This window comes from Sus scrofa, chromosome 18 (genome assembly GCF_054392235.1).
Source record: "Sus scrofa isolate SSC_HxYL_T2T_F1_AM1 chromosome 18, Sscrofa_HxYL_maternal_Yorkshire_Landrace_v2.0, whole genome shotgun sequence".
In the NCBI taxonomy this organism is placed as follows: Eukaryota; Metazoa; Chordata; class Mammalia; order Artiodactyla; family Suidae; genus Sus; species Sus scrofa.
This window is the reverse complement of record NC_139400.1, coordinates 5,619,647-5,691,735: the sequence shown is the minus strand read 5'-3', so window position 1 is coordinate 5,691,735 and position 72,089 is coordinate 5,619,647.

The following is a 72,089-nucleotide window of genomic DNA, read 5'->3' as shown; positions in this document are numbered from 1 at the left end:
CATGATTGAATGCAGTGGATTTTATGCAGCATGGCCCAAAGCATCCCGATTGAATGCAGTGGATTCCATGCAGCGTCATTGAATGCAGAAGATTCAATGCATTTTGGCGCAATGGATCCCGATTGTATGCAGTGGAGTCCATGCAGTGAGGCCCAATGCATCCCGAACTAATGCAGTGGATTTTATGCAGCATGGCCAAAATCACCCCGATTGAATGCAGTGGATTCCATGCATTGTGATTGAATGCGGTTTAATCCATGCAGCGTGGTAAAATGCATCCCGATTGAATGCAGTGAATTAAATGCAGCATGATTGAATGCAGTGTATAACATGCATCGTGAAGAAATGGAACCTTATTGAATGCAGTGGTTTTTTTACAGCATGAATGAATGCAGGGGATACTATGGAGCGGATATTATGCAGCATGATTGAATGCAGTGTATTTTATGTAGCATGGCCGAAAGCATCCCGATTGAATGCAGTGGATTCCATGCAGCGTGATTGAAACAGTGTAATACATGCAGCGTTGTAAAATGGATTCTGATTGAATGCAGTGGATTCCATGCAGCGTGAAGAAATTGAACTATATTTAATGCATGGGATTTTATTCAGCATGGTCGAATGCAGTGGATTCCATGCAGCATGATTGAATGCAGTGGATTTTATGCAGCATGGCCCAAATTATCCCGATTGAATGCAGTGGATTCCATGCATTGTGATTGAATGCAGTGAACTCCATGCAGCCTTGTAAAATGAATCCCGATTGAATGCAGTTGATTCCATGCAGCGTGATTAAATACAGTCGATTCCATACAGCTTAGTAAAATGAATCCCGATTAAATTCCATGGATTACATGCAGCGTGATTAAATGCAGTGGATTTCATTCAGCGGTGTAAAATGCACCCCGATTGAATGCAGTGGATTCTATGCATTGCGATTGAATGCAGTGTAATCCATGCAGCATGGTAAAATGCATCCCGATTGAATGAGGTGGATTCCATGCAGCGTGAAGGAATGGAACCCTATTGAATGCAGTGGATTCCATGCAGCGTGAAGAAATGGAACCCTATTGAATGCAGTGGATTTTATGCAGCATGGCCCAAAGCATCCTGATAGAATGCAGTGGATTCCATGCATTGTGATTGAATGAAGTGTAATCCATGCAGCGTGGTTAAATGCATCCCGATTGAATGCAGTTTATTCCATACAGCGTGATTGAATGCAGTGTATTCCATGTAGTGTTACGAAATGGAACCCAATTGAATGCAGTGGATTTTATGCAGCACGATTGAATGCAGTGGATTTTATGCAGCATGGCCCAATGCATCCAGATTGAATGCAGTGGATTACATGCATTGTGATTGAATGCAGTGTACTCCATGCAGCGTGGTAAAATGCATCCCGATTGAATGCAGTGGATTCCATGCAGCGTGATTGAATGCAGTGGATTCCATGCAGCGTGAAGCAATGGAACCCTATTGAATGCAGTGGATTCCATGCAGCATGATTGAATGCAGTGGATTTTATGCACCATGGCCCAAAGCATCCCGATTGATTGCAGTGGATTCCATGCAGCGTCATTGAATTCAGAGGATTCCATGCATTGTGGCGCAATGGATCCCGATTTTATCAAGTGGAGTCAATGCAGCGTGATTGCATGCACTGTATTCCATTCAGCTTGAAGAAATGGAACCCTATTGAATGCAGTGGATTCCATGCAGCATGATTGAATGCAGTGGATTTCATGAAGCATGCCCCAAAGCATCCCGATTGAATGCAGTGGATTCCATGCAGCGTCATTGAATGCAGTGTAATCCATGCAGCATGGTTAAATGCATCCCGATTGAATGCAGTTTGTTCCATACAGCGTGATTGAATGCAGTGTATTTCATGCAGTGTGAAGAAAAGGTACACTATTGAATGCAGTGAATATTATGCAGCATGATTGAATGCAGTGGATTCCATGCAGCATGATTGATGCAGTGGATTTTATACAGCATGGCCCAAAGCATCCCGATTGAATGCAGTGGATTCCATGCAGCGTCATTGAATGCAGAGGATTCCATGCATTGTGGCGCAATGGATCCCGATTGTATGCAGTGGAGTCCATGCAGTGAGGCCCAAGGCATCCCGATTGAATGCAGTGGATTATATGCAGCATGGCCCAAAACATCCCGATTGAATGCAGTGGATTCCATGCAGCGTCATTGAATGCAGAGGATTCCATGCATTGTTGCGCAATGGATCCAGATTTTATGCAGTGGAGTCCATGCAGCGAGGCCAAATGCATCCTGATTGAATGCAGTGGATTTTAAGCAGCATGGCTCAAAACATCCCGATTGAATACAGTGGATTCCCTGCAGCATGATTGAATGCAGTGTAATCCATGCAGCGTGGTAAAATGCATCCCGATTAAATGCAGTGGATTCCATGCAGCGTGATGGAATGAAGTGTATTCCATACAGTGTGAAGTTATGGAACCCTATTGTATGCAGTGGATTTTATGCAGCATGATTGAGTGCAGTGGATTCCATGAAGCATGATTGAATGTAGTGGATTTTATGCAGCATGGCCCAAAGCATCCCGATTGAATACATTGGATTACATGCAGCGTCAATGAATGCGAGGATTCCATGCATTGTGGCGCAATGGATCCTGATTGTATGCAGTGGAGTCCATGCAGCGAGGCCCAAGGCATCCCGATTGAATTCAGTGGATTTTATGAGGCATGGCCCAAAGCATCCCGATGGAATGCAGTGGATTCCATGCATTGTGATTGAATGCAGTGTACTCCATTCAGGGTTGTAAAATTCATCCCGATTGAATGCAGTGGATTCCATGAAGCGTGATTGAATGCAGTATTCCATGAAGTGTGAAGAAATGGAACCCTATTGAATGCAGTGGATTTTATGCAGCGTCATTCAATGCAGTGGATTTCATGCAGCATGATTGAATGCAGTAGATTTTATGCAGCATGGCCCAAAGCATCCCGATTGAATGCAGAGTATTCCATGCCTTGTGGCGCAATGGATCCCGATTGTATGCAGTGGAGTCCATGCAGCGTGATGAATGCATGGATTCCATGCAGCCTGGTTAAATGCATCCAGATTGAATGCAGTGGTTTACATGCAGCGTGATTGAATGCAGTGGATTCCATGCAGGGTGAAGAAATGGAACCCTATTTAATGCAGTGGATTCCATGCAGCATGATAGAATGCAGTGGTTTCCTGCAGCATTATTGAATGCAGTGGATTCCATGCACCCTGGAAAAATTCATCCTGATTGAATGCAGTGGATTCCATGCAGCGTGATTAAATGCAGTGGATTCCATGCAGCTTGGTAAAATGCCTCCTGTTTGAATGCAGTGGATTCCATGCAGCGTGATTGATATCAGTGTATTCCATGCAGCATGAAGAAAGGGAACCCTATTGAATGCAGTGGAGTTAATGCAGCGTCATTGAATGCAGAGGATTCCATGCATTGTTGTGCAATGGATCCCGATTTTATGCGGTGGAGTCCATGCAGTGAGACCCAATGCATCCCAATTGAATGTAGTGGATTTTATGCAGCATGGCTGAAAGCATCCCGATTGAATGCAGTGGATTCCATGCATTGTGATTTAATGCATTGTAATACATGCAGCGTTGTAAAATGCATCCTGATTGAGCGCAGTGGATTCCATGTAGCGTCATTGAATGCAGAGGATTCCATGCAGCGAGATTTAATGCAGTGGAGTCCATGCAGCGAGGCCCATGCATCCCGAGTGAATGCAGTGGATTTTATTCAGCCTGGCCCAAAGCATCCCGATTGAATGCAGTGGATTCCATGCAGCTTCATTGAATGCAGTGGATTCCATGCATTGTGATTGAATGCAGTGTAATCCATGCAGCATGGTAAAATGAATCCCGATTGAAAGCAGTGGATTCCATGCAGCGTGATTGAATGCAGTGCATTCCATGAAGCCTGGTAAAATGCATCCCGATTGGTAGCAATGGATTACATGTAGCGTCATTGAATGCAGAGGATTCCATTCATTGTGGTGCAATGGATCCCGATTGAATGCAGTGGAGTCCATGCAGTGAGGCCAAATGCATCCCGATTGAATGCAGTGGATTCCATGCAGCCTGGTAAAATGCATCCCGATTGAATGCAGTGGATTCCATGCAGCGTCATTGAATGCAGAGGATTCCATGCAGCGAGATATAATGCAGTGGAGTCCATGCAGCCAGATGTAATGCTGTGGAGTCCATGCAGAGAGGCCCAATGCATCCCGATTGAATGCAGTGGATTTTATGCAGCATGGCCCAAACCATCCCTTTTGAATGCAGTGGAGTCCATGCAGCGTCATTGAATGCAGAGGATTCCATGCATTGTGGCGCAATGGATCCCGATTTTATGCGGTGGAGTCCATGCATTGTGATTGAATGCAGTGTAATCCATGCAGCGTGGTAAAATGCATCCCGATTGAATGCAGTGGATTCCATGCAGCGCCATTGAATGCAGAGGATTCCTTGCATTTTGGCACAATGGATCCCGATTGTATGCAGTGGAGTCCATTCAGCGAGGCCCAATGCATCCCGTTGAATGCAGTGGATTTTATGCAGCATGGCCCAAAACATCCCGATTGAGTCAGTGGATTTCATGCAGTGTGGTGCAATTGATTCTCATTGAATGCACTAATTCCATGCATCAAGGCGCAATGGTTCCTGATTGAATGCACTGGATTCCATGCGGCCTTTTAAAATTCATCCCGATTGAATGCATTGGATTCCATGCAGCGTTATTCATTGCGGTGGATACCACGCAGCGTGTTAAAATACATCCCGATTGAATGCAGTGGATTCCATGCAGCATCATTGAATGCAGAGGATTCCATGCAGCCTAGTAAAATGCATCCCGATTGAATGCAGTGGATTCCGTGCATGTTGATTGAATGCAGTGAATTCCATGCAGCCTGGTAAAATGCATCCCGATGGAATGCATTGGATTCCATGCAGCATGATTGAATGCAGTGGATTCCATGCAGCATGAAAAAATGAAACCCTATTGAATGCAGTGGATTTTATGCAGCATGGCCCAAAACATCCCGATTGAGTCAGTGGATTTCATGCAGTGTGGTGCAATTGATTCTCATTGAATGCACTAATTCCATGCATCAAGGCGCAATGGTTCCTGATTGAATGCACTGGATTCCATGCGGCCTTTTAAAATTCATCCCGATTGAATGCATTGGATTCCATGCAGCGTTATTCATTGCGGTGGATACCACGCAGCGTGTTAAAATACATCCCGATTGAATGCAGTGGATTCCATGCAGCATCATTGAATGCAGAGGATTCCATGCAGCCTAGTAAAATGCATCCCGATTGAATGCAGTGGATTCCGTGCATGTTGATTGAATGCAGTGAATTCCATGCAGCCTGGTAAAATGCATCCCGATGGAATGCATTGGATTCCATGCAGCATGATTGAATGCAGTGGATTCCATGCAGCATGAAAAAATGAAACCCTATTGAATGCAGTGAATTTTATGCAGCATGATTGAATGCAGTGGATTCCATGCAGCATGATTGAATGCAGTGGATTTTATGCAGCATGGCCCAAAGCATCCCGATTGAATGCAGTGGATTCCATGCAGCGTCATTGAATGCAGAAGATTCAATGCATTTTGGCGCAATGGATCCCGATTGTATGCAGTGGAGTCCATGCAGTGAGGCCCAATGCATCCCGAACTAATGCAGTGGATTTTATGCAGCATGGCCAAAATCACCCCGATTGAATGCAGTGGATTCCATGCATTGTGATTGAATGCGGTTTAATCCATGCAGCGTGGTAAAATGCATCCCGATTGAATGCAGTGAATTAAATGCAGCATGATTGAATGCAGTGTATAACATGCATCGTGAAGAAATGGAACCTTATTGAATGCAGTGGTTTTTTTACAGCATGAATGAATGCAGGGGATACTATGGAGCGGATATTATGCAGCATGATTGAATGCAGTGTATTTTATGTAGCATGGCCGAAAGCATCCCGATTGAATGCAGTGGATTCCATGCAGCGTGATTGAAACAGTGTAATACATGCAGCGTTGTAAAATGGATTCTGATTGAATGCAGTGGATTCCATGCAGCGTGAAGAAATTGAACTATATTTAATGCATGGGATTTTATTCAGCATGGTCGAATGCAGTGGATTCCATGCAGCATGATTGAATGCAGTGGATTTTATGCAGCATGGCCCAAATTATCCCGATTGAATGCAGTGGATTCCATGCATTGTGATTGAATGCAGTGAACTCCATGCAGCCTTGTAAAATGAATCCCGATTGAATGCAGTTGATTCCATGCAGCGTGATTAAATACAGTCGATTCCATACAGCTTAGTAAAATGAATCCCGATTAAATTCCATGGATTACATGCAGCGTGATTAAATGCAGTGGATTTCATTCAGCGGTGTAAAATGCACCCCGATTGAATGCAGTGGATTCTATGCATTGCGATTGAATGCAGTGTAATCCATGCAGCGTGGTAAAATGCATCCCGATTGAATGAGGTGGATTCCATGCAGCGTGAAGGAATGGAACCCTATTGAATGCAGTGGATTCCATGCAGCGTGAAGAAATGGAACCCTATTGAATGCAGTGGATTTTATGCAGCATGGCCCAAAGCATCCTGATAGAATGCAGTGGATTCCATGCATTGTGATTGAATGAAGTGTAATCCATGCAGCGTGGTTAAATGCATCCCGATTGAATGCAGTTTATTCCATACAGCGTGATTGAATGCAGTGTATTCCATGTAGTGTTACGAAATGGAACCCAATTGAATGCAGTGGATTTTATGCAGCACGATTGAATGCAGTGGATTTATGCAGCATGGCCCAATGCATCCAGATTGAATGCAGTGGATTACATGCATTGTGATTGAATGCAGTGTACTCCATGCAGCGTGGTAAAATGCATCCCGATTGAATGCAGTGGATTCCATGCAGCGTGATTGAATGCAGTGGATTCCATGCAGTGTGAAGCAATGGAACCCTATTGAATGCAGTGGATTCCATGCAGCATGATTGCATGCAGTGGATTTTATGCACCATGGCCCAAAGCATCCCGATTGATTGCAGTGGATTCCATGCAGCGTCATTGAATTCAGAGGATTCCATGCATTGTGGCGCAATGGATCCCGATTTTATCAAGTGGAGTCAATGCAGCGTGATTGCATGCACTGTATTCCATTCAGCGTGAAGAAATGGAACCCTATTGAATGCAGTGGATTCCATGCAGCATGATTGAATGCAGTGGATTTCATGAAGCATGCCCCAAAGCATCCCGATTGAATGCAGTGGATTCCATGCAGCGTCATTGAATGCAGTGTAATCCATGCAGCGTGGTTAAATGCATCCCGATTGAATGCAGTTTATTCCATACAGCGTGATTGAATGCAGTGTATTTCATGCAGTGTGAAGAAAAGGTACACTATTGAATGCAGTGAATATTATGCAGCATGATTGAATGCAGTGGATTCCATGCAGCATGATTGATGCAGTGGATTTTATACAGCATGGCCCAAAGCATCCCGATTGAATGCAGTGGATTCCATGCAGCGTCATTGAATGCAGAGGATTCCATGCATTGTGGCGCAATGGATCCCGATTGCATGCAGTGGAGTCCATGCAGTGAGGCCCAAGGCATCCCGATTGAATGCAGTGGATTATATGCAGCATGGCCCAAAACATCCCGATTGAATGCAGTGGATTCCATGCAGCGTCATTGAATGCAGAGGATTCCATGCATTGTTGCGCAATGGATCCAGATTTTATGCAGTGGAGTCCATGCAGCGAGGCCAAATGCATCCTGATTGAATGCAGTGGATTTTAAGCAGCATGGCTCAAAACATCCCGATTGAATACAGTGGATTCCCTGCAGCATGATTGAATGCAGTGTAATCCATGCAGCGTGGTAAAATGCATCCCGATTAAATGCAGTGGATTCCATGCAGCGTGATGGAATGAAGTGTATTCCATACAGTGTGAAGTTATGGAACCCTATTGTATGCAGTGGATTTTATGCAGCATGATTGAGTGCAGTGGATTCCATGAAGCATGATTGAATGTAGTGGATTTTATGCAGCATGGCCCAAAGCATCCCGATTGAATACATTGGATTACATGCAGCGTCAATGAATGCGAGGATTCCATGCATTGTGGCGCAATGGATCCTGATTGTATGCAGTGGAGTCCATGCAGCGAGGCCCAAGGCATCCCGATTGAATTCAGTGGATTTTATGAGGCATGGCCCAAAGCATCCCGATGGAATGCAGTGGATTCCATGCATTGTGATTGAATGCAGTGTACTCCATTCAGGGTTGTAAAATTCATCCCGATTGAATGCAGTGGATTCCATGAAGCGTGATTGAATGCAGTATTCCATGAAGTGTGAAGAAATGGAACCCTATTGAATGCAGTGGATTTTATGCAGCGTCATTCAATGCAGTGGATTTCATGCAGCATGATTGAATGCAGTAGATTTTATGCAGCATGGCCCAAAGCATCCCGATTGAATGCAGAGTATTCCATGCCTTGTGGCGCAATGGATCCCGATTGTATGCAGTGGAGTCCATGCAGCGTGATGAATGCATGGATTCCATGCAGCCTGGTTAAATGCATCCAGATTGAATGCAGTGGTTTACATGCAGCGTGATTGAATGCAGTGGATTCCATGCAGGGTGAAGAAATGGAACCCTATTTAATGCAGTGGATTCCATGCAGCATGATAGAATGCAGTGGTTTCCTGCAGCATTATTGAATGCAGTGGATTCCATGCACCCTGGAAAAATGCATCCTGATTGAATGCAGTGGATTCCATGCAGCGTGATTAAATGCAGTGGATTCCATGCAGCTTGGTAAAATGCCTCCTGTTTGAATGCAGTGGATTCCATGCAGCGTGATTGATATCAGTGTATTCCATGCAGCATGAAGAAAGGGAACCCTATTGAATGCAGTGGAGTTAATGCAGCGTCATTGAATGCAGAGGATTCCATGCATTGTTGTGCAATGGATCCCGATTTTATGCGGTGGAGTCCATGCAGTGAGACCCAATGCATCCCAATTGAATGTAGTGGATTTTATGCAGCATGGCTGAAAGCATCCCGATTGAATGCAGTGGATTCCATGCATTGTGATTGAATGCATTGTAATACATGCAGCGTTGTAAAATGCATCCTGATTGAGCGCAGTGGATTCCATGTAGCGTCATTGAATGCAGAGGATTCCATGCAGCGAGATTTAATGCAGTGGAGTCCATGCAGCGAGGCCCATGCATCCCGAGTGAATGCAGTGGATTTTATTCAGCCTGGCCCAAAGCATCCCGATTGAATGCAGTGGATTCCATGCAGCTTCATTGAATGCAGTGGATTCCATGCATTGTGATTGAATGCAGTGTAATCCATGCAGCATGGTAAAATGAATCCCGATTGAAAGCAGTGGATTCCATGCAGCGTGATTGAATGCAGTGCATTCCATGAAGCCTGGTAAAATGCATCCCGATTGGTAGCAGTGGATTACATGTAGCGTCATTGAATGCAGAGGATTCCATTCATTGTGGTGCAATGGATCCCGATTGAATGCAGTGGAGTCCATGCAGTGAGGCCAAATGCATCCCGATTGAATGCAGTGGATTCCATGCAGCCTGGTAAAATGCATCCCGATTGAATGCAGTGGATTCCATGCAGCGTCATTGAATGCAGAGGATTCCATGCAGCGAGATATAATGCAGTGGAGTCCATGCAGCCAGATGTAATGCTGTGGAGTCCATGCAGAGAGGCCCAATGCATCCCGATTGAATGCAGTGGATTTTATGCAGCATGGCCCAAACCATCCCTTTTGAATGCAGTGGATTCCATGCAGCGTCATTGAATGCAGAGGATTCCATGCATTGTGGCGCAATGGATCCCGATTTTATGCGGTGGAGTCCATGCATTGTGATTGAATGCAGTGTAATCCATGCAGCGTGGTAAAATGCATCCCGATTGAATGCAGTGGATTCCATGCAGCGCCATTGAATGCAGAGGATTCCTTGCATTTTGGCACAATGGATCCCGATTGTATGCAGTGGAGTCCATTCAGCGAGGCCCAATGCATCCCGTTGAATGCAGTGGATTTTATGCAGCATGGCCCAAAACATCCCGATTGAGTCAGTGGATTTCCTGCAGTGTGGTGCAATTGATTCTCATTGAATGCACTAATTCCATGCATCAAGGCGCAATGGTTCCTGATTGAATGCACTGGATTCCATGCGGCCTTTTAAAATTCATCCCGATTGAATGCATTGGATTCCATGCAGCGTTATTCATTGCGGTGGATACCACGCAGCGTGTTAAAATACATCCCGATTGAATGCAGTGGATTCCATGCAGCATCATTGAATGCAGAGGATTCCATGCAGCCTAGTAAAATGCATCCCGATTGAATGCAGTGGATTCCGTGCATGTTGATTGAATGCAGTGAATTCCATGCAGCCTGGTAAAATGCATCCCGATGGAATGCATTGGATTCCATGCAGCATGATTGAATGCAGTGGATTCCATGCAGCATGAAAAAATGAAACCCTATTGAATGCAGTGGATTTTATGCAGCATGGCCCAAAACATCCCGATTGAGTCAGTGGATTTCATGCAGTGTGGTGCAATTGATTCTCATTGAATGCACTAATTCCATGCATCAAGGCGCAATGGTTCCTGATTGAATGCACTGGATTCCATGCGGCCTTTTAAAATTCATCCCGATTGAATGCATTGGATTCCATGCAGCGTTATTCATTGCGGTGGATACCACGCAGCGTGTTAAAATACATCCCGATTGAATGCAGTGGATTCCATGCAGCATCATTGAATGCAGAGGATTCCATGCAGCCTAGTAAAATGCATCCCGATTGAATGCAGTGGATTCCGTGCATGTTGATTGAATGCAGTGAATTCCATGCAGCCTGGTAAAATGCATCCCGATGGAATGCATTGGATTCCATGCAGCATGATTGAATGCAGTGGATTCCATGCAGCATGAAAAAATGAAACCCTATTGAATGCAGTGAATTTTATGCAGCATGATTGAATGCAGTGGATTCCATGCAGCATGATTGAATGCAGTGGATTTTATGCAGCATGGCCCAAAGCATCCCGATTGAATGCAGTGGATTCCATGCAGCGTCATTGAATGCAGAAGATTCAATGCATTTTGGCGCAATGGATCCCGATTGTATGCAGTGGAGTCCATGCAGTGAGGCCCAATGCATCCCGAACTAATGCAGTGGATTTTATGCAGCATGGCCAAAATCACCCCGATTGAATGCAGTGGATTCCATGCATTGTGATTGAATGCGGTTTAATCCATGCAGCGTGGTAAAATGCATCCCGATTGAATGCAGTGAATTAAATGCAGCATGATTGAATGCAGTGTATAACATGCATCGTGAAGAAATGGAACCTTATTGAATGCAGTGGTTTTTTTACAGCATGAATGAATGCAGGGGATACTATGGAGCGGATATTATGCAGCATGATTGAATGCAGTGTATTTTATGTAGCATGGCCGAAAGCATCCCGATTGAATGCAGTGGATTCCATGCAGCGTGATTGAAACAGTGTAATACATGCAGCGTTGTAAAATGGATTCTGATTGAATGCAGTGGATTCCATGCAGCGTGAAGAAATTGAACTATATTTAATGCATGGGATTTTATTCAGCATGGTCGAATGCAGTGGATTCCATGCAGCATGATTGAATGCAGTGGATTTTATGCAGCATGGCCCAAATTATCCCGATTGAATGCAGTGGATTCCATGCATTGTGATTGAATGCAGTGAACTCCATGCAGCCTTGTAAAATGAATCCCGATTGAATGCAGTTGATTCCATGCAGCGTGATTAAATACAGTCGATTCCATACAGCTTAGTAAAATGAATCCCGATTAAATTCCATGGATTACATGCAGCGTGATTAAATGCAGTGGATTTCATTCAGCGGTGTAAAATGCACCCCGATTGAATGCAGTGGATTCTATGCATTGCGATTGAATGCAGTGTAATCCATGCAGCGTGGTAAAATGCATCCCGATTGAATGAGGTGGATTCCATGCAGCGTGAAGGAATGGAACCCTATTGAATGCAGTGGATTCCATGCAGCGTGAAGAAATGGAACCCTATTGAATGCAGTGGATTTTATGCAGCATGGCCCAAAGCATCCTGATAGAATGCAGTGGATTCCATGCATTGTGATTGAATGAAGTGTAATCCATGCAGCGTGGTTAAATGCATCCCGATTGAATGCAGTTTATTCCATACAGCGTGATTGAATGCAGTGTATTCCATGTAGTGTTACGAAATGGAACCCAATTGAATGCAGTGGATTTTATGCAGCACGATTGAATGCAGTGGATTTATGCAGCATGGCCCAATGCATCCAGATTGAATGCAGTGGATTACATGCATTGTGATTGAATGCAGTGTACTCCATGCAGCGTGGTAAAATGCATCCCGATTGAATGCAGTGGATTCCATGCAGCGTGATTGAATGCAGTGGATTCCATGCAGTGTGAAGCAATGGAACCCTATTGAATGCAGTGGATTCCATGCAGCATGATTGCATGCAGTGGATTTTATGCACCATGGCCCAAAGCATCCCGATTGATTGCAGTGGATTCCATGCAGCGTCATTGAATTCAGAGGATTCCATGCATTGTGGCGCAATGGATCCCGATTTTATCAAGTGGAGTCAATGCAGCGTGATTGCATGCACTGTATTCCATTCAGCGTGAAGAAATGGAACCCTATTGAATGCAGTGGATTCCATGCAGCATGATTGAATGCAGTGGATTTCATGAAGCATGCCCCAAAGCATCCCGATTGAATGCAGTGGATTCCATGCAGCGTCATTGAATGCAGTGTAATCCATGCAGCGTGGTTAAATGCATCCCGATTGAATGCAGTTTATTCCATACAGCGTGATTGAATGCAGTGTATTTCATGCAGTGTGAAGAAAAGGTACACTATTGAATGCAGTGAATATTATGCAGCATGATTGAATGCAGTGGATTCCATGCAGCATGATTGATGCAGTGGATTTTATACAGCATGGCCCAAAGCATCCCGATTGAATGCAGTGGATTCCATGCAGCGTCATTGAATGCAGAGGATTCCATGCATTGTGGCGCAATGGATCCCGATTGTATGCAGTGGAGTCCATGCAGTGAGGCCCAAGGCATCCCGATTGAATGCAGTGGATTATATGCAGCATGGCCCAAAACATCCCGATTGAATGCAGTGGATTCCATGCAGCGTCATTGAATGCAGAGGATTCCATGCATTGTTGCGCAATGGATCCAGATTTTATGCAGTGGAGTCCATGCAGCGAGGCCAAATGCATCCTGATTGAATGCAGTGGATTTTAAGCAGCATGGCTCAAAACATCCCGATTGAATACAGTGGATTCCCTGCAGCATGATTGAATGCAGTGTAATCCATGCAGCGTGGTAAAATGCATCCCGATTAAATGCAGTGGATTCCATGCAGCGTGATGGAATGAAGTGTATTCCATACAGTGTGAAGTTATGGAACCCTATTGTATGCAGTGGATTTTATGCAGCATGATTGAGTGCAGTGGATTCCATGAAGCATGATTGAATGTAGTGGATTTTATGCAGCATGGCCCAAAGCATCCCGATTGAATACATTGGATTACATGCAGCGTCAATGAATGCGAGGATTCCATGCATTGTGGCGCAATGGATCCTGATTGTATGCAGTGGAGTCCATGCAGCGAGGCCCAAGGCATCCCGATTGAATTCAGTGGATTTTATGAGGCATGGCCCAAAGCATCCCGATGGAATGCAGTGGATTCCATGCATTGTGATTGAATGCAGTGTACTCCATTCAGGGTTGTAAAATTCATCCCGATTGAATGCAGTGGATTCCATGAAGCGTGATTGAATGCAGTATTCCATGAAGTGTGAAGAAATGGAACCCTATTGAATGCAGTGGATTTTATGCAGCGTCATTCAATGCAGTGGATTTCATGCAGCATGATTGAATGCAGTAGATTTTATGCAGCATGGCCCAAAGCATCCCGATTGAATGCAGAGTATTCCATGCCTTGTGGCGCAATGGATCCCGATTGTATGCAGTGGAGTCCATGCAGCGTGATGAATGCATGGATTCCATGCAGCCTGGTTAAATGCATCCAGATTGAATGCAGTGGTTTACATGCAGCGTGATTGAATGCAGTGGATTCCATGCAGGGTGAAGAAATGGAACCCTATTTAATGCAGTGGATTCCATGCAGCATGATAGAATGCAGTGGTTTCCTGCAGCATTATTGAATGCAGTGGATTCCATGCACCCTGGAAAAATGCATCCTGATTGAATGCAGTGGATTCCATGCAGCGTGATTAAATGCAGTGGATTCCATGCAGCTTGGTAAAATGCCTCCTGTTTGAATGCAGTGGATTCCATGCAGCGTGATTGATATCAGTGTATTCCATGCAGCATGAAGAAAGGGAACCCTATTGAATGCAGTGGAGTTAATGCAGCGTCATTGAATGCAGAGGATTCCATGCATTGTTGTGCAATGGATCCCGATTTTATGCGGTGGAGTCCATGCAGTGAGACCCAATGCATCCCAATTGAATGTAGTGGATTTTATGCAGCATGGCTGAAAGCATCCCGATTGAATGCAGTGGATTCCATGCATTGTGATTGAATGCATTGTAATACATGCAGCGTTGTAAAATGCATCCTGATTGAGCGCAGTGGATTCCATGTAGCGTCATTGAATGCAGAGGATTCCATGCAGCGAGATTTAATGCAGTGGAGTCCATGCAGCGAGGCCCATGCATCCCGAGTGAATGCAGTGGATTTTATTCAGCCTGGCCCAAAGCATCCCGATTGAATGCAGTGGATTCCATGCAGCTTCATTGAATGCAGTGGATTCCATGCATTGTGATTGAATGCAGTGTAATCCATGCAGCATGGTAAAATGAATCCCGATTGAAAGCAGTGGATTCCATGCAGCGTGATTGAATGCAGTGCATTCCATGAAGCCTGGTAAAATGCATCCCGATTGGTAGCAGTGGATTACATGTAGCATCATTGAATGCAGAGGATTCCATTCATTGTGGTGCAATGGATCCCGATTGAATGCAGTGGAGTCCATGCAGTGAGGCCCAATGCATCCCGATTGAATGCAGTGGATTCCATGCAGCCTGGTAAAATGCATCCCGATTGAATGCAGTGGATTCCATGCAGCGTCATTGAATGCAGAGGATTCCATGCAGCGAGATATAATGCAGTGGAGTCCATGCAGCCAGATGTAATGCTGTGGAGTCCATGCAGAGAGGCCCAATGCATCCCGATTGAATGCAGTGGATTTTATGCAGCATGGCCCAAACCATCCCTTTTGAATGCAGTGGATTCCATGCAGCGTCATTGAATGCAGAGGATTCCATGCATTGTGGCGCAATGGATCCCGATTTTATGCGGTGGAGTCCATGCATTGTGATTGAATGCAGTGTAATCCATGCAGCGTGGTAAAATGCATCCCGATTGAATGCAGTGGATTCCATGCAGCGCCATTGAATGCAGAGGATTCCTTGCATTTTGGCACAATGGATCCCGATTGTATGCAGTGGAGTCCATTCAGCGAGGCCCAATGCATCCCGTTGAATGCAGTGGATTTTATGCAGCATGGCCCAAAACATCCCGATTGAGTCAGTGGATTTCCTGCAGTGTGGTGCAATTGATTCTCATTGAATGCACTAATTCCATGCATCAAGGCGCAATGGTTCCTGATTGAATGCACTGGATTCCATGCGGCCTTTTAAAATTCATCCCGATTGAATGCATTGGATTCCATGCAGCGTTATTCATTGCGGTGGATACCACGCAGCGTGTTAAAATACATCCCGATTGAATGCAGTGGATTCCATGCAGCATCATTGAATGCAGAGGATTCCATGCAGCCTAGTAAAATGCATCCCGATTGAATGCAGTGGATTCCGTGCATGTTGATTGAATGCAGTGAATTCCATGCAGCCTGGTAAAATGCATCCCGATGGAATGCATTGGATTCCATGCAGCATGATTGAATGCAGTGGATTCCATGCAGCATGAAAAAATGAAACCCTATTGAATGCAGTGGATTTTATGCAGCATGGCCCAAAACATCCCGATTGAGTCAGTGGATTTCATGCAGTGTGGTGCAATTGATTCTCATTGAATGCACTAATTCCATGCATCAAGGCGCAATGGTTCCTGATTGAATGCACTGGATTCCATGCGGCCTTTTAAAATTCATCCCGATTGAATGCATTGGATTCCATGCAGCGTTATTCATTGCGGTGGATACCACGCAGCGTGTTAAAATACATCCCGATTGAATGCAGTGGATTCCATGCAGCATCATTGAATGCAGAGGATTCCATGCAGCCTAGTAAAATGCATCCCGATTGAATGCAGTGGATTCCGTGCATGTTGATTGAATGCAGTGAATTCCATGCAGCCTGGTAAAATGCATCCCGATGGAATGCATTGGATTCCATGCAGCATGATTGAATGCAGTGGATTCCATGCAGCATGAAAAAATGAAACCCTATTGAATGCAGTGAATTTTATGCAGCATGATTGAATGCAGTGGATTCCATGCAGCATGATTGAATGCAGTGGATTTTATGCAGCATGGCCCAAAGCATCCCGATTGAATGCAGTGGATTCCATGCAGCGTCATTGAATGCAGAAGATTCAATGCATTTTGGCGCAATGGATCCCGATTGTATGCAGTGGAGTCCATGCAGTGAGGCCCAATGCATCCCGAACTAATGCAGTGGATTTTATGCAGCATGGCCAAAATCACCCCGATTGAATGCAGTGGATTCCATGCATTGTGATTGAATGCGGTTTAATCCATGCAGCGTGGTAAAATGCATCCCGATTGAATGCAGTGAATTAAATGCAGCATGATTGAATGCAGTGTATAACATGCATCGTGAAGAAATGGAACCTTATTGAATGCAGTGGTTTTTTTACAGCATGAATGAATGCAGGGGATACTATGGAGCGGATATTATGCAGCATGATTGAATGCAGTGTATTTTATGTAGCATGGCCGAAAGCATCCCGATTGAATGCAGTGGATTCCATGCAGCGTGATTGAAACAGTGTAATACATGCAGCGTTGTAAAATGGATTCTGATTGAATGCAGTGGATTCCATGCAGCGTGAAGAAATTGAACTATATTTAATGCATGGGATTTTATTCAGCATGGTCGAATGCAGTGGATTCCATGCAGCATGATTGAATGCAGTGGATTTTATGCAGCATGGCCCAAATTATCCCGATTGAATGCAGTGGATTCCATGCATTGTGATTGAATGCAGTGAACTCCATGCAGCCTTGTAAAATGAATCCCGATTGAATGCAGTTGATTCCATGCAGCGTGATTAAATACAGTCGATTCCATACAGCTTAGTAAAATGAATCCCGATTAAATTCCATGGATTACATGCAGCGTGATTAAATGCAGTGGATTTCATTCAGCGGTGTAAAATGCACCCCGATTGAATGCAGTGGATTCTATGCATTGCGATTGAATGCAGTGTAATCCATGCAGCGTGGTAAAATGCATCCCGATTGAATGAGGTGGATTCCATGCAGCGTGAAGGAATGGAACCCTATTGAATGCAGTGGATTCCATGCAGCGTGAAGAAATGGAACCCTATTGAATGCAGTGGATTTTATGCAGCATGGCCCAAAGCATCCTGATAGAATGCAGTGGATTCCATGCATTGTGATTGAATGAAGTGTAATCCATGCAGCGTGGTTAAATGCATCCCGATTGAATGCAGTTTATTCCATACAGCGTGATTGAATGCAGTGTATTCCATGTAGTGTTACGAAATGGAACCCAATTGAATGCAGTGGATTTTATGCAGCACGATTGAATGCAGTGGATTTTATGCAGCATGGCCCAATGCATCCAGATTGAATGCAGTGGATTACATGCATTGTGATTGAATGCAGTGTACTCCATGCAGCGTGGTAAAATGAATCCCGATTGAATGCAGTGGATTCCATGCAGCGTGATTGAATGCAGTGGATTTTATGCAGCATGGCCCAAATTATCCCGATTGAATGCAGTGGATTCCATGCATTGTGATTGAATGCAGTGAACTCCATGCAGCCTTGTAAAATGAATCCCGATTGAATGCAGTTGATTCCATGCAGCGTGATTAAATACAGTCGATTCCATACAGCTTAGTAAAATGAATCCCGATTAAATTCCATGGATTACATGCAGCGTGATTAAATGCAGTGGATTTCATTCAGCGGTGTAAAATGCACCCCGATTGAATGCAGTGGATTCTATGCATTGCGATTGAATGCAGTGTAATCCATGCAGCGTGGTAAAATGCATCCCGATTGAATGAGGTGGATTCCATGCAGCGTGAAGGAATGGAACCCTATTGAATGCAGTGGATTCCATGCAGCGTGAAGAAATGGAACCCTATTGAATGCAGTGGATTTTATGCAGCATGGCCCAAAGCATCCTGATAGAATGCAGTGGATTCCATGCATTGTGATTGAATGAAGTGTAATCCATGCAGCGTGGTTAAATGCATCCCGATTGAATGCAGTTTATTCCATACAGCGTGATTGAATGCAGTGTATTCCATGTAGTGTTACGAAATGGAACCCAATTGAATGCAGTGGATTTTATGCAGCACGATTGAATGCAGTGGATTTTATGCAGCATGGCCCAATGCATCCAGATTGAATGCAGTGGATTACATGCATTGTGATTGAATGCAGTGTACTCCATGCAGCGTGGTAAAATGAATCCCGATTGAATGCAGTGGATTCCATGCAGCGTGATTGAATGCAGTGGATTCCATGCAGCGTGAAGCAATGGAACCCTATTGAATGCAGTGGATTCCATGCAGCATGATTGAATGCAGTGGATTTCATGAAGCATGCCCCAAAGCATCCCGATTGAATGCAGTGGATTCCATGCAGCGTCATTGAATGCAGTGTAATCCATGCAGCGTGGTTAAATGCATCCCGATTGAATGCAGTTTATTCCATACAGCGTGATTGAATGCAGTGTATTTCATGCAGTGTGAAGAAAAGGTACACTATTGAATGCAGTGAATATTATGCAGCATGATTGAATGCAGTGGATTCCATGCAGCATGATTGATGCAGTGGATTTTATACAGCATGGCCCAAAGCATCCCGATTGAATGCAGTGGATTCCATGCAGCGTCATTGAATGCAGAGGATTCCATGCATTGTGGCACAATGGATCCCGATTGTATGCAGTGGAGTCCATGCAGTGAGGCCCAAGGCATCCCGATTGAATGCAGTGGATTATATGCAGCATGGCCCAAAACATCCCGATTGAATGCACTGGATTCCATGCAGCGTCATTGAATGCAGAGGATTCCATGCATTGTTGCGCAATGGATCCAGATTTTATGCAGTGGAGTCCATGCAGCGAGGCCTAATGCATCCTGATTGAATGCAGTGGATTTTAAGCAGCATGGCTCAAAACATCCCGATTGAATACAGTGGATTCCCTGCAGCATGATTGAATGCAGTGTAATCCATGCAGCGTGGTAAAATGCATCCCGATTAAATGCAGTGGATTCCATGCAGCGTGATGGAATGAAGTGTATTCCATACAGTGTGAAGTTATGGAACCCTATTGTATGCAGTGGATTTTATGCAGCATGATTGAGTGCAGTGGATTCCATGAAGCATGATTGAATGTAGTGGATTTTATGCAGCATGGCCCAAAGCATCCCGATTGAATACATTGGATTACATGCAGCGTCAATGAATGCGAGGATTCCATGCATTGTGGCGCAATGGATCCTGATTGTATGCAGTGGAGTCCATGCAGCGAGGCCCAAGGCATCCCGATTGAATTCAGTGGATTTTATGAGGCATGGCCCAAAGCATCCCGATGGAATGCAGTGGATTCCATGCATTGTGATTGAATGCAGTGTACTCCATTCAGGGTTGTAAAATTCATCCCGATTGAATGCAGTGGATTCCATGAAGCGTGATTGAATGCAGTATTCCATGAAGTGTGAAGAAATGGAACCCTATTGAATGCAGTGGATTTTATGCAGCGTCATTCAATGCAGTGGATTTCATGCAGCATGATTGAATGCAGTAGATTTTATGCAGCATGGCCCAAAGCATCCCGATTGAATGCAGAGTATTCCATGCCTTGTGGCGCAATGGATCCCGATTGTATGCAGTGGAGTCCATGCAGCGTGATGAATGCATTGATTCCATGCAGCCTGGTTAAATGCATCCAGATTGAATGCAGTGGTTTACATGCAGCGTGATTGAATGCAGTGGATTCCATGCAGGGTGAAGAAATGGAACCCTATTTAATGCAGTGGTTTCCTGCAGCATTATTGAATGCAGTGGATTCCATGCACCCTGGAAAAATGCATCCTGATTGAATGCAGTGGATTCCATGCAGCGTGATTAAATGCAGTGGATTCCATGCAGCTTGGTAAAATGCCTCCTGTTTGAATGCAGTGGATTCCATGCAGCGTGATTGATATCAGTGTATTCCATGCAGCATGAAGAAAGGGAACCCTATTGAATGCAGTGGAGTTTATGCAGAATGGCCCAAAGCATCCCGATTGAATGCAGTGGATTCAATGCAGCGTCATTGAATGCAGAGGATTCCATGCATTGTTGCGCAATGGATCCCGATTTTATGCGGTGGAGTCCATGCAGTGAGACCCAATGCATCCCAATTGAATGTAGTGGATTTTATGCAGCATGGCTGAAAGCATCCCGATTGAATGCAGTGGATTCCATGCATTGTGATTGAATGCATTGTAATACATGCAGCGTTGTAAAATGCATCCTGATTGAGCGCAGTGGATTCCATGTAGCGTCATTGAATGCAGAGGATTCCATGCAGCGAGATTTAATGCAGTGGAGTCCATGCAGCGAGGCCCATGCATCCCGAGTGAATGCAGTGGATTTTATTCAGCCTGGCCCAAAGCATCCCGATTGAATGCAGTGGATTCCATGCAGCTTCATTGAATGCAGTGGATTCCATGCATTGTGATTGAATGCAGTGTAATCCATGCAGCGTGGTAAAATGAATTCCGATTGAAAGCAGTGGATTCCATGCAGCGTGATTGAATGCAGTGCATTCCATGAAGCCTGGTAAAATGCATCCCGATTGGTAGCAGTGGATTACATGTAGCGTCATTGAATGCAGAGGATTCCATTCATTGTGGTGCAATGGATCCCGATTGAATGCAGTGGAGTCCATGCAGTGAGGCCCAATGCATCCCGATTGAATGCAGTGGATTCCATGCAGCCTGGTAAAATGCATCCCGATTGAATGCAGTGGATTCCATGCAGCGTCATTGAATGCAGAGGATTCCATGCAGCGAGATATAATGCAGTGGAGTCCATGCAGCCAGATGTAATGCTGTGGAGTCCATGCAGAGAGGCCCAATGCATCCCGATTGAATGCAGTGGATTCCATGCAGCGTCATTGAATGCAGAGGATTCCATGCAGCGAGATATAATGTAGTGGAGTCCATGCAGCCAGATGTAATGCTGTGGAGTCCATGCAGAGAGGCCCAATGCATCCCGATTGAATGCAGTGGATTTTATGCAGCATGGCCCAAACCATCCCTTTTGAATGCAGTGGATTCCATGCAGCGTCATTGAATGCAGAGGATTCCATGCATTGTGGCGCAATGGATCCCGATTTTATGCGGTGGAGTCCATGCATTGTGATTGAATGCAGTGTAATCCATGCAGCGTGGTAAAATGCATCCCGATTGAATGCAGTGGATTCCATGCAGCGTCATTGAATGCAGAGGATTCCTTGCATTTTGGCGCAATTTATCCCGATTGTATGCAGTGGAGTCCATTCAGCGAGGCCCAATGCATCCCGTTGAATGCAGTGGATTTTATGCAGCATGGCCCAAAACATCCCGATTGAGTCAGTGGATTTCATGCAGTGTGGTGCAATTGATTCTCATTGAATGCACTAATTCCATGCATCAAGGCGCAATGGTTCCTGATTGAATGCACTGGATTCCATGCGGCCTTTTAAAATTCATCCCGATTGAATGCATTGGATTCCATGCAGCGTTATTCATTGCGGTGGATACCACGCAGCGTGTTAAAATACATCCCGATTGAATGCAGTGGATTCCATGCAGCATCATTGAATGCAGAGGATTCCATGCAGCCTAGTAAAATGCATCCCGATTGAATGAAGTGGATTCCGTGCATGTTGATTGAATGCAGTGAATTCCATGCAGCCTGGTAAAATGCATCCCGATGGAATGCATTGGATTCCATGCAGCATGATTGAATGCAGTGGATTCCATGCAGCATGAAAAAATGAAACCCTATTGAATGCAGTGAATTTTATGCAGCATGATTGAATGCAGTGGATTCCATGCAGCATGATTGAATGCAGTGGATTTTATGCAGCATGGCCCAAAGCATCCCGATTGAATGCAGTGGATTCCATGCAGCGTCATTGAATGCAGAAGATTCAATGCATTTTGGCGCAATGGATCCCGATTTTATGCAGTGGAGTCCATGCAGTGAGGCCCAATGCATCCCGAACTAATGCAGTGGATTTTATGCAGCATGGCCAAAATCACCCCGATTGAATGCAGTGGATTCCATGCATTGTCATTGAATGCGGTTTAATCCATGCAGGGTGGTAAAATGCATCCCGATTGAATGCAGTGAATTAAATGCAGCATGATTGAATGCAGTGTATAACATGCATCGTGAAGAAATGGAACCTTATTGAATGCAGTGGTTTTTTTACAGCATGAATGAATGCAGGGGATACTATGGAGCGGATATTATGCAGCATGATTGAATGCAGTGTATTTTATGTAGCATGGCCGAAAGCATCCCGATTGAATGCAGTGGATTCCATGCAGCGTGATTGAAACAGTGTAATACATGCAGCGTTGTAAAATGGATTCTGATTGAATGCAGTGGATTCCATGCAGCGTGAAGAAATTGAACTATATTTAATGCATGGGATTTTATTCAGCATGGTCGAATGCAGTGGATTCCATGCAGCATGATTGAATGCAGTGGATTTTATGCAGCATGGCCCAAATTATCCCGATTGAATGCAGTGGATTCCATGCATTGTGATTGAATGCAGTGAACTCCATGCAGCCTTGTAAAATGAATCCCGATTGAATGCAGTTGATTCCATGCAGCGTGATTAAATACAGTCGATTCCATACAGCTTAGTAAAATGAATCCCGATTAAATTCCATGGATTACATGCAGCGTGATTAAATGCAGTGGATTTCATTCAGCGGTGTAAAATGCACCCCGATTGAATGCAGTGGATTCTATGCATTGCGATTGAATGCAGTGTAATCCATGCAGCGTGGTAAAATGCATCCCTATTGAATGAGGTGGATTCCATGCAGCGTGAAGGAATGGAACCCTATTGAATGCAGTGGATTCCATGCAGCGTGAAGAAATGGAACCCTATTGAATGCAGTGGATTTTATGCAGCATGGCCCAAAGCATCCTGATAGAATGCAGTGGATTCCATGCATTGTGATTGAATGAAGTGTAATCCATGCAGCGTGGTTAAATGCATCCCGATTGAATGCAGTTTATTCCATACAGCGTGATTGAATGCAGTGTATTCCATGTAGTGTTACGAAATGGAACCCAATTGAATGCAGTGGATTTTATGCAGCACGATTGAATGCAGTGGATTTTATGCAGCATGGCCCAATGCATCCAGATTGAATGCAGTGGATTACATGCATTGTGATTGAATGCAGTGTACTCCATGCAGCGTGGTAAAATGCATCCCGATTGAATGCAGTGGATTCCATGCAGCGTGATTGAATGCAGTGGATTCCATGCAGCGTGAAGCAATGGAACCCTATTGAATGCAGTGGATTCCATGCAGCATGATTGCATGCAGTGGATTTTATGCACCATGGCCCAAAGCATCCCGATTGATTGCAGTGGATTCCATGCAGCGTCATTGAATTCAGAGGATTCCATGCATTGTGGCGCAATGGATCCCGATTTTATCAAGTGGAGTCAATGCAGCGTGATTGCATGCACTGTATTCCATTCAGCGTGAAGAAATGGAACCCTATTGAATGCAGTGGATTCCATGCAGCATGATTGAATGCAGTGGATTTCATGAAGCATGCCCCAAAGCATCCCGATTGAATGCAGTGGATTCCATGCAGCGTCATTGAATGCAGTGTAATCCATGCAGCATGGTTAAATGCATCCCGATTGAATGCAGTTTATTCCATACAGCGTGATTGAATGCAGTGTATTTCATGCAGTGTGAAGAAAAGGTACACTATTGAATGCAGTGAATATTATGCAGCATGATTGAATGCAGTGGATTCCATGCAGCATGATTGATGCAGTGGATTTTATACAGCATGGCCCAAAGCATCCCGATTGAATGCAGTGGATTCCATGCAGCGTCATTGAATGCAGAGGATTCCATGCATTGTGGCGCAATGGATCCCGATTGTATGCAGTGGAGTCCATGCAGTGAGGCCCAAGGCATCCCGATTGAATGCAGTGGATTATATGCAGCATGGCCCAAAACATCCCGATTGAATGCAGTGGATTCCATGCAGCGTCATTGAATGCAGAGGATTCCATGCATTGTTGCGCAATGGATCCAGATTTTATGCAGTGGAGTCCATGCAGCGAGGCCAAATGCATCCTGATTGAATGCAGTGGATTTTAAGCAGCATGGCTCAAAACATCCCGATTGAATACAGTGGATTCCCTGCAGCATGATTGAATGCAGTGTAATCCATGCAGCGTGGTAAAATGCATCCCGATTAAATGCAGTGGATTCCATGCAGCGTGATGGAATGAAGTGTATTCCATACAGTGTGAAGTTATGGAACCCTATTGTATGCAGTGGATTTTATGCAGCATGATTGAGTGCAGTGGATTCCATGAAGCATGATTGAATGTAGTGGATTTTATGCAGCATGGCCCAAAGCATCCCGATTGAATACATTGGATTACATGCAGCGTCAATGAATGCGAGGATTCCATGCATTGTGGCGCAATGGATCCTGATTGTATGCAGTGGAGTCCATGCAGCGAGGCCCAAGGCATCCCGATTGAATTCAGTGGATTTTATGAGGCATGGCCCAAAGCATCCCGATGGAATGCAGTGGATTCCATGCATTGTGATTGAATGCAGTGTACTCCATTCAGGGTTGTAAAATTCATCCCGATTGAATGCAGTGGATTCCATGAAGCGTGATTGAATGCAGTATTCCATGAAGTGTGAAGAAATGGAACCCTATTGAATGCAGTGGATTTTATGCAGCGTCATTCAATGCAGTGGATTTCATGCAGCATGATTGAATGCAGTAGATTTTATGCAGCATGGCCCAAAGCATCCCGATTGAATGCAGAGTATTCCATGCCTTGTGGCGCAATGGATCCCGATTGTATGCAGTGGAGTCCATGCAGCGTGATGAATGCATGGATTCCATGCAGCCTGGTTAAATGCATCCAGATTGAATGCAGTGGTTTACATGCAGCGTGATTGAATGCAGTGGATTCCATGCAGGGTGAAGTAATGGAACCCTATTTAATGCAGTGGATTCCATGCAGCATGATAGAATGCAGTGGTTTCCTGCAGCATTATTGAATGCAGTGGATTCCATGCACCCTGGAAAAATGCATCCTGATTGAATGCAGTGGATTCCATGCAGCGTGATTAAATGCAGTGGATTCCATGCAGCTTGGTAAAATGCCTCCTGTTTGAATGCAGTGGATTCCATGCAGCGTGATTGATATCAGTGTATTCCATGCAGCATGAAGAAAGGGAACCCTATTGAATGCAGTGGAGTTTATGCAGAATGGCCCAAAGCATCCCGATTGAATGCAGTGGATTCAATGCAGCGTCATTGAATGCAGAGGATTCCATGCATTGTTGTGCAATGGATCCCGATTTTATGCGGTGGAGTCCATGCAGTGAGACCCAATGCATCCCAATTGAATGTAGTGGATTTTATGCAGCATGGCTGAAAGCATCCCGATTGAATGCAGTGGATTCCATGCATTGTGATTGAATGCATTGTAATACATGCAGCGTTGTAAAATGCATCCTGATTGAGCGCAGTGGATTCCATGTAGCGTCATTGAATGCAGAGGATTCCATGCAGCGAGATTTAATGCAGTGGAGTCCATGCAGCGAGGCCCATGCATCCCGAGTGAATGCAGTGGATTTTATTCAGCCTGGCCCAAAGCATCCCGATTGAATGCAGTGGATTCCATGCAGCTTCATTGAATGCAGTGGATTCCATGCATTGTGATTGAATGCAGTGTAATCCATGCAGCGTGGTAAAATGAATTCCGATTGAAAGCAGTGGATTCCATGCAGCGTGATTGAATGCAGTGCATTCCATGAAGCCTGGTAAAATGCATCCCGATTGGTAGCAGTGGATTACATGTAGCGTCATTGAATGCAGAGGATTCCATTCATTGTGGTGCAATGGATCCCGATTGAATGCAGTGGAGTCCATGCAGTGAGGCCCAATGCATCCCGATTGAATGCAGTGGATTCCATGCAGCCTGGTAAAATGCATCCCGATTGAATGCAGTGGATTCCATGCAGCGTCATTGAATGCAGAGGATTCCATGCAGCGAGATATAATGCAGTGGAGTCCATGCAGCCAGATGTAATGCTGTGGAGTCCATGCAGAGAGGCCCAATGCATCCCGATTGAATGCAGTGGATTTTATGCAGCATGGCCCAAACCATCCCTTTTGAATGCAGTGGATTCCATGCAGCGTCATTGAATGCAGAGGATTCCATGCATTGTGGCGCAATGGATCCCGATTTTATGCGGTGGAGTCCATGCATTGTGATTGAATGCAGTGTAATCCATGCAGCGTGGTAAAATGCATCCCGATTGAATGCAGTGGATTCCATGCAGCGCCATTGAATGCAGAGGATTCCTTGCATTTTGGCGCAATGGATCCCGATTGTATGCACTGGAGTCCATTCAGCGAGGCCCAATGCATCCCGTTGAATGCAGTGGATTTTATGCAGCATGGCCCAAAACATCCCGATTGAGTCAGTGGATTTCATGCAGTGTGGTGCAATTGATTCTCATTGAATGCACTAATTCCATGCATCAAGGCGCAATGGTTCCTGATTGAATGCACTGGATTCCATGCGGCCTTTTAAAATTCATCCCGATTGAATGCATTGGATTCCATGCAGCGTTATTCATTGCGGTGGATACCACGCAGCGTGTTAAAATACATCCCGATTGAATGCAGTGGATTCCATGCAGCATCATTGAATGCAGAGGATTCCATGCAGCCTAGTAAAATGCATCCCGATTGAATGCAGTGGATTCCGTGCATGTTGATTGAATGCAGTGAATTCCATGCAGCCTGGTAAAATGCATCCCGATGGAATGCATTGGATTCCATGCAGCATGATTGAATGCAGTGGATTCCATGCAGCATGAAAAAATGAAACCCTATTGAATGCAGTGAATTTTATGCAGCATGATTGAATGCAGTGGATTCCATGCAGCATGATTGAATGCAGTGGATTTTATGCAGCATGGCCCAAAGCATCCCGATTGAATGCAGTGGATTCCATGCAGCGTCATTGAATGCAGAAGATTCAATGCATTTTGGCGCAATGGATCCCGATTGTATGCAGTGGAGTCCATGCAGTGAGGCCCAATGCATCCCGAACTAATGCAGTGGATTTTATGCAGCATGGCCAAAATCACCCCGATTGAATGCAGTGGATTCCATGCATTGTGATTGAATGAAGTGTAATCCATGCAGCGTGGTTAAATGCATCCCGATTGAATGCAGTTTATTCCATACAGCGTGATTGAATGCAGTGTATTCCATGTAGTGTTACGAAATGGAACCCAATTGAATGCAGTGGATTTTATGCAGCACGATTGAATGCAGTGGATTTTATGCAGCATGGCCCAATGCATCCAGATTGAATGCAGTGGATTACATGCATTGTGATTGAATGCAGTGTACTCCATGCAGCGTGGTAAAATGCATCCCGATTGAATGCAGTGGATTCCATGCAGCGTGATTGAATGCAGTGGATTCCATGCAGCGTGAAGCAATGGAACCCTATTGAATGCAGTGGATTCCATGCAGCATGATTGCATGCAGTGGATTTTATGCACCATGGCCCAAAGCATCCCGATTGATTGCAGTGGATTCCATGCAGCGTCATTGAATTCAGAGGATTCCATGCATTGTGGCGCAATGGATCCCGATTTTATCAAGTGGAGTCAATGCAGCGTGATTGCATGCACTGTATTCCATTCAGCGTGAAGAAATGGAACCCTATTGAATGCAGTGGATTCCATGCAGCGTCATTGAATGCAGAAGATTCAATGCATTTTGGCGCAATGGATCCCGATTGTATGCAGTGGAGTCCATGCAGTGAGGCCCAATGCATCCCGAACTAATGCAGTGGATTTTATGCAGCATGGCCAAAATCACCCCGATTGAATGCAGTGGATTCCATGCATTGTCATTGAATGCGGTTTAATCCATGCAGCGTGGTAAAATGCATCCCGATTGAATGCAGTGAATTAAATGCAGCATGATTGAATGCAGTGTATAACATGCATCGTGAAGAAATGGAACCTTATTGAATGCAGTGGTTTTTTTACAGCATGAATGAATGCAGGGGATACTATGGAGCGGATATTATGCAGCATGATTGAATGCAGTGTATTTTATGTAGCATGGCCGAAAGCATCCCGATTGAATGCAGTGGATTCCATGCAGCGTGATTGAAACAGTGTAATACATGCAGCGTTGTAAAATGGATTCTGATTGAATGCAGTGGATTCCATGCAGCGTGAAGAAATTGAACTATATTTAATGCATGGGATTTTATTCAGCATGGTCGAATGCAGTGGATTCCATGCAGCATGATTGAATGCAGTGGATTTTATGCAGCATGGCCCAAATTATCCCGATTGAATGCAGTGGATTCCATGCATTGTGATTGAATGCAGTGAACTCCATGCAGCCTTGTAAAATGAATCCCGATTGAATGCAGTTGATTCCATGCAGCGTGATTAAATACAGTCGATTCCATACAGCTTAGTAAAATGAATCCCGATTAAATTCCATGGATTACATGCAGCGTGATTAAATGCAGTGGATTTCATTCAGCGGTGTAAAATGCACCCCGATTGAATGCAGTGGATTCTATGCATTGCGATTGAATGCAGTGTAATCCATGCAGCGTGGTAAAATGCATCCCTATTGAATGAGGTGGATTCCATGCAGCGTGAAGGAATGGAACCCTATTGAATGCAGTGGATTCCATGCAGCGTGAAGAAATGGAACCCTATTGAATGCAGTGGATTTTATGCAGCATGGCCCAAAGCATCCTGATAGAATGCAGTGGATTCCATGCATTGTGATTGAATGAAGTGTAATCCATGCAGCGTGGTTAAATGCATCCCGATTGAATGCAGTTTATTCCATACAGCGTGATTGAATGCAGTGTATTCCATGTAGTGTTACGAAATGGAACCCAATTGAATGCAGTGGATTTTATGCAGCACGATTGAATGCAGTGGATTTTATGCAGCATGGCCCAATGCATCCAGATTGAATGCAGTGGATTACATGCATTGTGATTGAATGCAGTGTACTCCATGCAGCGTGGTAAAATGCATCCCGATTGAATGCAGTGGATTCCATGCAGCGTGATTGAATGCAGTGGATTCCATGCAGCGTGAAGCAATGGAACCCTATTGAATGCAGTGGATTCCATGCAGCATGATTGCATGCAGTGGATTTTATGCACCATGGCCCAAAGCATCCCGATTGATTGCAGTGGATTCCATGCAGCGTCATTGAATTCAGAGGATTCCATGCATTGTGGCGCAATGGATCCCGATTTTATCAAGTGGAGTCAATGCAGCGTGATTGCATGCACTGTATTCCATTCAGCGTGAAGAAATGGAACCCTATTGAATGCAGTGGATTCCATGCAGCATGATTGAATGCAGTGGATTTCATGAAGCATGCCCCAAAGCATCCCGATTGAATGCAGTGGATTCCATGCAGCGTCATTGAATGCAGTGTAATCCATGCAGCATGGTTAAATGCATCCCGATTGAATGCAGTTTATTCCATACAGCGTGATTGAATGCAGTGTATTTCATGCAGTGTGAAGAAAAGGTACACTATTGAATGCAGTGAATATTATGCAGCATGATTGAATGCAGTGGATTCCATGCAGCATGATTGATGCAGTGGATTTTATACAGCATGGCCCAAAGCATCCCGATTGAATGCAGTGGATTCCATGCAGCGTCATTGAATGCAGAGGATTCCATGCATTGTGGCGCAATGGATCCCGATTGTATGCAGTGGAGTCCATGCAGTGAGGCCCAAGGCATCCCGATTGAATGCAGTGGATTATATGCAGCATGGCCCAAAACATCCCGATTGAATGCAGTGGATTCCATGCAGCGTCATTGAATGCAGAGGATTCCATGCATTGTTGCGCAATGGATCCAGATTTTATGCAGTGGAGTCCATGCAGCGAGGCCAAATGCATCCTGATTGAATGCAGTGGATTTTAAGCAGCATGGCTCAAAACATCCCGATTGAATACAGTGGATTCCCTGCAGCATGATTGAATGCAGTGTAATCCATGCAGCATGGTAAAATGCATCCCGATTAAATGCAGTGGATTCCATGCAGCGTGATGGAATGAAGTGTATTCCATACAGTGTGAAGTTATGGAACCCTATTGTATGCAGTGGATTTTATGCAGCATGATTGAGTGCAGTGGATTCCATGAAGCATGATTGAATGTAGTTCATTTTATGCAGCATGGCCCAAAGCATCCCGATTGAATACATTGGATTACATGCAGCGTCAATGAATGCGAGGATTCCATGCATTGTGGCGCAATGGATCCTGATTGTATGCAGTGGAGTCCATGCAGCGAGGCCCAAGGCATCCCGATTGAATTCAGTGGATTTTATGAGGCATGGCCCAAAGCATCCCGATGGAATGCAGTGGATTCCATGCATTGTGATTGAATGCAGTGTACTCCATTCAGGGTTGTAAAATTCATCCCGATTGAATGCAGTGGATTCCATGAAGCGTGATTGAATGCAGTATTCCATGAAGTGTGAAGAAATGGAACCCTATTGAATGCAGTGGATTTTATGCAGCGTCATTCAATGCAGTGGATTTCATGCAGCATGATTGAATGCAGTAGATTTTATGCAGCATGGCCCAAAGCATCCCGATTGAATGCAGAGTATTCCATGCCTTGTGGCGCAATGGATCCCGATTGTATGCAGTGGAGTCCATGCAGCGTGATGAATGCATGGATTCCATGCAGCCTGGTTAAATGCATCCCGATTGAATGCAGTGGTTTACATGCAGCGTGATTGAATGCAGTGGATTCCATGCAGGGTGAAGTAATGGAACCCTATTTAATGCAGTGGATTCCATGCAGCATGATAGAATGCAGTGGTTTCCTGCAGCATTATTGAATGCAGTGGATTCCATGCACCCTGGAAAAATGCATCCTGATTGAATGCAGTGGATTCCATGCAGCGTGATTAAATGCAGTGGATTCCATGCAGCTTGGTAAAATGCCTCCTGATTGAATGCAGTGGATTCCATGCAGCGTGATTGATATCAGTGTATTCCATGCAGCATGAAGAAAGGGAACCCTATTGAATGCAGTGGAGTTTATGCAGAATGGCCCAAAGCATCCCGATTGAATGCAGTGGATTCAATGCAGCGTCATTGAATGCAGAGGATTCCATGCATTGTTGTGCAATGGATCCCGATTTTATGCGGTGGAGTCCATGCAGTGAGACCCAATGCATCCCAATTGAATGTAGTGGATTTTATGCAGCATGGCTGAAAGCATCCCGATTGAATGCAGTGGATTCCATGCATTGTGATTGAATGCATTGTAATACATGCAGCGTTGTAAAATGCATCCTGATTGAGCGCAGTGGATTCCATGTAGCGTCATTGAATGCAGAGGATTCCATGCAGCGAGATTTAATGCAGTGGAGTCCATGCAGCGAGGCCCATGCATCCCGAGTGAATGCAGTGGATTTTATTCAGCCTGGCCCAAAGCATCCCGATTGAATGCAGTGGATTCCATGCAGCTTCATTGAATGCAGTGGATTCCATGCATTGTGATTGAATGCAGTGTAATCCATGCAGCGTGGTAAAATGAATTCCGATTGAAAGCAGTGGATTCCATGCAGCGTGATTGAATGCAGTGCATTCCATGAAGCCTGGTAAAATGCATCCCGATTGGTAGCAGTGGATTACATGTAGCGTCATTGAATGCAGAGGATTCCATTCATTGTGGTGCAATGGATCCCGATTGAATGCAGTGGAGTCCATGCAGTGAGGCCCAATGCATCCCGATTGAATGCAGTGGATACCATGCAGCCTGGTAAAATGCATCCCGATTGAATGCAGTGGATTCCATGCAGCGTCATTGAATGCAGAGGATTCCATGCAGCGAGATATAATGCAGTGGAGTCCATGCAGCCAGATGTAATGCTGTGGAGTCCATGCAGAGAGGCCCAATGCATCCCGATTGAATGCAGTGGATTTTATGCAGCATGGCCCAAACCATCCCTTTTGAATGCAGTGGATTCCATGCAGCGTCATTGAATGCAGAGGATTCCATGCATTGTGGCGCAATGGATCCCGATTTTATGCGGTGGAGTCCATGCATTGTGATTGAATGCAGTGTAATCCATGCAGCGTGGTAAAATGCATCCCGATGGAATGCAGTGGATTCCATGCAGCGCCATTGAATGCAGAGGATTCCTTGCATTTTGGCGCAATGGATCCCGATTGTATGCACTGGAGTCCATTCAGCGAGGCCCAATGCATCCCGTTGAATGCAGTGGATTTTATGCAGCATGGCCCAAAACATCCCGATTGAGTCAGTGGATTTCCTGCAGTGTGGTGCAATTGATTCTCATTGAATGCACTAATTCCATGCATCAAGGCGCAATGGTTCCTGATTGAATGCACTGGATTCCATGCGGCCTTTTAAAATTCATCCCGATTGAATGCATTGGATTCCATGCAGCGTTATTCATTGCGGTGGATACCACGCAGCGTGTTAAAATACATCCCGATTGAATGCAGTGGATTCCATGCAGCATCATTGAATGCAGAGGATTCCATGCAGCCTAGTAAAATGCATCCCGATTGAATGCAGTGGATTCCGTGCATGTTGATTGAATGCAGTGAATTCCATGCAGCCTGGTAAAATGCATCCCGATGGAATGCATTGGATTCCATGCAGCATGATTGAATGCAGTGGATTCCATGCAGCATGAAAAAATGAAACCCTATTGAATGCAGTGAATTTTATGCAGCATGATTGAATGCAGTGGATTCCATGCAGCATGATTGAATGCAGTGGATTTTATGCAGCATGGCCCAAAGCATCCCGATTGAATGCAGTGGATTCCATGCAGCGTCATTGAATGCAGAAGATTCAATGCATTTTGGCGCAATGGATCCCGATTGTATGCAGTGGAGTCCATGCAGTGAGGCCCAATGCATCCCGAACTAATGCAGTGGATTTTATGCAGCATGGCCAAAATCACCCCGATTGAATGCAGTGGATTCCATGCATTGTGATTGAATGCGGTTTAATCCATGCAGCGTGGTAAAATGCATCCCGATTGAATGCAGTGAATTAAATGCAGCATGATTGAATGCAGTGTATAACATGCATCGTGAAGAAATGGAACCTTATTGAATGCAGTGGTTTTTTTACAGCATGAATGAATGCAGGGGATACTATGGAGCGGATATTATGCAGCATGATTGAATGCAGTGTATTTTATGTAGCATGGCCGAAAGCATCCCGATTGAATGCAGTGGATTCCATGCAGCGTGATTGAAACAGTGTAATACATGCAGCGTTGTAAAATGGATTCTGATTGAATGCAGTGGATTCCATGCAGCGTGAAGAAATTGAACTATATTTAATGCATGGGATTTTATTCAGCATGGTCGAATGCAGTGGATTCCATGCAGCATGATTGAATGCAGTGGATTTTATGCAGCATGGCCCAAATTATCCCGATTGAATGCAGTGGATTCCATGCATTGTGATTGAATGCAGTGAACTCCATGCAGCCTTGTAAAATGAATCCCGATTGAATGCAGTTGATTCCATGCAGCGTGATTAAATACAGTCGATTCCATACAGCTTAGTAAAATGAATCCCGATTAAATTCCATGGATTACATGCAGCGTGATTAAATGCAGTGGATTTCATTCAGCGGTGTAAAATGCACCCCGATTGAATGCAGTGGATTCTATGCATTGCGATTGAATGCAGTGTAATCCATGCAGCGTGGTAAAATGCATCCCTATTGAATGAGGTGGATTCCATGCAGCGTGAAGGAATGGAACCCTATTGAATGCAGTGGATTCCATGCAGCGTGAAGAAATGGAACCCTATTGAATGCAGTGGATTTTATGCAGCATGGCCCAAAGCATCCTGATAGAATGCAGTGGATTCCATGCATTGTGATTGAATGAAGTGTAATCCATGCAGCGTGGTTAAATGCATCCCGATTGAATGCAGTTTATTCCATACAGCGTGATTGAATGCAGTGTATTCCATGTAGTGTTACGAAATGGAACCCAATTGAATGCAGTGGATTTTATGCAGCACGATTGAATGCAGTGGATTTTATGCAGCATGGCCCAATGCATCCAGATTGAATGCAGTGGATTACATGCATTGTGATTGAATGCAGTGTACTCCATGCAGCGTGGTAAAATGCATCCCGATTGAATGCAGTGGATTCCATGCAGCGTGATTGAATGCAGTGGATTCCATGCAGCGTGAAGCAATGGAACCCTATTGAATGCAGTGGATTCCATGCAGCATGATTGCATGCAGTGGATTTTATGCACCATGGCCCAAAGCATCCCGATTGATTGCAGTGGATTCCATGCAGCGTCATTGAATTCAGAGGATTCCATGCATTGTGGCGCAATGGATCCCGATTTTATCAAGTGGAGTCAATGCAGCGTGATTGCATGCACTGTATTCCATTCAGCGTGAAGAAATGGAACCCTATTGAATGCAGTGGATTCCATGCAGCATGATTGAATGCAGTGGATTTCATGAAGCATGCCCCAAAGCATCCCGATTGAATGCAGTGGATTCCATGCAGCGTCATTGAATGCAGTGTAATCCATGCAGCGTGGTTAAATGCATCCCGATTGAATGCAGTTTATTCCATACAGCGTGATTGAATGCAGTGTATTTCATGCAGTGTGAAGAAAAGGTACACTATTGAATGCAGTGAATATTATGCAGCATGATTGAATGCAGTGGATTCCATGCAGCATGATTGATGCAGTGGATTTTATACAGCATGGCCCAAAGCATCCCGATTGAATGCAGTGGATTCCATGCAGCGTCATTGAATGCAGAGGATTCCATGCATTGTGGCGCAATGGATCCCGATTGCATGCAGTGGAGTCCATGCAGTGAGGCCCAAGGCATCCCGATTGAATGCAGTGGATTATATGCAGCATGGCCCAAAACATCCCGATTGAATGCAGTGGATTCCATGCAGCGTCATTGAATGCAGAGGATTCCATGCATTGTTGCGCAATGGATCCAGATTTTATGCAGTGGAGTCCATGCAGCGAGGCCAAATGCATCCTGATTGAATGCAGTGGATTTTAAGCAGCATGGCTCAAAACATCCCGATTGAATACAGTGGATTCCCTGCAGCATGATTGAATGCAGTGTAATCCATGCAGCGTGGTAAAATGCATCCCGATTAAATGCAGTGGATTCCATGCAGCGTGATGGAATGAAGTGTATTCCATACAGTGTGAAGTTATGGAACCCTATTGTATGCAGTGGATTTTATGCAGCATGATTGAGTGCAGTGGATTCCATGAAGCATGATTGAATGTAGTGGATTTTATGCAGCATGGCCCAAAGCATCCCGATTGAATACATTGGATTACATGCAGCGTCAATGAATGCGAGGATTCCATGCATTGTGGCGCAATGGATCCTGATTGTATGCAGTGGAGTCCATGCAGCGAGGCCCAAGGCATCCCGATTGAATTCAGTGGATTTTATGAGGCATGGCCCAAAGCATCCCGATGGAATGCAGTGGATTCCATGCATTGTGATTGAATACAGTGTACTCCATTCAGGGTTGTAAAATTCATCCCGATTGAATGCAGTGGATTCCATGAAGCGTGATTGAATGCAGTATTCCATGAAGTGTGAAGAAATGGAACCCTATTGAATGCAGTGGATTTTATGCAGCGTCATTCAATGCAGTGGATTTCATGCAGCATGATTGAATGCAGTAGATTTTATGCAGCATGGCCCAAAGCATCCCGATTGAATGCAGAGTATTCCATGCCTTGTGGCGCAATGGATCCCGATTGTATGCAGTGGAGTCCATGCAGCGTGATGAATGCATGGATTCCATGCAGCCTGGTTAAATGCATCCAGATTGAATGCAGTGGTTTACATGCAGCGTGATTGAATGCAGTGGATTCCATGCAGGGTGAAGAAATGGAACCCTATTTAATGCAGTGGATTCCATGCAGCATGATAGAATGCAGTGGTTTCCTGCAGCATTATTGAATGCAGTGGATTCCATGCACCCTGGAAAAATGCATCCTGTTTGAATGCAGTGGATTCCATGCAGCGTGATTGATATCAGTGTATTCCATGCAGCATGAAGAAAGGGAACCCTATTGATTGCAGTGTAGTTTATGCAGAATGGCCCAAAGCATCCCGATTGAATGCAGTGGATTCAATGCAGCGTCATTGAATGCAGAGGATTCCATGCATTGTTGCGCAATGGATCCCGATTTTATGTGGTGGAGTCCATGCAGTGAGACCCAATGCATCCCAATTGAATGTAGTGGATTTTATGCAGCATGGCTGAAAGCATCCCGATTGAATGCAGTGGATTCCATGCATTGTGATTGAATGCATTGTAATACATGCAGCGTTGTAAAATGCATCCTGATTGAGCGCAGTGGATTCCATGTAGCGTCATTGAATGCAGTGGATTCCATGCATTGTGATTGAATGCATTGTAATACATGCAGCGTTGTAAAATGCATCCTGATTGAGCGCAGTGGATTCCATGTAGCGTTATTGAATGCAGAGGATTCCATGCAGCGAGATTTAATGCAGTGGAGTCCATGCAGCGAGGCCCATGCTTCCCGAGTGAATGCAGTGGATTTTATTCAGCCTGGCCCAAAGCATCCCGATTGAATGCAGTGGATTCCATGCAGCTTCATTGAATGCAGTGGATTCCATGCATTGTGATTGAATGCAGTGTAATCCATGCAGCGTGGTAAAATGAATTCCGATTGAAAGCAGTGGATTCCATGCAGCGTGATTGAATGCAGTGCATTCCATGAAGCCTGGTAAAATGCATCCCGATTGGTAGCAGTGGATTACATGTAGCGTCATTGAATGCAGAGGATTCCATTCATTGTGGTGCAATGGATCCCGATTGAATGCAGTGGAGTCCATGCAGTGAGGCCCAATGCATCCTGATTGAATGCAGTGGATACCATGCAGCCTGGTAAAATGCATCCCGATTGAATGCAGTGGATTCCATGCAGCGTCATTGAATGCAGAGGATTCCATGCAGCGAGATATAATGCAGTGGAGTCCATGCAGCCAGATGTAATGCTGTGGAGTCCATGCAGAGAGGCCCAATGCATCCCGATTGAATGCAGTGGATTTTATGCAGCATGGCCCAAACCATCCCTTTTGAATGCAGTGGATTCCATGCAGCGTCATTGAATGCAGAGGATTCCATGCATTGTGGCGCAATGGATCCCGATTTTATGCGGTGGAGTCCATGCATTGTGATTGAATGCAGTGTAATCCATGCAGCGTGGTAAAATGCATCCCGATGGAATGCAGTGGATTCCATGCAGCGTCATTGAATGCAGAGGATTCCTTGCATTTTGGCGCAATGGATCCCGATTGTATGCAGTGGAGTCCATTCAGCGAGGCCCAATGCATCCCGTTGAATGCAGTGGATTTTATGCAGCATGGCCCAAAACATCCCGATTGAGTCAGTGGATTTCCTGCAGTGTGGTGCAATTGATTCTCATTGAATGCACTAATTCCATGCATCAAGGCGCAATGGTTCCTGATTGAATGCACTGGATTCCATGCGGCCTTTTAAAATTCATCCCGATTGAATGCATTGGATTCCATGCAGCGTTATTCATTGCGGTGGATACCACGCAGCGTGTTAAAATACATCCCGATTGAATGCAGTGGATTCCATGCAGCATCATTGAATGCAGAGGATTCCATGCAGCCTAGTAAAATGCATCCCGATTGAATGCAGTGGATTCCGTGCATGTTGATTGAATGCAGTGAATTCCATGCAGCCTGGTAAAATGCATCCCGATGGAATGCATTGGATTCCATGCAGCATGATTGAATGCAGTGGATTCCATGCAGCATGAAAAAATGAAACCCTATTGAATGCAGTGAATTTTATGCAGCATGATTGAATGCAGTGGATTCCATGCAGCATGATTGAATGCAGTGGATTTTATGCAGCATGGCCCAAAGCATCCCGATTGAATGCAGTGGATTCCATGCAGCGTCATTGAATGCAGAAGATTCAATGCATTTTGGCGCAATGGATCCCGATTGTATGCAGTGGAGTCCATGCAGTGAGGCCCAATGCATCCCGAACTAATGCAGTGGATTTTATGCAGCATGGCCAAAATCACCCCGATTGAATGCAGTGGATTCCATGCATTGTGATTGAATGCGGTTTAATCCATGCAGCGTGGTAAAATGCATCCCAATTGAATGCAGTGAATTAAATGCAGCATGATTGAATGCAGTGTATAACATGCATCGTGAAGAAATGGAACCTTATTGAATGCAGTGGTTTTTTTACAGCATGAATGAATGCAGGGGATACTATGGAGCGGATATTATGCAGCATGATTGAATGCAGTGTATTTTATGTAGCATGGCCGAAAGCATCCCGATTGAATGCAGTGGATTCCATGCAGCGTGATTGAAACAGTGTAATACATGCAGCGTTGTAAAATGGATTCTGATTGAATGCAGTGGATTCCATGCAGCGTGAAGAAATTGAACTATATTTAATGCATGGGATTTTATTCAGCATGGTCGAATGCAGTGGATTCCATGCAGCATGATTGAATGCAGTGGATTTTATGCAGCATGGCCCAAATTATCCCGATTGAATGCAGTGGATTCCATGCATTGTGATTGAATGCAGTGAACTCCATGCAGCCTTGTAAAATGAATCCCGATTGAATGCAGTTGATTCCATGCAGCGTGATTAAATACAGTCGATTCCATACAGCTTAGTAAAATGAATCCCGATTAAATTCCATGGATTACATGCAGCGTGATTAAATGCAGTGGATTTCATTCAGCGGTGTAAAATGCACCCCGATTGAATGCAGTGGATTCTATGCATTGCGATTGAATGCAGTGTAATCCATGCAGCGTGGTAAAATGCATCCCGATTGAATGAGGTGGATTCCATGCAGCGTGAAGGAATGGAACCCTATTGAATGCAGTGGATTCCATGCAGCGTGAAGAAATGGAACCCTATTGAATGCAGTGGATTTTATGCAGCATGGCCCAAAGCATCCTGATAGAATGCAGTGGATTCCATGCATTGTGATTGAATGAAGTGTAATCCATGCAGCGTGGTTAAATGCATCCCGATTGAATTCAGTTTATTCCATACAGCGTGATTGAATGCAGTGTATTCCATGTAGTGTTACGAAATGGAACCCAATTGAATGCAGTGGATTTTATGCAGCACGATTGAATGCAGTGGATTTTATGCAGCATGGCCCAATGCATCCAGATTGAATGCAGTGGATTACATGCATTGTGATTGAATGCAGTGTACTCCATGCAGCGTGGTAAAATGCATCCCGATTGAATGCAGTGGATTCCATGCAGCGTGATTGAATGCAGTGGATTCCATGCAGCGTGAAGCAATGGAACCCTATTGAATGCAGTGGATTCCATGCAGCATGATTGCATGCAGTGGATTTTATGCACCATGGCCCAAAGCATCCCGATTGATTGCAGTGGATTCCATGCAGCGTCATTGAATTCAGAGGATTCCATGCATTGTGGCGCAATGGATCCCGATTTTATCAAGTGGAGTCAATGCAGCGTGATTGCATGCACTGTATTCCATTCAGCGTGAAGAAATGGAACCCTATTGAATGCAGTGGATTCCATGCAGCATGATTGAATGCAGTGGATTTCATGAAGCATGCCCCAAAGCATCCCGATTGAATGCAGTGGATTCCATGCAGCGTCATTGAATGCAGTGTAATCCATGCAGCGTGGTTAAATGCATCCCGATTGAATGCAGTTTATTCCATACAGCGTGATTGAATGCAGTGTATTTCATGCAGTGTGAAGAAAAGGTACACTATTGAATGCAGTGAATATTATGCAGCATGATTGAATGCAGTGGATTCCATGCAGCATGATTGATGCAGTGGATTTTATACAGCATGGCCCAAAGCATCCCGATTGAATGCAGTGGATTCCATGCAGCGTCATTGAATGCAGAGGATTCCATGCATTGTGGCGCAATGGATCCCGATTGCATGCAGTGGAGTCCATGCAGTGAGGCCCAAGGCATCCCGATTGAATGCAGTGGATTATATGCAGCATGGCCCAAAACATCCCGATTGAATGCAGTGGATTCCATGCAGCGTCATTGAATGCAGAGGATTCCATGCATTGTTGCGCAATGGATCCAGATTTTATGCAGTGGAGTCCATGCAGCGAGGCCAAATGCATCCTGATTGAATGCAGTGGATTTTAAGCAGCATGGCTCAAAACATCCCGATTGAATACAGTGGATTCCCTGCAGCATGATTGAATGCAGTGTAATCCATGCAGCGTGGTAAAATGCATCCCGATTAAATGCAGTGGATTCCATGCAGCGTGATGGAATGAAGTGTATTCCATACAGTGTGAAGTTATGGAACCCTATTGTATGCAGTGGATTTTATGCAGCATGATTGAGTGCAGTGGATTCCATGAAGCATGATTGAATGTAGTGGATTTTATGCAGCATGGCCCAAAGCATCCCGATTGAATACATTGGATTACATGCAGCGTCAATGAATGCGAGGATTCCATGCATTGTGGCGCAATGGATCCTGATTGTATGCAGTGGAGTCCATGCAGCGAGGCCCAAGGCATCCCGATTGAATTCAGTGGATTTTATGAGGCATGGCCCAAAGCATCCCGATGGAATGCAGTGGATTCCATGCATTGTGATTGAATGCAGTGTACTCCATTCAGGGTTGTAAAATTCATCCCGATTGAATGCAGTGGATTCCATGAAGCGTGATTGAATGCAGTATTCCATGAAGTGTGAAGAAATGGAACCCTATTGAATGCAGTGGATTTTATGCAGCGTCATTCAATGCAGTGGATTTCATGCAGCATGATTGAATGCAGTAGATTTTATGCAGCATGGCCCAAAGCATCCCGATTGAATGCAGAGTATTCCATGCCTTGTGGCGCAATGGATCCCGATTGTATGCAGTGGAGTCCATGCAGCGTGATGAATGCATGGATTCCATGCAGCCTGGTTAAATGCATCCAGATTGAATGCAGTGGTTTACATGCAGCGTGATTGAATGCAGTGGATTCCATGCAGGGTGAAGAAATGGAACCCTATTTAATGCAGTGGATTCCATGCAGCATGATAGAATGCAGTGGTTTCCTGCAGCATTATTGAATGCAGTGGATTCCATGCACCCTGGAAAAATTCATCCTGATTGAATGCAGTGGATTCCATGCAGCGTGATTAAATGCAGTGGATTCCATGCAGCATGAAGAAAGGGAACCCTATTGATTGCAGTGTAGTTTATGCAGAATGGCCCAAAGCATCCCGATTGAATGCAGTGGATTCAATGCAGCGTCATTGAATGCAGAGGATTCCATGCATTGTTGCGCAATGGATCCCGATTTTATGTGGTGGAGTCCATGCAGTGAGACCCAATGCATCCCAATTGAATGTAGTGGATTTTATGCAGCATGGCTGAAAGCATCCCGATTGAATGCAGTGGATTCCATGCATTGTGATTGAATGCATTGTAATATATGCAGCGTTGTAAAATGCATCCTGATTGAGCGCAGTGGATTCCATGTAGCGTCATTGAATGCAGTGGATTCCATGCATTGTGATTGAATGCATTGTAATACATGCAGCGTTGTAAAATGCATCCTGATTGAGCGCAGTGGATTCCATGTAGCGTCATTGAATGCAGAGGATTCCATGCAGCGATATTTAATGCAGTGGAGTCCATGCAGCGAGGCCCATGCATCCCGAGTGAATGCAGTGGATTTTATTCAGCCTGGCCCAAAGCATCCCGATTGAATGCAGTGGATTCCATGCAGCTTCATTGAATGCAGTGGATTCCATGCATTGTGATTGAATGCAGTGTAATCCATGCAGCGTGGTAAAATGAATTCCGATTGAAAGCAGTGGATTCCATGCAGCGTGATTGAATGCAGTGCATTCCATGAAGCCTGGTAAAATGCATCCCGATTGGTAGCAGTGGATTACATGTAGCGTCATTGAATGCAGAGGATTCCATTCATTGTGGTGCAATGGATCCCGATTGAATGCAGTGGAGTCCATGCAGTGAGGCCCAATGCATCCTGATTGAATGCAGTGGATACCATGCAGCCTGGTAAAATGCATCCCGATTGAATGCAGTGGATTCCATGCAGCGTCATTGAATGCAGAGGATTCCATGCAGCGAGATATAATGCAGTGGAGTCCATGCAGCCAGATGTAATGCTGTGGAGTCCATGCAGAGAGGCCCAATGCATCCCGATTGAATGCAGTGGATTTTATGCAGCATGGCCCAAACCATCCCTTTTGAATGCAGTGGATTCCATGCAGCGTCATTGAATGCAGAGGATTCCATGCATTGTGGCGCAATGGATCCCGATTTTATGCGGTGGAGTCCATGCATTGTGATTGAATGCAGTGTAATCCATGCAGCGTGGTAAAATGCATCCCGATGGAATGCAGTGGATTCCATGCAGCGTCATTGAATGCAGAGGATTCCTTGCATTTTGGCGCAATGGATCCCGATTGTATGCAGTGGAGTCCATTCAGCGAGGCCCAATGCATCCCGTTGAATGCAGTGGATTTTATGCAGCATGGCCCAAAACATCCCGATTGAGTCAGTGGATTTCCTGCAGTGTGGTGCAATTGATTCTCATTGAATGCACTAATTCCATGCATCAAGGCGCAATGGTTCCTGATTGAATGCACTGGATTCCATGCGGCCTTTTAAAATTCATCCCGATTGAATGCATTGGATTCCATGCAGCGTTATTCATTGCGGTGGATACCACGCAGCGTGTTAAAATACATCCCGATTGAATGCAGTGGATTCCATGCAGCATCATTGAATGCAGAGGATTCCATGCAGCCTAGTAAAATGCATCCCGATTGAATGCAGTGGATTCCGTGCATGTTGATTGAATGCAGTGAATTCCATGCAGCCTGGTAAAATGCATCCCGATGGAATGCATTGGATTCCATGCAGCATGATTGAATGCAGTGGATTCCATGCAGCATGAAAAAATGAAACCCTATTGAATGCAGTGAATTTTATGCAGCATGATTGAATGCAGTGGATTCCATGCAGCATGATTGAATGCAGTGGATTTTATGCAGCATGGCCCAAAGCATCCCGATTGAATGCAGTGGATTCCATGCAGCGTCATTGAATGCAGAAGATTCAATGCATTTTGGCGCAATGGATCCCGATTGTATGCAGTGGAGTCCATGCAGTGAGGCCCAATGCATCCCGAACTAATGCAGTGGATTTTATGCAGCATGGCCAAAATCACCCCGATTGAATGCAGTGGATTCCATGCATTGTGATTGAATGCGGTTTAATCCATGCAGCGTGGTAAAATGCATCCCGATTGAATGCAGTGAATTAAATGCAGCATGATTGAATGCAGTGTATAACATGCATCGTGAAGAAATGGAACCTTATTGAATGCAGTGGTTTTTTTACAGCATGAATGAATGCAGGGGATACTATGGAGCGGATATTATGCAGCATGATTGAATGCAGTGTATTTTATGTAGCATGGCCGAAAGCATCCCGATTGAATGCAGTGGATTCCATGCAGCGTGATTGAAACAGTGTAATACATGCAGCGTTGTAAAATGGATTCTGATTGAATGCAGTGGATTCCATGCAGCGTGAAGAAATTGAACTATATTTAATGCATGGGATTTTATTCAGCATGGTCGAATGCAGTGGATTCCATGCAGCATGATTGAATGCAGTGGATTTTATGCAGCATGGCCCAAATTATCCCGATTGAATGCAGTGGATTCCATGCATTGTGATTGAATGCAGTGAACTCCATGCAGCCTTGTAAAATGAATCCCGATTGAATGCAGTTGATTCCATGCAGCGTGATTAAATACAGTCGATTCCATACAGCTTAGTAAAATGAATCCCGATTAAATTCCATGGATTACATGCAGCGTGATTAAATGCAGTGGATTTCATTCAGCGGTGTAAAATGCACCCCGATTGAATGCAGTGGATTCTATGCATTGCGATTGAATGCAGTGTAATCCATGCAGCGTGGTAAAATGCATCCCTATTGAATGAGGTGGATTCCATGCAGCGTGAAGGAATGGAACCCTATTGAATGCAGTGGATTCCATGCAGCGTGAAGAAATGGAACCCTATTGAATGCAGTGGATTTTATGCAGCATGGCCCAAAGCATCCTGATAGAATGCAGTGGATTCCATGCATTGTGATTGAATGAAGTGTAATCCATGCAGCGTGGTTAAATGCATCCCGATTGAATGCAGTTTATTCCATACAGCGTGATTGAATGCAGTGTATTCCATGTAGTGTTACGAAATGGAACCCAATTGAATGCAGTGGATTTTATGCAGCACGATTGAATGCAGTGGATTTATGCAGCATGGCCCAATGCATCCAGATTGAATGCAGTGGATTACATGCATTGTGATTGAATGCAGTGTACTCCATGCAGCGTGGTAAAATGCATCCCGATTGAATGCAGTGGATTCCATGCAGCGTGATTGAATGCAGTGGATTCCATGCAGCGTGAAGCAATGGAACCCTATTGAATGCAGTGGATTCCATGCAGCATGATTGCATGCAGTGGATTTTATGCACCATGGCCCAAAGCATCCCGATTGATTGCAGTGGATTCCATGCAGCGTCATTGAATTCAGAGGATTCCATGCATTGTGGCGCAATGGATCCCGATTTTATCAAGTGGAGTCAATGCAGCGTGATTGCATGCACTGTATTCCATTCAGCGTGAAGAAATGGAACCCTATTGAATGCAGTGGATTCCATGCAGCATGATTGAATGCAGTGGATTTCATGAAGCATGCCCCAAAGCATCCCGATTGAATGCAGTGGATTCCATGCAGCGTCATTGAATGCAGTGTAATCCATGCAGCGTGGTTAAATGCATCCCGATTGAATGCAGTTTATTCCATACAGCGTGATTGAATGCAGTGTATTTCATGCAGTGTGAAGAAAAGGTACACTATTGAATGCAGTGAATATTATGCAGCATGATTGAATGCAGTGGATTCCATGCAGCATGATTGATGCAGTGGATTTTATACAGCATGGCCCAAAGCATCCCGATTGAATGCAGTGGATTCCATGCAGCGTCATTGAATGCAGAGGATTCCATGCATTGTGGCGCAATGGATCCCGATTGCATGCAGTGGAGTCCATGCAGTGAGGCCCAAGGCATCCCGATTGAATGCAGTGGATTATATGCAGCATGGCCCAAAACATCCCGATTGAATGCAGTGGATTCCATGCAGCGTCATTGAATGCAGAGGATTCCATGCATTGTTGCGCAATGGATCCAGATTTTATGCAGTGGAGTCCATGCAGCGAGGCCAAATGCATCCTGATTGAATGCAGTGGATTTTAAGCAGCATGGCTCAAAACATCCCGATTGAATACAGTGGATTCCCTGCAGCATGATTGAATGCAGTGTAATCCATGCAGCGTGGTAAAATGCATCCCGATTAAATGCAGTGGATTCCATGCAGCGTGATGGAATGAAGTGTATTCCATACAGTGTGAAGTTATGGAACCCTATTGTATGCAGTGGATTTTATGCAGCATGATTGAGTGCAGTGGATTCCATGAAGCATGATTGAATGTAGTGGATTTTATGCAGCATGGCCCAAAGCATCCCGATTGAATACATTGGATTACATGCAGCGTCAATGAATGCGAGGATTCCATGCATTGTGGCGCAATGGATCCTGATTGTATGCAGTGGAGTCCATGCAGCGAGGCCCAAGGCATCCCGATTGAATTCAGTGGATTTTATGAGGCATGGCCCAAAGCATCCCGATGGAATGCAGTGGATTCCATGCATTGTGATTGAATGCAGTGTACTCCATTCAGGGTTGTAAAATTCATCCCGATTGAATGCAGTGGATTCCATGAAGCGTGATTGAATGCAGTATTCCATGAAGTGTGAAGAAATGGAACCCTATTGAATGCAGTGGATTTTATGCAGCGTCATTCAATGCAGTGGATTTCATGCAGCATGATTGAATGCAGTAGATTTTATGCAGCATGGCCCAAAGCATCCCGATTGAATGCAGAGTATTCCATGCCTTGTGGCGCAATGGATCCCGATTGTATGCAGTGGAGTCCATGCAGCGTGATGAATGCATGGATTCCATGCAGCCTGGTTAAATGCATCCCGATTGAATGCAGTGGTTTACATGCAGCGTGATTGAATGCAGTGGATTCCATGCAGGGTGAAGAAATGGAACCCTATTTAATGCAGTGGATTCCATGCAGCATGATAGAATGCAGTGGTTTCCTGCAGCATTATTGAATGCAGTGGATTCCATGCACCCTGGAAAAATGCATCCTGATTGAATGCAGTGGATTCCATGCAGCGTGATTAAATGCAGTGGATTCCATGCAGCTTGGTAAAATGCCTCCTGATTGAATGCAGTGGATTCCATGCAGCGTGATTGATATCAGTGTATTCCATGCAGCATGAAGAAAGGGAACCCTATTGAATGCAGTGGAGTTTATGCAGAATGGCCCAAAGCATCCCGATTGAATGCAGTGGATTCAATGCAGCGTCATTGAATGCAGAGGATTCCATGCATTGTTGTGCAATGGATCCCGATTTTATGCGGTGGAGTCCATGCAGTGAGACCCAATGCATCCCAATTGAATGTAGTGGATTTTATGCAGCATGGCTGAAAGCATCCCGATTGAATGCAGTGGATTCCATGCATTGTGATTGAATGCATTGTAATACATGCAGCGTTGTAAAATGCATCCTGATTGAGCGCAGTGGATTCCATGTAGCGTCATTGAATGCAGAGGATTCCATGCAGCGAGATTTAATGCAGTGGAGTCCATGCAGCGAGGCCCATGCATCCCGAGTGAATGCAGTGGATTTTATTCAGCCTGGCCCAAAGCATCCCGATTGAATGCAGTGGATTCCATGCAGCTTCATTGAATGCAGTGGATTCCATGCATTGTGATTGAATGCAGTGTAATCCATGCAGCGTGGTAAAATGAATTCCGATTGAAAGCAGTGGATTCCATGCAGCGTGATTGAATGCAGTGCATTCCATGAAGCCTGGTAAAATGCATCCCGATTGGTAGCAGTGGATTACATGTAGCGTCATTGAATGCAGAGGATTCCATTCATTGTGGTGCAATGGATCCCGATTGAATGCAGTGGAGTCCATGCAGTGAGGCCCAATGCATCCCGATTGAATGCAGTGGATTCCATGCAGCCTGGTAAAATGCATCCCGATTGAATGCAGTGGATTCCATGCAGCGTCATTGAATGCAGAGGATTCCATGCAGCGAGATATAATGCAGTGGAGTCCATGCAGCCAGATGTAATGCTGTGGAGTCCATGCAGAGAGGCCCAATGCATCCCGATTGAATGCAGTGGATTTTATGCAGCATGGCCCAAACCATCCCTTTTGAATGCAGTGGATTCCATGCAGCGTCATTGAATGCAGAGGATTCCATGCATTGTGGCGCAATGGATCCCGATTTTATGCGGTGGAGTCCATGCATTGTGATTGAATGCAGTGTAATCCATGCAGCGTGGTAAAATGCATCCCGATTGAATGCAGTGGATTCCATGCAGCGCCATTGAATGCAGAGGATTCCTTGCATTTTGGCGCAATGGATCCCGATTGTATGCAGTGGAGTCCATTCAGCGAGGCCCAATGCATCCCGTTGAATGCAGTGGATTTTATGCAGCATGGCCCAAAACATCCCGATTGAGTCAGTGGATTTCATGCAGTGTGGTGCAATTGATTCTCATTGAATGCACTAATTCCATGCATCAAGGCGCAATGGTTCCTGATTGAATGCACTGGATTCCATGCGGCCTTTTAAAATTCATCCCGATTGAATGCATTGGATTCCATGCAGCGTTATTCATTGCGGTGGATACCACGCAGCGTGTTAAAATACATCCCGATTGAATGCAGTGGATTCCATGCAGCATCATTGAATGCAGAGGATTCCATGCAGCCTAGTAAAATGCATCCCGATTGAATGCAGTGGATTCCGTGCATGTTGATTGAATGCAGTGAATTCCATGCAGCCTGGTAAAATGCATCCCGATGGAATGCATTGGATTCCATGCAGCATGATTGAATGCAGTGGATTCCATGCAGCATGAAAAAATGAAACCCTATTGAATGCAGTGAATTTTATGCAGCATGATTGAATGCAGTGGATTCCATGCAGCATGATTGAATGCAGTGGATTTTATGCAGCATGGCCCAAAGCATCCCGATTGAATGCAGTGGATTCCATGCAGCGTCATTGAATGCAGAAGATTCAATGCATTTTGGCGCAATGGATCCCGATTGTATGCAGTGGAGTCCATGCAGTGAGGCCCAATGCATCCCGAACTAATGCAGTGGATTTTATGCAGCATGGCCAAAATCACCCCGATTGAATGCAGTGGATTCCATGCATTGTGATTGAATGCGGTTTAATCCATGCAGCGTGGTAAAATGCATCCCGATTGAATGCAGTGAATTAAATGCAGCATGATTGAATGCAGTGTATAACATGCATCGTGAAGAAATGGAACCTTATTGAATGCAGTGGTTTTTTTACAGCATGAATGAATGCAGGGGATACTATGGAGCGGATATTATGCAGCATGATTGAATGCAGTGTATTTTATGTAGCATGGCCGAAAGCATCCCGATTGAATGCAGTGGATTCCATGCAGCGTGATTGAAACAGTGTAATACATGCAGCGTTGTAAAATGGATTCTGATTGAATGCAGTGGATTCCATGCAGCGTGAAGAAATTGAACTATATTTAATGCATGGGATTTTATTCAGCATGGTCGAATGCAGTGGATTCCATGCAGCATGATTGAATGCAGTGGATTTTATGCAGCATGGCCCAAATTATCCCGATTGAATGCAGTGGATTCCATGCATTGTGATTGAATGCAGTGAACTCCATGCAGCCTTGTAAAATGAATCCCGATTGAATGCAGTTGATTCCATGCAGCGTGATTAAATACAGTCGATTCCATACAGCTTAGTAAAATGAATCCCGATTAAATTCCATGGATTACATGCAGCGTGATTAAATGCAGTGGATTTCATTCAGCGGTGTAAAATGCACCCCGATTGAATGCAGTGGATTCTATGCATTGCGATTGAATGCAGTGTAATCCATGCAGCATGGTAAAATGCATCCCTATTGAATGAGGTGGATTCCATGCAGCGTGAAGGAATGGAACCCTATTGAATGCAGTGGATTCCATGCAGCGTGAAGAAATGGAACCCTATTGAATGCAGTGGATTTTATGCAGCATGGCCCAAAGCATCCTGATAGAATGCAGTGGATTCCATGCATTGTGATTGAATGAAGTGTAATCCATGCAGCGTGGTTAAATGCATCCCGATTGAATGCAGTTTATTCCATACAGCGTGATTGAATGCAGTGTATTCCATGTAGTGTTACGAAATGGAACCCAATTGAATGCAGTGGATTTTATGCAGCACGATTGAATGCAGTGGATTTTATGCAGCATGGCCCAATGCATCCAGATTGAATGCAGTGGATTACATGCATTGTGATTGAATGCAGTGTACTCCATGCAGCGTGGTAAAATGCATCCCGATTGAATGCAGTGGATTCCATGCAGCGTGATTGAATGCAGTGGATTCCATGCAGCGTGAAGCAATGGAACCCTATTGAATGCAGTGGATTCCATGCAGCATGATTGCATGCAGTGGATTTTATGCACCATGGCCCAAAGCATCCCGATTGATTGCAGTGGATTCCATGCAGCGTCATTGAATTCAGAGGATTCCATGCATTGTGGCGCAATGGATCCCGATTTTATCAAGTGGAGTCAATGCAGCGTGATTGCATGCACTGTATTCCATTCAGCGTGAAGAAATGGAACCCTATTGAATGCAGTGGATTCCATGCAGCATGATTGAATGCAGTGGATTTCATGAAGCATGCCCCAAAGCATCCCGATTGAATGCAGTGGATTCCATGCAGCGTCATTGAATGCAGTGTAATCCATGCAGCGTGGTTAAATGCATCCCGATTGAATGCAGTTTATTCCATACAGCGTGATTGAATGCAGTGTATTTCATGCAGTGTGAAGAAAAGGTACACTATTGAATGCAGTGAATATTATGCAGCATGATTGAATGCAGTGGATTCCATGCAGCATGATTGATGCAGTGGATTTTATACAGCATGGCCCAAAGCATCCCGATTGAATGCAGTGGATTCCATGCAGCGTCATTGAATGCAGAGGATTCCATGCATTGTGGCGCAATGGATCCCGATTGCATGCAGTGGAGTCCATGCAGTGAGGCCCAAGGCATCCCGATTGAATGCAGTGGATTATATGCAGCATGGCCCAAAACATCCCGATTGAATGCAGTGGATTCCATGCAGCGTCATTGAATGCAGAGGATTCCATGCATTGTTGCGCAATGGATCCAGATTTTATGCAGTGGAGTCCATGCAGCGAGGCCAAATGCATCCTGATTGAATGCAGTGGATTTTAAGCAGCATGGCTCAAAACATCCCGATTGAATACAGTGGATTCCCTGCAGCATGATTGAATGCAGTGTAATCCATGCAGCGTGGTAAAATGCATCCCGATTAAATGCAGTGGATTCCATGCAGCGTGATGGAATGAAGTGTATTCCATACAGTGTGAAGTTATGGAACCCTATTGTATGCAGTGGATTTTATGCAGCATGATTGAGTGCAGTGGATTCCATGAAGCATGATTGAATGTAGTGGATTTTATGCAGCATGGCCCAAAGCATCCCGATTGAATACATTGGATTACATGCAGCGTCAATGAATGCGAGGATTCCATGCATTGTGGCGCAATGGATCCTGATTGTATGCAGTGGAGTCCATGCAGCGAGGCCCAAGGCATCCCGATTGAATTCAGTGGATTTTATGAGGCATGGCCCAAAGCATCCCGATGGAATGCAGTGGATTCCATGCATTGTGATTGAATGCAGTGTACTCCATTCAGGGTTGTAAAATTCATCCCGATTGAATGCAGTGGATTCCATGAAGCGTGATTGAATGCAGTATTCCATGAAGTGTGAAGAAATGGAACCCTATTGAATGCAGTGGATTTTATGCAGCGTCATTCAATGCAGTGGATTTCATGCAGCATGATTGAATGCAGTAGATTTTATGCAGCATGGCCCAAAGCATCCCGATTGAATGCAGAGTATTCCATGCCTTGTGGCGCAATGGATCCCGATTGTATGCAGTGGAGTCCATGCAGCGTGATGAATGCATGGATTCCATGCAGCCTGGTTAAATGCATCCCGATTGAATGCAGTGGTTTACATGCAGCGTGATTGAATGCAGTGGATTCCATGCAGGGTGAAGAAATGGAACCCTATTTAATGCAGTGGATTCCATGCAGCATGATAGAATGCAGTGGTTTCCTGCAGCATTATTGAATGCAGTGGATTCCATGCACCCTGGAAAAATGCATCCTGATTGAATGCAGTGGATTCCATGCAGCGTGATTAAATGCAGTGGATTCCATGCAGCTTGGTAAAATGCCTCCTGTTTGAATGCAGTGGATTCCATGCAGCGTGATTGATATCAGTGTATTCCATGCAGCATGAAGAAAGGGAACCCTATTGATTGCAGTGGAGTTTATGCAGAATGGCCCAAAGCATCCCGATTGAATGCAGTGGATTCAATGCAGCGTCATTGAATGCAGAGGATTCCATGCATTGTTGCGCAATGGATCCCGATTTTATGTGGTGGAGTCCATGCAGTGAGACCCAATGCATCCCAATTGAATGTAGTGGATTTTATGCAGCATGGCTGAAAGCATCCCGATTGAATGCAGTGGATTCCATGCATTGTGATTGAATGCATTGTAATACATGCAGCGTTGTAAAATGCATCCTGATTGAGCGCAGTGGATTCCATGTAGCGTCATTGAATGCAGAGGATTCCATGCAGCGAGATTTAATGCAGTGGAGTCCATGCAGCGAGGCCCATGCATCCCGAGTGAATGCAGTGGATTTTATTCAGCCTGGCCCAAAGCATCCCGATTGAATGCAGTGGATTCCATGCAGCTTCATTGAATGCAGTGGATTCCATGCATTGTGATTGAATGCAGTGTAATCCATGCAGCGTGGTAAAATGAATTCCGATTGAAAGCAGTGGATTCCATGCAGCGTGATTGAATGCAGTGCATTCCATGAAGCCTGGTAAAATGCATCCCGATTGGTAGCAGTGGATTACATGTAGCGTCATTGAATGCAGAGGATTCCATTCATTGTGGTGCAATGGATCCCGATTGAATGCAGTGGAGTCCATGCAGTGAGGCCCAATGCATCCCGAATGAATGCAGTGGATTCCATGCAGCCTGGTAAAATGCATCCCGATTGAATGCAGTGGATTCCATGCAGCGTCATTGAATGCAGAGGATTCCATGCAGCGAGATATAATGCAGTGGAGTCCATGCAGCCAGATGTAATGCTGTGGAGTCCATGCAGAGAGGCCCAATGCATCCCGATTGAATGCAGTGGATTTTATGCAGCATGGCCCAAACCATCCCTTTTGAATGCAGTGGATTCCATGCAGCGTCATTGAATGCAGAGGATTCCATGCATTGTGGCGCAATGGATCCCGATTTTATGCGGTGGAGTCCATGCATTGTGATTGAATGCAGTGTAATCCATGCAGCGTGGTAAAATGCATCCCGATTGAATGCAGTGGATTCCATGCAGCGCCATTGAATGCAGAGGATTCCTTGCATTTTGGCGCAATGGATCCCGATTGTATGCAGTGGAGTCCATTCAGCGAGGCCCAATGCATCCCGTTGAATGCAGTGGATTTTATGCAGCATGGGCCAAAACATCCGGATTGAATGCAGTGGATTCCATGCATTGAGATTGAATGCAGTGTACTTCATGCAGTGAGGTAAAATGCATCCCGATTGAATGCAGTGGATTCCATGCAGCGTGAAATAATGGAACATTTTGAATGCAGTGGATATTATGCAGCATGATTGAATGCAGTGGATTCCATGCAGCATGATTGAATGCAGTGGATTTTATGCAGCATGGCCCAAAGCATCCTGATTGAATGCAGTGGAGTCCATGGAGCATCATTGAATGCAGAGTATTCCATGCATTGTGGCGCAATGGATCCCGATTGTATGCAGTGGAGTCCATGCAGTGTGATGAATGCATGGATTCCAGGCAGCCTGGTAAAATGCATCCCGATTGAATGCAGTGGATTCCATGCAGCGTGATTGAATGCAGTGGATTCCATGCAGCGTGATTGAATGCAGTGGATTCCATGCAGCCTGGTAAAATGCATCCCGATTGAATGCAGTGGATTCCATGCAGCGTGATTGAATGCAGTGGATTCCATGCAGCCTGGAAAAATGCATCCCGATTGAATGCAGTGGATTCCATGCAGCGTTATTGAATGCAGTGGATTCCATGCAGCCTGGTAAAATGCATCCCGATTGAATGCAGTGGATTACGTGCAGCATGATTGAATGCAGTGGATTTTATGGAGCATGGCCCAAAGCATCCTGATTGAATGCAGTGGATTACGTGCAGCATGATTGAATGCAGTGAACCCCATGCAATGTGGTAAAATGCATCCTGATTGAATGCAGTGGATTCGATACAGCTTAGTATAATGTATCCCAATTAAATTCGGTGGATTCCATGCAGCGTCGTTGAATGCAGTGGAATTTATTAAGCATGGCCCAAAGCATCCTGATTGAATGCAGTGGATTCCATGCAGCGTGAAGTGTTGGAACCCTATTGAATGCAGTGGATTTTATGCAGCATGGCCCAAAGCATCCTGATTGAGTGCACTGGATTCAATGGAGCATCATTGAATGCAGAGGATTCCATGCATTGTGTTGCAATTGATCCTTATTGTATGCAGTGGAGTCAATGGAGCGAGGCCAAATGCATCCCAATTGAATGCACTGGATGATATGCAGCATGGCCCAAAGCATCCCAATTGAATGCAGTGGATTCCATGCAGCATCAATGAATGCAGAAGATTCCATTCCTTGTGGCGCAATGGATCCGGATTGTATGCAGTGGAGTCCATGCAGCGAGGCCCAATGCATCCCGATGGAATGCAGTGGATTTTATGCAGCATGGCCCAAATCATCCCGATTGAATGCAGTGGATTATATGCAGCATGTTTGCAGCAGTGTAATACATTATGCAGCAGTGTAATCCATGCAGAGTGTTAAAATGCATCCCGATTGAATGCATTGTATTCCCTGCAGTGTGAAGAAATGCAACCCTATTGAATGCAGTGGATTTTATGCAGCATGATGGAGTGCAGTGGATTCCATGCAGCATGATTGAATGCAGTGGATTTCATGAAGCATGCCCCAAAGCATCCCGATTGAATGCAGTGGATTCCATGCAGCGTCATTGAATGCAGAGGATTCCATGCATTGCAGCGCAATGGATACAAATTGAATGCAGTGGAGTCCATGCAGCGAGGCCCAGTGCATCCCGATTGAATGCAGTGGATTTTCTGCAGCATGGCCCAAAGCATCCCGATTGAATGCAGTGGATTCCATGCATTGTGATTGAATGCAGTGAACTCCATGCAGCCTTGTAAAATGAATCCCGATTGAATGCAGTTGATTCCATGCAGCGTGATTAAATACAGTCGATTCCATACAGCTTAGTAAAATGAATCCCGATTAAATTCCATGGATTACATGCAGCGTGATTAAATGCAGTGGATTTCATTCAGCGGTGTAAAATGCACCCCGATTGAATGCAGTGGATTCTATGCATTGCGATTGAATGCAGTGTAATCCATGCAGCGTGGTAAAATGCATCCCGATTGAATGAGGTGGATTCCATGCAGCGTGAAGGAATGGAACCCTATTGAATGCAGTGGATTCCATGCAGCGTGAAGAAATGGAACCCTATTGAATGCAGTGGATTTTATGCAGCATGGCCCAAAGCATCCTGATAGAATGCAGTGGATTCCATGCATTGTGATTGAATGAAGTGTAATCCATGCAGCGTGGTTAAATGCATCCCGATTGAATGCAGTTTATTCCATACAGCGTGATTGAATGCAGTGTATTCCATGTAGTGTTACGAAATGGAACCCAATTGAATGCAGTGGATTTTATGCAGCACGATTGAATGCAGTGGATTTATGCAGCATGGCCCAATGCATCCAGATTGAATGCAGTGGATTACATGCATTGTGATTGAATGCAGTGTACTCCATGCAGCGTGGTAAAATGCATCCCGATTGAATGCAGTGGATTCCATGCAGCGTGATTGAATGCAGTGGATTCCATGCAGCGTGAAGCAATGGAACCCTATTGAATGCAGTGGATTCCATGCAGCATGATTGCATGCAGTGGATTTTATGCACCATGGCCCAAAGCATCCCGATTGATTGCAGTGGATTCCATGCAGCGTCATTGAATTCAGAGGATTCCATGCATTGTGGCGCAATGGATCCCGATTTTATCAAGTGGAGTCAATGCAGCGTGATTGCATGCACTGTATTCCATTCAGCGTGAAGAAATGGAACCCTATTGAATGCAGTGGATTCCATGCAGCATGATTGAATGCAGTGGATTTCATGAAGCATGCCCCAAAGCATCCCGATTGAATGCAGTGGATTCCATGCAGCGTCATTGAATGCAGTGTAATCCATGCAGCGTGGTTAAATGCATCCCGATTGAATGCAGTTTATTCCATACAGCGTGATTGAATGCAGTGTATTTCATGCAGTGTGAAGAAAAGGTACACTATTGAATGCAGTGAATATTATGCAGCATGATTGAATGCAGTGGATTCCATGCAGCATGATTGATGCAGTGGATTTTATACAGCATGGCCCAAAGCATCCCGATTGAATGCAGTGGATTCCATGCAGCGTCATTGAATGCAGAGGATTCCATGCATTGTGGCGCAATGGATCCCGATTGCATGCAGTGGAGTCCATGCAGTGAGGCCAAAGGCATCCCGATTGAATGCAGTGGATTATATGCAGCATGGCCCAAAACATCCCGATTGAATGCAGTGGATTCCATGCAGCGTCATTGAATGCAGAGGATTCCATGCATTGTTGCGCAATGGATCCAGATTTTATGCAGTGGAGTCCATGCAGCGAGGCCAAATGCATCCTGATTGAATGCAGTGGATTTTAAGCAGCATGGCTCAAAACATCCCGATTGAATACAGTGGATTCCCTGCAGCATGATTGAATGCAGTGTAATCCATGCAGCGTGGTAAAATGCATCCCGATTAAATGCAGTGGATTCCATGCAGCGTGATGGAATGAAGTGTATTCCATACAGTGTGAAGTTATGGAACCCTATTGTATGCAGTGGATTTTATGCAGCATGATTGAGTGCAGTGGATTCCATGAAGCATGATTGAATGTAGTGGATTTTATGCAGCATGGCCCAAAGCATCCCGATTGAATACATTGGATTACATGCAGCGTCAATGAATGCGAGGATTCCATGCATTGTGGCGCAATGGATCCTGATTGTATGCAGTGGAGTCCATGCAGCGAGGCCCAAGGCATCCCGATTGAATTCAGTGGATTTTATGAGGCATGGCCCAAAGCATCCCGATGGAATGCAGTGGATTCCATGCATTGTGATTGAATGCAGTGTACTCCATTCAGGGTTGTAAAATTCATCCCGATTGAATGCAGTGGATTCCATGAAGCGTGATTGAATGCAGTATTCCATGAAGTGTGAAGAAATGGAACCCTATTGAATGCAGTGGATTTTATGCAGCGTCATTCAATGCAGTGGATTTCATGCAGCATGATTGAATGCAGTAGATTTTATGCAGCATGGCCCAAAGCATCCCGATTGAATGCAGAGTATTCCATGCCTTGTGGCGCAATGGATCCCGATTGTATGCAGTGGAGTCCATGCAGCGTGATGAATGCATGGATTCCATGCAGCCTGGTTAAATGCATCCCGATTGAATGCAGTGGTTTACATGCAGCGTGATTGAATGCAGTGGATTCCATGCAGGGTGAAGAAATGGAACCCTATTTAATGCAGTGGATTCCATGCAGCATGATAGAATGCAGTGGTTTCCTGCAGCATTATTGAATGCAGTGGATTCCATGCACCCTGGAAAAATGCATCCTGATTGAATGCAGTGGATTCCATGCAGCGTGATTAAATGCAGTGGATTCCATGCAGCTTGGTAAAATGCCTCCTGATTGAATGCAGTGGATTCCATGCAGCGTGATTGATATCAGTGTATTCCATGCAGCATGAAGAAAGGGAACCCTATTGAATGCAGTGGAGTTTATGCAGAATGGCCCAAAGCATCCCGATTGAATGCAGTGGATTCAATGCAGCGTCATTGAATGCAGAGGATTCCATGCATTGTTGCGCAATGGATCCCGATTTTATGCGGTGGAGTCCATGCAGTGAGACCCAATGCATCCCAATTGAATGTAGTGGATTTTATGCAGCATGGCTGAAAGCATCCCGATTGAATGCAGTGGATTCCATGCATTGTGATTGAATGCATTGTAATACATGCAGCGTTGTAAAATGCATCCTGATTGAGCGCAGTGGATTCCATGTAGCGTCATTGAATGCAGAGGATTCCATGCAGCGAGATTTAATGCAGTGGAGTCCATGCAGCGAGGCCCATGCATCCCGAGTGAATGCAGTGGATTTTATTCAGCCTGGCCCAAAGCATCCCGATTGAATGCAGTGGATTCCATGCAGCTTCATTGAATGCAGTGGATTCCATGCATTGTGATTGAATGCAGTGTAATCCATGCAGCGTGGTAAAATGAATTCCGATTGAAAGCAGTGGATTCCATGCAGCGTGATTGAATGCAGTGCATTCCATGAAGCCTGGTAAAATGCATCCCGATTGGTAGCAGTGGATTACATGTAGCGTCATTGAATGCAGAGGATTCCATTCATTGTGGTGCAATGGATCCCGATTGAATGCAGTGGAGTCCATGCAGTGAGGCCCAATGCATCCCGAATGAATGCAGTGGATTCCATGCAGCCTGGTAAAATGCATCCCGATTGAATGCAGTGGATTCCATGCAGCGTCATTGAATGCAGAGGATTCCATGCAGCGAGATATAATGCAGTGGAGTCCATGCAGCCAGATGTAATGCTGTGGAGTCCATGCAGAGAGGCCCAATGCATCCCGATTGAATGCAGTGGATTTTATGCAGCATGGCCCAAACCATCCCTTTTGAATGCAGTGGATTCCATGCAGCGTCATTGAATGCAGAGGATTCCATGCATTGTGGCGCAATGGATCCCGATTTTATGCGGTGGAGTCCATGCATTGTGATTGAATGCAGTGTAATCCATGCAGCGTGGTAAAATGCATCCCGATTGAATGCAGTGGATTCCATGCAGCGCCATTGAATGCAGAGGATTCCTTGCATTTTGGCGCAATGGATCCCGATTGTATGCACTGGAGTCCATTCAGCGAGGCCCAATGCATCCCGTTGAATGCAGTGGATTTTATGCAGCATGGCCCAAAACATCCCGATTGAGTCAGTGGATTTCATGCAGTGTGGTGCAATTGATTCTCATTGAATGCACTAATTCCATGCATCAAGGCGCAATGGTTCCTGATTGAATGCACTGGATTCCATGCGGCCTTTTAAAATTCATCCCGATTGAATGCATTGGATTCCATGCAGCGTTATTCATTGCGGTGGATACCACGCAGCGTGTTAAAATACATCCCGATTGAATGCAGTGGATTCCATGCAGCATCATTGAATGCAGAGGATTCCATGCAGCCTAGTAAAATGCATCCCGATTGAATGCAGTGGATTCCGTGCATGTTGATTGAATGCAGTGAATTCCATGCAGCCTGGTAAAATGCATCCCGATGGAATGCATTGGATTCCATGCAGCATGATTGAATGCAGTGGATTCCATGCAGCATGAAAAAATGAAACCCTATTGAATGCAGTGAATTTTATGCAGCATGATTGAATGCAGTGGATTCCATGCAGCATGATTGAATGCAGTGGATTTTATGCAGCATGGCCCAAAGCATCCCGATTGAATGCAGTGGATTCCATGCAGCGTCATTGAATGCAGAAGATTCAATGCATTTTGGCGCAATGGATCCCGATTGTATGCAGTGGAGTCCATGCAGTGAGGCCCAATGCATCCCGAACTAATGCAGTGGATTTTATGCAGCATGGCCAAAATCACCCCGATTGAATGCAGTGGATTCCATGCATTGTGATTGAATGCGGTTTAATCCATGCAGCGTGGTAAAATGCATCCCGATTGAATGCAGTGAATTAAATGCAGCATGATTGAATGCAGTGTATAACATGCATCGTGAAGAAATGGAACCTTATTGAATGCAGTGGTTTTTTTACAGCATGAATGAATGCAGGGGATACTATGGAGCGGATATTATGCAGCATGATTGAATGCAGTGTATTTTATGTAGCATGGCCGAAAGCATCCCGATTGAATGCAGTGGATTCCATGCAGCGTGATTGAAACAGTGTAATACATGCAGCGTTGTAAAATGGATTCTGATTGAATGCAGTGGATTCCATGCAGCGTGAAGAAATTGAACTATATTTAATGCATGGGATTTTATTCAGCATGGTCGAATGCAGTGGATTCCATGCAGCATGATTGAATGCAGTGGATTTTATGCAGCATGGCCCAAATTATCCCGATTGAATGCAGTGGATTCCATGCATTGTGATTGAATGCAGTGAACTCCATGCAGCCTTGTAAAATGAATCCCGATTGAATGCAGTTGATTCCATGCAGCGTGATTAAATACAGTCGATTCCATACAGCTTAGTAAAATGAATCCCGATTAAATTCCATGGATTACATGCAGCGTGATTAAATGCAGTGGATTTCATTCAGCGGTGTAAAATGCACCCCGATTGAATGCAGTGGATTCTATGCATTGCGATTGAATGCAGTGTAATCCATGCAGCATGGTAAAATGCATCCCTATTGAATGAGGTGGATTCCATGCAGCGTGAAGGAATGGAACCCTATTGAATGCAGTGGATTCCATGCAGCGTGAAGAAATGGAACCCTATTGAATGCAGTGGATTTTATGCAGCATGGCCCAAAGCATCCTGATAGAATGCAGTGGATTCCATGCATTGTGATTGAATGAAGTGTAATCCATGCAGCGTGGTTAAATGCATCCCGATTGAATGCAGTTTATTCCATACAGCGTGATTGAATGCAGTGTATTCCATGTAGTGTTACGAAATGGAACCCAATTGAATGCAGTGGATTTTATGCAGCACGATTGAATGCAGTGGATTTTATGCAGCATGGCCCAATGCATCCAGATTGAATGCAGTGGATTACATGCATTGTGATTGAATGCAGTGTACTCCATGCAGCGTGGTAAAATGCATCCCGATTGAATGCAGTGGATTCCATGCAGCGTGATTGAATGCAGTGGATTCCATGCAGCGTGAAGCAATGGAACCCTATTGAATGCAGTGGATTCCATGCAGCATGATTGCATGCAGTGGATTTTATGCACCATGGCCCAAAGCATCCCGATTGATTGCAGTGGATTCCATGCAGCGTCATTGAATTCAGAGGATTCCATGCATTGTGGCGCAATGGATCCCGATTTTATCAAGTGGAGTCAATGCAGCGTGATTGCATGCACTGTATTCCATTCAGCGTGAAGAAATGGAACCCTATTGAATGCAGTGGATTCCATGCAGCATGATTGAATGCAGTGGATTTCATGAAGCATGCCCCAAAGCATCCCGATTGAATGCAGTGGATTCCATGCAGCGTCATTGAATGCAGTGTAATCCATGCAGCGTGGTTAAATGCATCCCGATTGAATGCAGTTTATTCCATACAGCGTGATTGAATGCAGTGTATTTCATGCAGTGTGAAGAAAAGGTACACTATTGAATGCAGTGAATATTATGCAGCATGATTGAATGCAGTGGATTCCATGCAGCATGATTGATGCAGTGGATTTTATACAGCATGGCCCAAAGCATCCCGATTGAATGCAGTGGATTCCATGCAGCGTCATTGAATGCAGAGGATTCCATGCATTGTGGCGCAATGGATCCCGATTGCATGCAGTGGAGTCCATGCAGTGAGGCCCAAGGCATCCCGATTGAATGCAGTGGATTATATGCAGCATGGCCCAAAACATCCCGATTGAATGCAGTGGATTCCATGCAGCGTCATTGAATGCAGAGGATTCCATGCATTGTTGCGCAATGGATCCAGATTTTATGCAGTGGAGTCCATGCAGCGAGGCCAAATGCATCCTGATTGAATGCAGTGGATTTTAAGCAGCATGGCTCAAAACATCCCGATTGAATACAGTGGATTCCCTGCAGCATGATTGAATGCAGTGTAATCCATGCAGCGTGGTAAAATGCATCCCGATTAAATGCAGTGGATTCCATGCAGCGTGATGGAATGAAGTGTATTCCATACAGTGTGAAGTTATGGAACCCTATTGTATGCAGTGGATTTTATGCAGCATGATTGAGTGCAGTGGATTCCATGAAGCATGATTGAATGTAGTGGATTTTATGCAGCATGGCCCAAAGCATCCCGATTGAATACATTGGATTACATGCAGCGTCAATGAATGCGAGGATTCCATGCATTGTGGCGCAATGGATCCTGATTGTATGCAGTGGAGTCCATGCAGCGAGGCCCAAGGCATCCCGATTGAATTCAGTGGATTTTATGAGGCATGGCCCAAAGCATCCCGATGGAATGCAGTGGATTCCATGCATTGTGATTGAATGCAGTGTACTCCATTCAGGGTTGTAAAATTCATCCCGATTGAATGCAGTGGATTCCATGAAGCGTGATTGAATGCAGTATTCCATGAAGTGTGAAGAAATGGAACCCTATTGAATGCAGTGGATTTTATGCAGCGTCATTCAATGCAGTGGATTTCATGCAGCATGATTGAATGCAGTAGATTTTATGCAGCATGGCCCAAAGCATCCCGATTGAATGCAGAGTATTCCATGCCTTGTGGCGCAATGGATCCCGATTGTATGCAGTGGAGTCCATGCAGCGTGATGAATGCATGGATTCCATGCAGCCTGGTTAAATGCATCCAGATTGAATGCAGTGGTTTATATGCAGCGTGATTGAATGCAGTGGATTCCATGCAGGGTGAAGAAATGGAACCCTATTTAATGCAGTGGATTCCATGCAGCATGATAGAATGCAGTGGTTTCCTGCAGCATTATTGAATGCAGTGGATTCCATGCACCCTGGAAAAATGCATCCTGATTGAATGCAGTGGATTCCATGCAGCGTGATTAAATGCAGTGGATTCCATGCAGCTTGGTAAAATGCCTCCTGTTTGAATGCAGTGGATTCCATGCAGCGTGATTGATATCAGTGTATTCCATGCAGCATGAAGAAAGGGAACCCTATTGATTGCAGTGGAGTTTATGCAGAATGGCCCAAAGCATCCCGATTGAATGCAGTGGATTCAATGCAGCGTCATTGAATGCAGAGGATTCCATGCATTGTTGCGCAATGGATCCCGATTTTATGTGGTGGAGTCCATGCAGTGAGACCCAATGCATCCCAATTGAATGTAGTGGATTTTATGCAGCATGGCTGAAAGCATCCCGATTGAATGCAGTGGATTCCATGCATTGTGATTGAATGCATTGTAATACATGCAGCGTTGTAAAATGCATCCTGATTGAGCGCAGTGGATTCCATGTAGCGTCATTGAATGCAGAGGATTCCATGCAGCGAGATTTAATGCAGTGGAGTCCATGCAGCGAGGCCCATGCATCCCGAGTGAATGCAGTGGATTTTATTCAGCCTGGCCCAAAGCATCCCGATTGAATGCAGTGGATTCCATGCAGCTTCATTGAATGCAGTGGATTCCATGCATTGTGATTGAATGCAGTGTAATCCATGCAGCGTGGTAAAATGAATTCCGATTGAAAGCAGTGGATTCCATGCAGCGTGATTGAATGCAGTGCATTCCATGAAGCCTGGTAAAATGCATCCCGATTGGTAGCAGTGGATTACATGTAGCGTCATTGAATGCAGAGGATTCCATTCATTGTGGTGCAATGGATCCCGATTGAATGCAGTGGAGTCCATGCAGTGAGGCCCAATGCATCCCGATTGAATGCAGTGGATTCCATGCAGCCTGGTAAAATGCATCCCGATTGAATGCAGTGGATTCCATGCAGCGTCATTGAATGCAGAGGATTCCATGCAGCGAGATATAATGCAGTGGAGTCCATGCAGCCAGATGTAATGCTGTGGAGTCCATGCAGAGAGGCCCAATGCATCCCGATTGAATGCAGTGGATTTTATGCAGCATGGCCCAAACCATCCCTTTTGAATGCAGTGGATTCCATGCAGCGTCATTGAATGCAGAGGATTCCATGCATTGTGGCGCAATGGATCCCGATTTTATGCGGTGGAGTCCATGCATTGTGATTGAATGCAGTGTAATCCATGCAGCGTGGTAAAATGCATCCCGATTGAATGCAGTGGATTCCATGCAGCGCCATTGAATGCAGAGGATTCCTTGCATTTTGGCGCAATGGATCCCGATTGTATGCAGTGGAGTCCATTCAGCGAGGCCCAATGCATCCCGTTGAATGCAGTGGATTTTATGCAGCATGGCCCAAAACATCCCGATTGAATGCAGTGGATTCCATGCATTGAGATTGAATGCAGTGTACTTCATGCAGCGAGGTAAAATGCATCCCGATTGAATGCAGTGGATTCCATGCAGCGTGAAATAATGGAACATTTTGAATGCAGTGGATATTATGCAGCATGATTGAATGCAGTGGATTCCATGCAGCATGATTGAATGCAGTGGATTTTATGCAGCATGGCCCAAAGCATCCTGATTGAATGCAGTGGAGTCCATGGAGCATCATTGAATGCAGAGTATTCCATGCATTGTGGCGCAATGGATCCCGATTGTATGCAGTGGAGTCCATGCAGTGTGATGAATGCATGGATTCCAGGCAGCCTGGTAAAATGCATCCCGATTGAATGCAGTGGATTCCATGCAGCGTGATTGAATGCAGTGGATTCCATGCAGCGTGATTGAATGCAGTGGATTCCATGCAGCCTGGTAAAATGCATCCCGATTGAATGCAGTGGATTCCATGCAGCGTGATTGAATGCAGTGGATTCCATGCAGCATGGTAAAATGCATCCCGATTGAATGCAGTGGATTACGTGCAGCATGATTGAATGCAGTGGATTTTATGGAGCATGGCCCAAAGCATCCTGATTGAATGCAGTGGATTACGTGCAGCATGATTGAATGCAGTGAAGCCCATGCAATGTGGTAAAATGCATCCTGATTGAATGCAGTGGATTCGATACAGCTTAGTATAATGTATCCCAATTAAATTCGGTGGATTCCATGCAGCGTCGTTGAATGCAGTGGAATTTATTAAGCATGGCCCAAAGCATCCTGATTGAATGCAGTGGATTCCATGCAGCGTGAAGTGTTGGAACCCTATTGAATGCAGTGGATTTTATGCAGCATGGCCCAAAGCATCCTGATTGAGTGCACTGGATTCAATGGAGCATCATTGAATGCAGAGGATTCCATGCATTGTGTTGCAATTGATCCTTATTGTATGCAGTGGAGTCAATGGAGCGAGGCCAAATGCATCCCAATTGAATGCACTGGATGATATGCAGCATGGCCCAAAGCATCCCAATTGAATGCAGTGGATTCCATGCAGCATCAATGAATGCAGAAGATTCCATTCCTTGTGGCGCAATGGATCCGGATTGTATGCAGTGGAGTCCATGCAGCGAGGCCCAATGCATCCCGATGGAATGCAGTGGATTTTATGCAGCATGGCCCAAATCATCCCGATTGAATGCAGTGGATTATATGCAGCATGTTTGCAGCAGTGTAATACATTATGCAGCAGTGTAATCCATGCAGAGTGTTAAAATGCATCCCGATTGAATGCATTGTATTCCCTGCAGTGTGAAGAAATGCAACCCTATTGAATGCAGTGGATTTTATGCAGCATGATGGAGTGCAGTGGATTCCATGCAGCATGATTGAATGCAGTGGATTTCATGAAGCATGCCCCAAAGCATCCCGATTGAATGCAGTGGATTCCATGCAGCGTCATTGAATGCAGAGGATTCCATGCATTGCAGCGCAATGGATACAAATTGAATGCAGTGGAGTCCATGCAGCGAGGCCCAGTGCATCCCGATTGAATGCAGTGGATTTTCTGCAGCATGGCCCAAAGCATCCCGATTGAATGCATTGGATTCCATCCATTGTGATTGAATGCAGTGTACTCCATGCAGTGTGGTAAAATGCATCCCGATTGAATGCAGTGGATTCCATGCAGCATCATTGAATGCAGAGGATTCCATGCATCGTGGTGAAATGGATCCCGATTGTATGCACTGGAGTCCATGCAGCGAGGCCCAATGCATCCTGATTGATTGCTGTGGATTTCTTGCAGCATGGCCCAAAGCATCCCGATTGAATGCAGTGGATTCCATGCATTGAGATTGAATGCAGTGTACTCCATGCAGCGAGGTAAAATGCATCCCGATTGAATGCAGTGGATTCCATGCAGCGTGAAGAAATGGAACATTTTGAATGCAATGGATATTATGCAGCATAATTGAATGCAGTGGATTCCATGCAGCATGATTGAATGCAGTGGATTTTATGCAGCATGGCCCAAAGCATCCTGATTGAATGCAGTGGATTCCATGGAGCATCATTGAATGCAGAGTATTCCATGCATTGTGGCGCAATGGATCCCAATTGTATGCAGTGGACTCCGTGCAGTGTGATGAATGCATGGATTCCATGCAGCCTGGTAAAATGCGTCCTGATTGAATGCAGTGGATTCCATGCAGCGTGATTGAATGCAGTGGATTCCATGCAGCGTGATTGAATGCAGTGGCTTCCATGCAGCCTGGTAAAATGCATCCCGATTGAATGCAGTGGATTCCATGCAGCGTGATTGAATGCAGTGGATTCCATGCAGCCTGGTAAAATGCATCCCGATTGAATGCAGTGGATTACGTGCAGCATGATTGAATGCAGTGGATTTTATGAAGCATGGCCCAAAGCATCCTGATTGAATGCAGTGGATTACGTGTAGCATGATTGAATGCAGTGAACTCCATGCAATATGGTAAAATGCATCCTGATGAATGCAGTGGATTCGATACAGCTTAGTATAATGTATCCCAATTAAATTCGGTGGATTCCAAGCAGCGTCGTTGAATGCAGTGGATTTTATGAGGCATGGCCCAAAGCATCCCGATTGAATGCAGTGGATTCCATGCATTGTGATTGAATGCAGTGAACTCCATGCAGCGTGGTAAAATGAATCCCGATTGAATGCAGTGGATTCCATGAAGCGTGATTGAATGCACTGTATTCCATGAAGTGTGAAGTAATGGAACCCTATTGAATGCAGTGTATTTTATGCAGCCTGATTGAATGCAGTGGATTTAATGGAGCATGATTGAATGCAGTGGATTTTATGCAGCATGGCCCAAAGCATCCTGATTGAATGCAGAGGATTCCATGCATTGTGGCACAATGGATCCCGATTGTATGCAGTGGAGTCCATGCAGCGTGATGAATGCATGGATTCCATGCAGCCTGCTAAAAGGCATCCCGATTGAATGCAGTGGATTCAATGCAGCGTCATTGAATGCAGATGATTCCATGCAGGGTGAAGAAATGGAACCCTATTTAATGCAGTGGATTCCATGCAGCATGATAGAATGCAGTGGTTTCCTGCAGCATTATTGAATGCAGTGGATTCCATGCACTCTGGAAAAATGCATCCTGATTGAATGCAGTGGATTCCATGCAGCGTGATTAAATGCAGTGGATTCCATGCAGCTTGGTAAAATGCCTCCTGCTTGAATGCAGTGGATTCCATGCAGCGTGATTGATATCAGTGTATTCCATGCAGCATGAAGAAAGGGAACCCTATTGAATGCAGTGGAGTTTATGCAGAATGGCCCAAAGCATCCCGATTGAATGCAGTGGATTCAATGCAGCGTCATTGAATGCAGAGGATTCCATGCATTGTTGCGCAATGGATCCCGATTTTATGTGGTGGAGTCCATGCAGTGAGACCCAATGCATCCCAATTGAATGTAGTGGATTTTATGCAGCGTGGCTGAAAGCATCCCGATTGAATGCAGTGGATTCCATGCATTGTGATTGAATGCATTGTAATATATGCAGCGTTGTAAAATGCATCCTGATTGAGCACAGTGGATTCCATGTAGCGTTATTGAATGCAGAGGATTCCATGCAGCGAGATTTAATGCAGTGGATTCCGTGCATGTTGATTGAATGCAGTGAATTCAATGCAGCCTGGTAAAATGCATCCCAATGGAATGCATTGGATTCCATGCATCATGATTGAATGCAGTGGATTCCATGCAGCCTGAAAAAATGAAACCCTATTGAATGCAGTGAATATTATGCAGCATGATTGAATGCAGTGGATTCCATGCAGCATGATTGAATGCAGTGGATTTTATGCAGCATGGCCCAAAGCATCCCGATTGAATGCAGTGGATTCCATGCAGCGTGATTGAATGCAGAGGATTCCATGCATTGTGGCGCAATGGATCCCGATTGTATGCAGTGGAGTCCATGCAGCGAGGCCCAATGCATCCCGATTGAATGCAGTGGATTTTATGCAGCATGGCCCAAAGCATCCCGATTGAATGCAGTGGATTCCATGCAGCGTGTTTGAATGCAGTGAATTCATGCAGCGTGAAGAAATGGAACCCTATTGAATGCAGTGGATTTTAGGCAGCATGATTGAATGCAGTGGATTCCATGCAGTGTCGTTGAATGCAGAGGATTCCATGCATTGTGGGGCAATGGATACAAGTTGAATGCAGTGAAGTCCATGCAGCGAGGCCCAATGCACCCCGATTGAATGCAGTGGATTTTATGCAGCATGGCCCAAAGCATCCCGATTGAATGCAGTGGATTCCATGCAGCGTCATTGAATGCAGTGTAATCCATGCAGCGTGGTAAAATGCATCCAGATCTAATGCAGTGAATTTCATGCAGAGTGATTGAATGCAGTGAAGTCCATGCAGTGTGAAGAAATGGAACCCTATTGAATGCATTGGATTTTATGCAGCATGATTGAATGCAGTGGAATCCTTGCAGCATGATTGAATGCAGTGGATTTTATGCAGCATGGCCCAAAGCATCCCGATTGAATGCAGTGGATTCCATGCAGCGACATTGAATGCAGAGAATTCCATGCATTGTGGTGCAATGGATCCAGATTATATGCAGTGGAGTCTATGCAGCGAGTCCCAATGCATCCCGATTGAATGCAGTGGATTTTCTGCAGCATGGCCCAAAGCATGCCGATTCAATGCAGTGGATTCCATGCATTGTGATTGAATGCAGTGTACTCCATTCAGCGTGGTAAAATGCATCCCGATTGAATGCAGTGGATTCCATGCAGCGTGATTGAATGCAGTGGATTCCATGCAGCGTGAAGAAATGGAACCCTATTGAATGCAGTGGATTCCATGCAGCCTGATTGCATGCAGTGGATTTTATGCAGCCTGGCCCAAAGCATCCCGATTGATTGCAGTGGATTCCATGCAGCGTCATTGAATTCAGATGATTCCATGCATTGTGGCGCAATGGATCCCGATTTTATCAAGTGGAGTCAATGCAGCGAGGCCAAATGCTTCCCAATTGAATGCAGTAGATTATATGCGGCATGGTCCAAAGCATCCTGATTCACCGCAGTGGATTCCATGCAGCGTCATTGAATACAGAGGATTCCATTCATTGTGGCTCAATGGATCCAGAGTGTATGCAGTGGAGTCCATGGAGCGTGATTGCATGCACTGTATTCCATTCAGTGTGAAGACATTGAACCCTATTGAATGCAGTGGATTCCATGCAGCATGATTGAATGCAGTGGATTTAATGGAGCATGATTGAATGCAGTGGATTTTATGCAGCATGGCCCAAAGCTTCCCGATGGAATGCAGTGGATTCCATGCAGTGTGAAGAAAAGGTACACTATTGAATGCAGTGAATATTATGCAGCATGATTGAATGCAGTAGATTCCATGCAGCATGATTGATGCAGTGGATTTTATACAGCATGGCCCAAAGCATTCCGATTGAATGCAGTGGATTCCATGCAGCGTCATTGAATGCAGAGGATTCCATGCATTGTGGCGCAATGGATCCCGATTGTATGCAGTGTAGTCCATGCAGTGAGGCCCAATGCATCCCGATTGAATGCAGTGGATTATATGCAGCATGGCCCAAAACATCCCGATTGAATGCAGTGGATTCCCTGCAGCATGATTGAATGCAGTGTAATCCATGCAGTGTGGTAAAATGCATCCCGATTAAATGCAGTGGATTACATGCAGCATGATGGAATGAAGTGTATTCCATACAGTGTGAAGTTATGGAACATTATTGTAGGCAGTGGATTTTATGCAGCATGATTGAGTGCAGTGGATTCCATGAAGCATGATTGAATGCAGTGGATTTTATGCAGCATGGCCCAAAGCATCCCGATTGAATACAGTGGATTCCATGAAGCCTCAATGAATGCGAGGATTCCAAGCATTGTGGTGCAATGGATCCTGATTGTATGCAATGGAGTCCATGCAGCGAGGCCCAAGGCATCCCGATTGAATGCAGTGGATTTTATGAGGCATGGCCCAAAGCATCCCGATTGAATGCAGTGGATTCCATACATTGTGATTGAATGCAGTGAACTCCATGCAGCGTGGTAAAATGAATCCCGATTGAATGCAGTGGATTCCATGAAGCGTGATTGAATGCACTGTATTCCATGAAGTGTGAAGTAATGGAACCCTATTGAATGCAGTGTATTTTATGCAGCCTGATTGAATGCAGTGGATTTAATGGAGCATGATTGAATGCAGTGGATTTTATGCAGCATGGCCCAAAGCATCCTGATTGAATGCAGAGGATTCCATGCATTGTGGCGCAATGGATCCCGATTGTATGCAGTGGAGTCCATGCAGTGTGATGAATGCATGGATTCCATGCAGCCTGGTAAAATGCATCCCGATTGAATGCAGTGGATTCCATGCAGCGTCATTGAATGCAGATGATTCCATGCATTGTGGTGTAATGGATCCCGATTATATGCAGTGGAGTCCATGCAGTGAGGCCCAATGCATCCCGATTGAATGCAGTGGATTGTATGCAGCATGGCCCAAAGCATCCCTATTGAATGCAGTGGATTCCATGCAGCATGATTGAATGCAGTGGATTTTATGCAGCATGGCCCAAATCATCCCGATTGAATGCAGTGGATTCCATGCAGCGACATTGAATGCAGAGAATTCCATGCATTGTGGTGCAATGGATCCAGATTATATGCAGTGGAGTCTATGCAGCGAGTCCCAATGCATCCCGATTGAATGCAGTGGATTTTCTGCAGCATGGCCCAAAGCATCCCTATTCAATGCAGTGGATTCCATGCATTGTGATTGAATGCAGTGTACTCCATTCAGCGTGGTAAAATGCATCCCGATTAAATGCAGTGGATTACATGCAGCGTGATGGAATGAAGTGTATTCCATACAGTGTGAAGTTATGGAACATTATTGTAGGCAGTGGATTTTATGCAGCATGATTGAGTGCAGTGGATTCCATGAAGCATGATTGAATGCAGTGGATTTTATGCAGCATGGCCCAAATCATCCCGATTGAATACAGTGTATTCCATGAAGCGTCAATGAATACGAGGATTCCATACATTGTGGCGCAATGGATCCTGATTGTATGCAATGGAGTCCATGCAGCGAGGCCCAAGGCATCCCGACTAATGCAGTGGATTTTATGAGGCATGGCCCAAAGCATCCCGATTGAATGCAGTGGATTCCATACATTGTGATTGAATGCAGTGAACTCCATGCAGCGTGGTAAAATGAATCCCGATTGAATGCAGTGGATTCCATGAAGCGTGATTGAATGCACTGTATTCCATGAAGTGTGAAGTAATGGAACCCTATTGAATGCAGTGTATTTTATGCAGCCTGATTGAATGCAGTGGATTTAATGGAGCATGATTGAATGCAGTGGATTTTATGCAGCATGGCCCAAAGCATCCTGATTGAATGCAGAGGATTCCATGCATTGTGGCGCAATGGATCCCGATTGTATGCAGTGGAGTCCATGCAGTGTGATGAATGCATGGAT